Here is a 72,089-nt window from a genome sequence, read left to right as displayed (position 1 = left end):
TGCTCAAGCTCAAGTTCGTCAAAAATGGCAACTAGGGACGAAATCCCCAGTTTTATAAACTGCCGAGGCAACCATCGATCTTGACTATCGATCATAGCTTCGATCTTTATGGCCCTCGATCCTGGCCTCGGTCATAGCCCTCGATCCTGGGCCTTGATCCTGGGATTCGATCCCTAACCCTCAAGCCTTACCTTCGATCATGGCCCTCGAACTGGGCATTCGATCATGCCTTCGATTCTGCCTTCAATCATGGCCCTCGAACTGGGCATTCGATCATGCCTTCGAGCTGTGCCTTTGATCCTGAGCCTCGACCCTGGCCATCGACCCTGGGCTCAATTTCTGCAGTTACAATAGAAGAAAATTGCAGCAGCTTTTTAAGTCCAACTTTTGATCCGTTAACTATCTGAAACTCACCCGAGGCCTTCAGGACCTTATCCAAATATACTAACAAGTCCAAAAACATCATACGAACTTATTTGAAACCTCAAATCACATAAAACAATGCTAAAATCACAACTCACACCCCAATTCAAGCTTAATGAAACTTAAGAATTTCCAACTTCTACATTTTATGTCGAAACCTATCAAATCAAGTACGATTGGCCTCAAATTTTGCACACAAGTCATAAATGACATAACAGAGCTATGACAAGTTTTAGAATTAGATTTCGACCCCGATATTAAAAAGTCAACTCTCCGGTCAAACTTCCAAACTTAAATTTCCTTTTTAGCCATTTCAAGCCAAATTTCACTACGGACTTCGAAATAAAATTCTGATCATGCTCCCAAGTGCCAAAATCACCGTACAGAGCTGTTAGAATTATCAAAATTCTATTCTGGGGTCGTTTGCACATAATTCGATATCCGATTAGTATTTGAACTTAAACTTTTAATTTGTTATCAAAATACCATATCTCGGGCTAGGGACCTCGGAATTTGATTCCGGGCATACGCCCAAGTCCCAAATCACGATACGGACCTACCGAAACTGTCAAAACACTGATCCGAGTCCGTTTGCTCAAAATGTTGACCAAAGTCAACTCAGCTAAGTTTTAAAGCTCTAATTCACATTTTAATCCATTTTTCACATAAAAACTTTTCCAAAAATTTTACGGACTGCACATGCAAGTCGAGGAATGATAAATAGTACTTTTCGAGGTCTTAGACAACAAAATTAATTATTAAATTTAAAGATGACATTTTAGGTCATCACATTCTCCACCTCTAAAACAAACGTTTGTCCTTAAATGGAGTTAGAAAAAGTAAGTGTGAATAACAGTTGCGCATATCATGCTCGGTCTCCCAAGTTGCCTCCTCGACCGGATGACCCCTCCACTGATCCTTCACGAAAGCAATATTCTTTGACCTCAACTTTCGAACCTGCCTATCTAAAATAGCCATTGGTTCCTCAACATAAGACAAATCATTGTCTAACTGAACCGAACTGAAGTCTAACACATGAGACGGATCGCCGTGATATTTCTGAAGCATAGAAACATGGAATACCGGATGAACTGCAGAGAGACTAGGTGGTAGTGCAAGTCTGTAAGCCACCTCTCCAACTCTCTCAAGAATCTCAAAAGGCCCAATATACCTAGGGCTCAACTTGGCCTTCTTCCCGAACCTCAAAACACCCTTCATAGGCTAAACCCGGAGCAAGACCCGCTCACCTACCATGAACGCAATATCACAAACCTTCCAATCCACATAACTCTTCTGTCTAGATTGGGTTGTATGAAGTTGATCCTGAATCAACTTAACCTTTTCCAAGCATCCTGAACCAAGTCTGTACCCAATAATCTAGCTTCATCCAGTTTGAACCAACCCATCGGAGACCGGCACCGGCTACCATACAAGGCCTCATACGGAGCCATCTAAATGCTTGATTGGTAACTGTTGTTGTAAGCAAACTCTGCAAGTGGTAAGAACTGATCCCAAGCACCCCAAAAGTCTATCATACACGCACGGAGCATATCCTCAAGTATCTGAATAGTGCGTTCGGACTATCGATCCGTCTGAGGGTGAAATGTTATACTCAGCTCCACACGAGTACCCAACTCTCGTTGTACAGCCCTCTAAAACTGTGAGGTAAACTGTGTACCCCGGTCAGAGATGATAGATACAGGTATACCATGAAGTCTGACAATCTCGCGAATATATACGTGAGCCAGCTGCTCTGAAGAGTAAGTAGTAATCACAAGAATGAAATGAGCTGACTTGGTCAATTTATCCACAATCACCCAAACTGCATCAAACTTCCTCTAAGTCCGTTGGAGCCCAACAACGAAATCCATAGTGATCCTATCCCATTTCCATTCTGGAATCTCTAACTTCTGAAGCAATCCACCCGGTCGCTGATGCTCATATTTTACCTGTTGACAATTTAGACACCGAGCTATATACCCCACTATGTCTTTCTTCATCCGCCTCCAACAATAGTGTTGTTTCAAATCCTAATACATCTTTGTAGCACCCGGATGAATGGTGTATCATGAACTGTGAGCCTCCTAAAGAATCAACTCACGCAAACTATCTACATTAGGCACACATAGCCTGCACTGCATCCGTAATACATCGTCATCTCCAATAGTGACTTCCTTGGCATCATTGTGTTGAACTGTATCCTTAAGGACAAGCAGATGGGGGTCATCATGCTGACATTCCCTGATACGATCATAAAGAGAAGACTGAGAAACCACACAAGCCAAAACTCGACTCTGCTCGAAAACATCTAGTCTAACAAACCAGTAGGCCAAGGCCTCAACATCCAAGGCTAAAGGCCTCTCCGCTACTAGTAAATATGCTAAGCTGCCCAAATTCTCCGCCTTACGACTCAAGGCATCGACCACGATGATAGAGAATGCCGATATCATAATCCTTAAGCAACTCTAACCATCTCCGTTGCCGCAAATTAAGATCCTTTTGCTTAAACATATGTTGTAGACTCCGATGATCGGTGTAGACCTCAAAATTTACACCGTACAAATAATGCCGCCAAATCTTCAAGGCATGAACAATAGCTGCTAACTCAAGGTCGTGAACCGGATAATTCTTCTCATGTACCTTTAACTGTCTGGACGTGTAGGCAATCACCCTACCGTCTTGTATCAACACTTTGCCAAGGCCAATATGCGATGCGTCACAATACACAGTATAAGCCCTTGAACCTGTAGGTAATACCAATATTGGGGCTATAGTCAAAGCAGTCTTGAGCTTTTGGAAGATCTCCTCACATTCCTCGGTCCACCTGAACGGAGCACCCTTCTGGGTCAATTTGATCATAGATGCAGCAATAAAAGAGAAACCCTTTACAAATCGATGACAATACACTGCCACACCAAGTAAACTCCGAATTTTCGTAAAGGAGGACGGTCTGGACCAACTCTGCAATGCTTTAATCTTCTTCGGATCTACCTTGATCACCTCGCATGAAACTATATGACCCAAAAATCCTACCGAATCAAGCCAAAATTCACACTTAGAAAATTTGGCATATAACTTATTTTCTCTCAAAGTCTGAAGCACAGTTCTCAGGTGTTGTTCATGATCTTCCCGACTCTGGGAATACACCAGAATGTCGTCAATAAACACAATGATGAAAGAATCAAGATAGGGCTGGAATAGACTATTCATTAAGTGCATAAATGCTATTGCGGCGTTGGTCAGCCCAAAAGACATCACAAGGAACTCGTAATGACCGTACCGAGTCCTGAAAGCAGTCTTCGGGATATCTGGCTCCCGAATTTTTAACTGATGATAGCCTGAATGCAAGTCAATTTTAGAGAACACTCTGGCACCCTGAAGCTGATCAAATAGATAACCAATACGTGGCAATGGATACCTGGTCTTCACTATAGCATTGTTCAGCTGGCGGTAATCAATGCACATCCGCATAGAACCATCCTTCTTATTCACAAATAAGACAGGAGCACCCCAAGGCGATACACTAGGCTGAATGAAGCCTTTATCAAGTAATTCCTGTAATTGTTATTTTAATTCTTTCAACTCTGCTGGGGCCATACGATATGGTGGAATAGAAATGGGCTGAGTACCCGATAATAAATCAATGCCAAAGTCAATATCTCTATCGGGTGGCATACCTGGAAGATCTGCCGGAAATACATCAAGAAACTTCCTTACTACAGAAACTTAATCCACAATAGGAGTATCAATACTAACATCTCTCACATAGTCCAGATACACATCACACCATTTCTCAACCATTTGTTGAGCTGTAGGAAATGAAACAACCCTGCTAGAAATATGATCTGAGGTACCTCTCCACTCTAGCCGCAGCAGACGTGGCATAGCCAATGTCATTGTCTTGGCGTAACAATCAAGAATAGCATGATAGGGCGACAACCAGTCCATGCCCAAAATAATATCGAAATCCACCATACTGAGCAATAATAAATTAGCTCTGCTCTCAAAACCTTTGATAACAATTATACATGACTGATACACACGGTCCACAATAATAGATTCACCTACGGGTGTAGATACATAAACAGAAGAACTCAAGGAATCACGTGATACGCCCAAATACGGGGCAAAATAAGATGACACATAAGAATAAGTGGAGCCTGGATCAAATAAGACTGATGCATCACTATGACAGATCAGACTAATACTTGTGATAACAGAATTGGATGCAACGACCTCTGTCCTAGCAGGAAGGGCATAATATCTGGCCTGGCCTCCTCCTCTAGGGCGACCTCTACCTGCCCAACCTCCGCCTATGGCTGGCTGTGCAGGTGGAGTGGCAACTGGCGCACTAATCATGGCCTGAGAAGATTGAGGGCCCTGTGGAATAGGTGGGGCCTCAAAAATCCGTGGAGGTGCACCCCTCCTATGTCTAGGGCAATCCCTCATGATATGACGAGTGTCACCACACTCAAAACAAGCCCTCGGAGGACGTGGCTGCTGAGACTGACTCGGGCCTGATTGACTAGACTGCCCGCTGAAAGCCCCCCGTACAGGAGGTACAGAAGACACTAGCGGTGCATAATATGGAACCTGAGGTCTGGGAGTAGACGGAATACCACTGGAAGCTAGAAGTGCTGAATGAATAGGATGTCTCACATAACATCTAACATGACGGGCTGCAACTGGGGCACGAGAATTATTATATGTGCCAGAATCTCGGGGTCTCGTAGCTTCCCTTTCTTCGCTTCCCCGGATTCGCATACCTTCCAATCTCCTAGCAATTAACACCACCTGTTGGTATGTGATGTCCATCTATAGCTCTCGGGCCATACTGTTGTCACGACCCCAAATTCCCTCTATAGGATGTCGTGATGGCACTTAGTCTCTAAGACTAGGTAAGCCTATCAATGCGGAATAATAATAAATATCTAAAATAATTAAACTACAATTCAAACAATTTCAATTCCCAAAACCCGATAGAAATAATTCACAAGCTTCTAAGAATTTATTCTCAATGTCTCTAAATATCAAGGTCTAAAGAAAAATAAGGAAGCAACATAAAAATGATAGAAGGGGACTCTGGAGTCTGCGGACGCTGACAGATATACCTCGAAGTCACCGGGCGCAGGTAACTCAATGACGTCTAGGCTGGTAAGATGTACTTGGATCTGCACAAAAAGATGTGCAGAAGCGTAGTATGAGTACACCACAACGGTACCCAGTAAGTGCCAAGCCTAACATCGGTAAAGTAGTGACGAGGTCAGGTGAGGCCCTACTGGAATATAATAATGGCATGGTAAAATGTTTAACAATATAGAAAAAATAAAATGATGTTGGAAATGAATCAAGTAGTATGTCACATTTAATTATACCAAATAATGGCAAATAAATACCTCGTAGAAACAAAACATAATTCTTTTCAACTTTAAGAAATCACAACAATAATCAAAGGCAACTGCGGCCATAAATCAATATCAACAAGGGCACTCCCGAGGTACCGCCTCGTAGTCCCAAATCATAAGTAAATTCACAATATCTCATTTTCTTATCTCACTGCGGGAGCCTTTACAATTTATTTGAAAGAAAACATTTTTTCCGAAATAGCATCTCGCGTTTTAGCCATCCTTATCACACCGCATGACTTCTAGTAGTTCCCCCTACTAGCCACGCGTATCAAGCAACCCTTATCTCACCGCATGCGTTTCAATACCCAGACCTTATACCACCGCATGCGTATCAATATCACAATATATCACAATTTGCACTTCAAGTGCTCAAATAATGTAACTTGCCAAAATAATTCAACAACAATATTTTTTCACAATAAAGAGCTCACGGCTCATGCCAAAAATAAATTATAAATAATATTTTTCCACAATAAAGAGCTCATGGCTCCTTCACAATGAGTACAAAAATCTTACAAAATATTCAAGAATAAATAATTCAGGAAAATAATATTTTAAAATCTTTAATACGTTGCTTCAATATCAATTTAAATATCAAATACTTCATATAAATAATGTTTAATTTTAAGAAAATCACCCTTCAAATAATACACAGAATAAAAGAAACCAGGTTTCAACTAAACAGGTATAACAATTAGCAGGAACAGGTCAAACAAATTTAAGGTATATATATCTCAGATCAATGATGAAGAATATAACAAGATAAAATAGTTTAATAAATGCGCAACAATGATCTACACAATTTAAAAAAATAACCTTTCACATTTAGCCCGTGTACACACTCGTCACCTCGTGTACACGATTTTTAACATATTTCAATAATCACATTAATATCAATTCTAGGGGAAATTTTTCCCACACAAGGTTAGACAAGTCACTTACCACGACTTGCTCCAATTTAACCAAGTCGTATACTTTTTCCTCGATTTTCCGATTCCGATCGACTCGTATCTAGTCATAATTAATTCGATACAGTCAACAAAAATTATAGAATCAACTCCATAAGAAAATACTATATTTTTTAATAAAATACGAAATTAACTCAAAAATGGCTTGTGGGGCTCACGTCTCAGAATCCGGCGAAAGTTACGAAATATGAACGCCCATTCAACTACGAGTCCAACCATACCATTTTTACAAATATCCGACATCAACTTGACCTCCAAATCTCAAATTCTCATTTCGAAATCCCTAGGCCCAAATCCTCCAATTTCACCTCAAAAACTTGTAATCTATTCGAAATATTCAATGATAATCCAATATAATTGACTAACAATGATCACATGTGACTTACCTCAAGTTTCCCCGTGAATTCTCTCTGAAAAATCGCCCAAACCCGTGTTGAAAATGCACAAATGACAAAAATATTGGAACCCCTCTATTTTTGTAATCTGGTCAGTGCTTTCATACCTGCGAATAAAATTCTCGCACCTGCGGTGAAATACCGCGTCTGCGGAAATTACTCAGCCCAGCTGCCTTCGCTTCTGCGAGCTTTGAGCCGCATATGCGCCTTCGCAGGTGCGGAAAATTCCATCGCACCTGCGGACTTGCCCACACCTGTGCCCTTCCTCTCGCTTCTGCGCAACATGAGCCGCATCTGCGCCTCCAACTGGGCAGCCCTTCGCCCTCTTCTGCAAGCCAAAGCTCGCTTGTGCGAGTCCGCACCTGCGGTCAGTCCCTCCGTAGGTGCGATGACACCAGAAGCTGCAAATTTCAGAATTTGCCTAAGTCCAAAAATTGATCCGATTTCGATACGGATCGCACTCGGGGTACACGGGACCCCGTCTGAAAATACCAACAAGTCCTAAATCATCATACAAACTTAGTTGAGTCTTCAAATCACATACAACAATAATTAAAACCCAAATCACACATAGATTCAAGCCTAATAAATCTTTAGAATTTCCAACTTCTACATTCGATATCGAAACCTATCAAATCAAGTCCGATTGACCTCAACTTTTGTACACAAGTCATAAATGACATAATGGAGCTGTTAAAATTTTCAGAACTAGATTCCGACCCCGATATCAAAAAGTTAACTCCACGGTCAAACTTACAAACTTAAATTCATATTTTAGCCATTTCAAGCCTAATTTCACTATGGACTTCCAAAAATAAATTTCGATCACACTCCTAAGTCCAAAATCACCATACGGAGCTGTTGGAATCATCAAAATTCTATTCCGGGGTCATTTGTATATAATTCGACATCCGATTACTATTTGAATTTAAACTGTTAATGTTTCTTCAAAATTCCATATCTCGGGCTAGGGACCTCGGAATTTGATTCCGGGCATACGCCCAAGTTCCAAATCACGATACGGACCTACCGGAACTGTCAAAATATTGATCTGAGTCTGGTTTCTTAAAATGTTGACCAAAGTCAACTCAGTTGAGTTTTAAAGCTCTAATTCACATTTTAATCCATGTTTCACATAAAGACCTTCCGACAAGTTATACTGGTTGTGCACGCAAGTTGAGGAATGATAAATAGTGCTTTTCGAGGTCTTAGAATACATAATTAATTATTAAATTTAAAGATGACATTTTTGGGTCATCACATTCTCCACCTCTAAAACAAATGTTTGTCCTCGAACGGAGTTAGAAGAAATACCTGAGCTGGTGAATAAGTATGGATAACAGCTGCGCATATCATGTTAGGTCTCCCAAGTCGCCTCTTCGACCGGATGACCCCTCCACTGAACCTTCACGGAAGCAATGTTCTTTGACCTCGGCTTTCGAACCTGCCTATCCAAAATAGCCTCTGGTTCCTCAACATAGGATAAATCCTTGTCCAACTGAACCGAACTGAAGTCTAACACATGAGACAGATCGCCGTGATATTTCCGAATCATGGAAACATGGAATACCGGATGAACCGCAGAGAGACTAGGTGGTAGTGCAAGTTTGTAAGCCACCTCTCCAACTCTGTCAAGAATCTCAAAAGGTCAAATATACCTAGGGCTCAACTTGCCCTTCTTCCCGAACCTCATCACACCCTTCATAGGTGAAATCCAGAGCAATACCCGCTCACCAACCATGAATGCAACATCACGAACCTTCCGATCCGCATAACTCTTCTATCTAGATTGGGCTGTACGAAGTCGATCCTGAATCAACTTAACCTTTTCCAAGGCATCCTGAACCAAGTCTGTACCCAATAGTCTAGCCTCGTCTGGTTCAAACCAACCCACTGGAGACCATTACCGCCTACCATACAAGGCCTCATACGGAGCCATCTTAATGCTTGACTGGTAACTGTTGTTGTAAGCAAACTTCGCAAGTGGTAAGAACTGATCCCAAGCACCCCAAAAATATATCACACACGCACGAAGCATATCCTCCAGTATCTGAATAGTGCGTTCGGACTGTCCGTCCGTCTGAGGGTGAAATGTTGTACTCAACTCCACACGAGTACCCAACTCTCGCTGTACAACCCTCCAAAACCGTGAGGTAAACTGTGTACCCCGGCCAGAGATGATAGATTCCGATACACCATGAAGTCTGATAATCTCACGAATATATACCTGCGCCAGCTGCTTTGAAGAGTTAGTAGTAATCACAAGAATGAAATGAGCTAATTTGGTCAGCCTATCCACGATCACCCAAACTGCATCAAACTTCCGCTGAGTCCGTGGGAGCCCAACAACGAAATCCATAGTGATCTGCTCCCATTTCCATTCTGGAATCTCTAACTTCTGAAGCAATCCACCCGGTCGCTGATGCTCATATTTCACCTGTTGACAATTTAGACACCGAGCTATATACTCCACTATGTCTTTCTTCATCCGCCTCCACCAATAGTGCTATCTCATGTACTGATACATCTTTGCAGCACCCGGATGAATGAAGTACCGCGAACTATGAGCCTCCTAAAGAATCAACTCACGCAAGCCATCTACATTGGGTACACATAGTCTGCCCTGCATCCGTAGTACACCGTCATCTCCATTACTGGCTTCCTTGGCATCACCGTGCTGAACTGTATCCTTAAGGACAAGAAAATGAGGGTTATCATACTGACGTTCCCTGATACGACCATAAAGAGAAGACTGATAAACCACACAAGCCAAAACTCGGCTCAGCTCGGAAATATCCAACCTAACAAACTGGTTGGGTAAGGCCTGAACATCCAAGGCTAAAGGCCTCTTTGCTATCGGTAAATATGCTAAGTTGCCCAAACTCTCCGCTTTACGACTCAAGGCATCATCCACTACATTGGCCTTCCTAGGATGATAGAGAATGGTGATATCATAATCCCTAAGCAACTCCAACAATATCCGCTGCCGCAAATTAAGATCCTTCTATTTAAACAGATGTTGTAGACTCTGATTATCGGTGTAGACATCACAATGGACACCGTACAAATAATGCCGCCAAATTTTTAAGGCATGATCAATAGCTACTAACTCCAGGTCATGTACAGGATAAATCTTCTCATGCACCTTCAACTATCTGGACGTGTAGACAATCACCCTACCACCTTGCATCAACACTGCGCCGAGACCAATACACGACGCGTCACAGTACATAGTATAAGGCCCTGTACCTGTAGGTAATACCAATACTGGGGTTGTAGTCAAAGCTGTCTTGAGCTTTTGAAAGCTCTCCTCACATTCCTCGGTCCACCTGAACGGAGCACCCTTCTTGGTTAATTTGGTCATAGATGCAGCAATAGAAGAGAAACCCTATACAAATCGGCGATAATACCCCGCCAAACCAAGAAAACTCCGGATTTCTGTAACTGAGGACGGTCTGGACCAATTTTGCACTGCTTCAATCTTCTTCGGATCTACCTTAATTCTCTCGCACGAAACTATATGGCCCAAAAATCCCACTGAATCAATCCAGAATTCACACTTTAAAAATTTTGCATATAACTTCCTTTCTCTCAAAATCTGAAGCACAGTCCTCAGGTGTTGGTCATTATCTTCCCGACTCCGGGAATACACCAGAATGTCGTCAATAAACACAATGACGAAAGAATCAAGATAGGGCTGAAATGCACTATTCATTAAGTGCATAAATGATGCTGGGGCATTGGTCAGCCCAAAAGACATCACAAGGAACTCGTAATGACTATACCGAGTCCTGAAAGCAGTGTTCGGGATATCTGGCTCCCGAATCTTCAATTGATGATAGCCTGAACGTAAGTCGATCGTAGAGAATACTCTAGCACCCTGAAGCTGATCAAATAGGTCATCAATACGTGGAAATGGATACCTGTTCTTCATGGTAACCTTGTTCAGCTGGCGATAATCAATACACATCCGCATAGAACCATCTTTATTTTTCACAAATAAGATAGGAGCACCCCAAGGCGATACACTAGGCCGAATGAAACCCTTATCAAGCAATTCCTGTAATTGTTCTTTTAATTATTTCAACTCTGCTGGGGCCATACGGTATGGTGGAGTAGAAATGGGCTGAGTGCTTGGTAACAAATCAATACCAAAATCAATATCCATGTCGGGTGGCATACTTGGAAGAAACGCTGGAAATACATCGGGAAAATCCCTTACTATAGGAACTGACTCCACGGTAAGAGTATCAATAATATCATCTCTTACATAGGCCAGATACGCATCACACCCCTTCTCAACCATTCGTTGAAATTTAAGAAATGAAACAACTCTGCTAGGAACATAATCCGAGGTACCTCTCCACTCTAGCCGTGGTAGACCTGGCATAGCCAACGTCACCGTCTTGGCGTAACAATCAAGAATAGGGTGATAGGGAGACAACCAGTCCATGCCCAAAATAATATCAAAATCCACTATACTAAGCAATAATAAATCAGTTATGGTCTAAAAACCACTGATAACAATTAAACACGACCGATACACACGGTCCACAATAATATATTCACCCACGGGTGTAGATACATAAACAGAAGAACTCAAGGAATCACGTGATATGCCCAAATACGGGGCAAAATAAGATGGCATATAAGAATAAGTGGAGCCTGGATTAAATAATACTGATGTATCTCTATGACAGACTAGAATAATACCTGTGATAACAGAATCGGATGCAACGACATCTGTCCTAGTAGGAAGGGCATAATATCTGGCCTGGCCTCCCCCTCTAGGGCGACCTCGACCTGCCCGACCTCCACTTCTAGCTGGCTGTGCAGGTGGAGTGGCAACTGGTGTAGTAATCATGGCCTAAGAAGCCTGAGGACCCTATGGAATAGGTGGGGCTAGAGAAATCCGTGGAGGTGCACCCCTCCTAAGTCTAGGGAAATCCCTCATGATATGACGAGTGTCACCACACTCAAAACAAGCCCTCGGAGTACGTGGCTGCTGGGACTGGCTCGTACCCGATCAACTAGACTGCCCGCTAAAAGCACCCCGTATAGGAGGTACATAAGACACTGGCGGTGCATAATATGGAACCTGAGGTCTGGGAGTAGCCGGAATACCGCTGGAAGCTGGAAGTGCTAAATGAATAATACGAATCACATAACCTCTACCATGACGGGCTGCAATTGGGACACGAGAATTATTATATGTGCCAGAATCTCGGGGTCTCTTAGCTTCTCTCTCTTCCCTCTCCCGAGTCTGCATACCTTCCAATCTCCTAGAAATTGACACCACTTGTTGGTATGTGATATCCTTCTCTAGATCTCGGGCCATACTGTATCTGATACTAGGGTGGAGACCCTCAATAAATCTGCGAACCTACTATCGAACAGTAGCAACTAATGCTGGTGCATGCCTAGCCAAATCACTAAATCAGACCGCATATTCTGACACTGTCATAGAACCCCGGCGCAGCTGCTCAAACTCTGTGCACCATGCATCTCTAAGACTCTGAGAAACATACTCCCTTAAGAATATATCTGAAAATTGAGTCCAAGTAAGTGAAGCTGCCTCAGCCGGACTATCCAACTCATATGTCTGCCACCACTGGTAGGCTGCTCCTATAAACTGGAATGCCGTAAAAGAAACCCCACTAGAATCCACAATACCCATAGTACGAAGGATACGATGACTTTCCTCCAGAAAACCCTAAGCATCTTCTAAAGCTAAACCGCTAAAAGTGGGAGGCTGGTACTTCTTGTACCTTTCAAGCCTGAGCTGCTCCCCATATGAGACTGCTGTCCTAATCTCAGGCCAAACTGGGACAACTGGCTGCACTTGTATAACCTCTGGGGCGTGGTCAACTTGGGCCTGTGACTCTGGAGTATGGGTGGCGGGAGTTTGTGCTCCTCCCCCGGCCTGAGATGTGGCAGGAGCAAGTGGAATTAACCCTGCATGAGCTAGAGTGCTAAACATGCTAAAACACTGGGCAAGAGTCCCCTAAAGAGCAGGAGTAGTAACAGGCGTTTCAGGTGCCTGCTCCCCAACTGGAGCTACTGGTGGCTCTGGTGCAGCAGCTCGCATAGGTGCTCTGGCTGCACCATGTGGTCTTCCTCGGCCTCTACCCCGATCCCGGCCTCTTGGGACTCCAACAGGGGGTGCGGGTATCTGATCATCGGATCCAGTTGTGCGTGTCCTCACCATCTGTGAGAGAATAGAAAGACAATTGTTTAGAACTTTGAAATCAACAAAGGCGCACGATAAGGAAATCAAGAGGTGAATATTTCCTAACAGTTCTATAGCCTCTCGAAGATAAGTACAGACGTCTCTGTACCGATCCGCAAGACTACTAAACCTGCTTGTGACTCATAACACCTATGAACCTAGTGCTCTGATACCAACTTGTCACGACCCCACATTCCCTATGTAGGATATCGTGATGGAACCTAGTCTCTGAGATTAGGCAAGCCTATCAATGCGGAATAATAATAAATATCTGAAATAATTAAACTACAATTCAAACAATTTCAATTCCCAAAACTCGGTAGAAATAAGTCACAAGCTTCTAAGAATTTATTCTCAATGTCTCTATATATCATGGTCTAAAGAAAAATAAGGAAGTAACATAAAAATGATAGAAGGGGACTTCGGAGTCTGCGGACGCTGACAAATATACCTCGAAGTCTCCGTGCGCAGGTAACTCACTGACGTCTAGGCTGGTAAGATGTACCTGAATTTTCACAAAAAAATATACAGAAGCGTAGTATGAGTACACCACAGCGGTACCCAGTAAGTGCCAAGCCTAACTGGTAAGTGCAGAAGCGTAGTATGAGTACACCACCATTGTGGTGTACTCATACTACGCTTCTGCACTTACCAGTTAGTCTTGATACTTACTGGGTACCGATTGTGGCGTACTCATACTACACTTCTGCACATTTTTGTGCAGAGTTAGGTATTGGAGATATCGTACTTGACCAGAGTTAGAGTGGGATCGCAAGTATTCAAGGTAGAGCTGCTTGGTCGTCGCAGTTCCTTGGAGTCTTTCCATTTTATTGTACTGTTATTTATTATTCAAACAGTATTGAGTATTCGATCATTGAGATCATTTCATGTATTCAGTTAGAGTTCGTGACTCAGTATTACCAGTTTTGGGAGGTTGTATTTTCAAATTATTTTCGTTGTTGGTTTCGACACGTGTATTAAATTATATTTTTATCAAAAAAGAAAATGGCTTGAAATATAATCATAATCGGCTTACCTAGCATTAGGGACTAAGTGACATCACAACGCCTAAGATGGGATTTTGGGTCTTGACAATTATAAAGAACTTGTATTGATCTTATTATTACGGAAGACGCATAATACACATTATATATCAACCAAAGAAATGGAACAACTCATGGTGAAGACACGTGGATAATATTTTAACTAAAAAAGAACAACACGTGGATACAAATCCATCTTCTATTTATTCTGTCATCTAAGATGTTTGGTCTGATGAATTAGGTGAAAATAATTATGACATGTATATCGGTAATGCTTTATCCAATATTTAACTTGTGTTTTTTATCTTGTATAGCGAAGTTTTGGAAAATTTAATTTAAAAATTGGTGTGATATATTTCACCTAATAGAGCATGGAATAACAATATGTGAAAGGTTTTGTTTCACGCTAAAAATGGGGTAGATACATGCAGTCCGACAATGAAATTAAAGTGAACTTAGTGAGTAATGAGTATAAATACAAAACTATCTCTCAACGACCTCCTTTTATGACTCTTAAACAAGAGTACTTATAAAGAAAGATCCTCTTGTGGTAAAACTTATCCGGTGATTACACTAACACTAATAAATATTTGACGTGTGTTCGTGCATAAAATTTTCTCACTTAATTATAGTTAGTCGATATATAATCACACCTTATTAAAATACTTGAGTATAGTATCTTATTTGAACTATGTAGCATAACTATAATTCTTTTTATATAACTTTTTCTATTATTAAAGATTCTGAAATTAACTTAATTTTATTTATTAAATTTTTGCTTATTTGGATAAAGTCCTAATATTTAGAATTATTTGATAGTAAATTTTTTGGAATGACGTTGTATGGTCCTCTAGATATTTTAATAACTCATATTTTTATATTTGACCCGAAATAATATTTAGGTCCAATTTATTAGCAAGTTGTAGTCACCGCTCCTAATGCACTTCTCTTTCCAAGACAACATTTATTCCACCTCTCTTTCTCTGTCTTTTATTCTATCTAATACACAATTTTGTTTTCTCAATACAACTTTCATTTCCATTCTCTTCCTTTTTCTTTCATTTTATTAAATAAAAATGTGGGTATTTTTCCTCACTCCTTACTCTCTTTTGCTCCATCTTCTACCCTCAGCCACTCCACCACTGTTCCGCCCATCTTTATCTTCCTCATAGATGCTGTTCTCCACCACCAAGGGCGATGATCAACAACTTCATCGGCACAGAACTCAGACAAAGAGTTTTCTTTTTAGATTTTTATTTTTTCTGAATAAATATTTGCTTCTTCTTCTTCTTCTTCTTCTTCTTTTTGTGCATGTGATTATTTCTTTTTCTTTTTCGGGTCCAAGTATTTTGTAAGTAAAGAACTTTTGAAGCAGGTATTGGTGGTGGGTGATATTTTAATGCTGGTTGGAAGTTACAAGTGTAATTTCATATAAAAAATTTATATACACAATGTATAAAAATTATATAATATATATATATATATATATATATTCAGATGATAAAAGATATATATATATATATATATATTCAGATGATAAAAGGAGAAGTCAAAAGCTCATGGCAAATTCAAGATGATATTAAATAAGTTCAAAACATGAGTCTCAGAGCACAAGTTCAATTCAAGCATACATAGAGAGAGGGTAATGTCTTAGCAGATCTTCTTGCCAATTTTGTTGAATCTACCAAAAGAAACAACTTCTTCACAGAGGCTATAAATCTACCAGCTCAAGTTTTATCCACTATGAAGAATGATGAGAAGGGTAGACCAAACTTCAGAATTCGAATTTAAAAAGGATATTTCATCTTTGATCCAGGCTGAATCGATTTTTGTATATACTAAGTGGTTTAAATAGTTCATTTATTGTGAGCCTCAGTGTAAAGGAGAATCCCTCCTTTCTTTTGGATAGGTCTAATGGTAGGAATTGAATTATGTTCATTCAAATATTGTAATAAGAGGTCTGGCCTAGCCCCCTCTATAAACATTCTGATCAATGGTATGAGTAATCAGTTATTTGAATCAGTTATTTGAAAAATAAAATTATATATATATAAATTGTATAACAATTTGCTTATAAAAATTGTATGTAGACTGTTATATAGTGTATAAAAATCATATATGCACTATTATATATGGTATAAAATTTATATATAAAGTGGATCTTACATTTTTCAATGTATCCCTAATGTATTATTAGTGTATCCTAAGCGCTTTTGTGTATCCAAAGTGTATAGGCTGTTTTATGATGTATGAAAAAGATATATTTTGCTACACGATGTATAAAAAGTATATATGCATTTTTATACACAAATGATACATATTGTGCAAATGTATTTTTGTATAAAAATTATATATAAACAGTTAAATGTGTATAAAAGGTGTATATTTACTGTTTTATACAGTATATAAAAGTTTTATATACAGTATTTCCTAAGTTTCACAATATATTCTTAGTGTATTTCAAGTGTGTTGTATATCTTGAGTGTATGCACTGTTTACAAAATCTATAAAAGTTGTTTATACAGTAGCCTGGCTTTATTCTTATTTTCTTCATCTGCAACCAAACTTTGGAAACCAAATTCTCATCCCCAAGCTTCTGATACTCTAAGAGTACAGTTTAAATTATAGTCGAAATTATAATCTTTATTGTAATATGGAGAGGGACGGATATATATGTTTAAAAAGAAAAAGAGTGTTAGAAAATGCGTTGGATAAAGAAACATGTGAAAGCCTGTGGAGATTTGAGTATTGGAAGCGGATATTTATGCTTATGTAATTTTAATGTCTCTTTTTTTAAAAGATTTGGTCAATGAAAATTTCAGGTTGTATGTAGACGATAACAGGGTGATTTTTTGCGGGAAAAAGTTTTTTTTTTTTATATTTAAATTTGGTTTGTACCCAAAATTGGCTTAGTATTTGTGGTTTAAGCCCTTTGAGTGATTCTGAAAAAGGTATTTCATGAGTTCAAACTACTCGCCGGGAGGTACTGGGTTTCACTTTTCACATGTTAGCTGATGTAAGTGTATTTTTTAGTACAAAGTGTTAAATTAAATATTGGCTAGCCCAAATGTTTTAGCAGAAGTTTACAACACATTTTGGCCGTGCCTCTTTTAATTTTATCCGCATCAAACACTCACAAAAAAAGATCTCAAAATGACCCAGAGTCGGATCCCATGCTAATTCTTTATACAATAGGAATTATGGTTATGTTACATGGAGTAGCTCAAAAAAGGAAAGAATTATAAAGTCAATTTTCGTTAATTTTGAAGTCTTAAATATTAAAAAAATAATTAAATTATAAATTTTGTTTGTAAAATATATTTTAAAGGGTAAAGCTTAATTCTATATACACCATGTTTTAACTTTGGAAAACCATGTTTAATTCTATATTCCAAGAACACAAAAGGTTTAATTCAAATATAAACCATGTTTTAATTTGGAAAAAAAACTTTCACGTCCTGAAAAGGAAAGAAAGTATAATTTCCATGTCAACTTATATGGAAAGTCATGACCAACTCCAACGAGGAATAGGAAGTTGTAAAAGAACTGACTGAAATATATATAAATTAGCTTGCGGTTCTTATGCTTATACGAGCCTGTAATTCCAATGGCAGAAAATTAAGGTTCAATTCGCTCTCAAAATTATGGAGGAAATAGGTGATGGAGAGGACAGAATATCAGAGTTGCCTATACAAATAATTCATGACATCTTACGTCGGATTCGCTGTCAATATGGGCTAAAAGAAAAAGCTCGAACTTGCATCTTGTCTAAGACATGGAGTTCAATTTGGAGATCGCGGCCTGAAGTGATAATCAATCAATCCATCCACAACAGTTTCATGAATTCCACGGAGAAATTCGTTAAATTCGTTGATGATTCCTTGCGGTCCCATGTCGAGCAAAACTTAAGAATCGAAATACTCCGCCTCATAAATCTTCGTCTTCCAGAATTGGCGTCTCATATTGATCGCTGGTTGAACTTGGCAATTAAACATAATGTCAGATCTCTAGAAATTCATCCAACGTCTAATTTTAGCTACTGCATACCTGATGCTATTTATGCAGCTAAGACGCTGACTGAATTATCGCTGAACAAGTGCAACTTTGAAATTGATAATAACAACAGTACCACTAATAAATTGCAACGGATAATTAGTACATGCCCGTTTATCAGGGACCTAAAAATAGGTCATTGCACGGGGATCCAGAATTTGCATGTTTTCGGCCTAGTAAATCTGGAGAAATTGGAGCTACGTATGTGTAAGAAACTCGCAAAGGTGGAAATCTGGGCTCCAAATCTTCGATAGTGATGGGTTGAGTTTGGGCTGTCTCATGGGTTGAGTTTGGGCTAGCTTGTAATATGGGTTGAGATGGGTTATGCCCAAATCATCTAATCAGGAAAAATGTTTCATGCCCAACCCATTAAATGTTGGGCGGATTGGACGAGTCAAATGGATTTGGGTTGTTTTTGCCACCTCTACATAGGATTCATATCTCTATCGAATTGTTTTCTCCCTTCAGTTTGCTCCATTGTGAATTGGACGAATTATCGTTCTAATTACTTGATTTATGCATTGCGCTACTTGTTTAACTTGGTATTTGGGCTTTGCACAATATGCAGAGTATTCTTATTTATGAAGATCCAAGTGAAATTCTTGTTCCACCAACTCGAAAACTAGAGCTATGCATAGAGAATTCTTCAATGCATCTTGAGTCATTCGTAAATGAAATGATGTTTTCTCAGCCCATGACAGTATCTATAGTGCATGGCATGGACAGCAAAATACTTCAGGTATAAACATACATTATATCCCAAAATGATAGTGTTTAAGTGATTTTTTTATACAACTCGATATTCTCATACGTACCGCAGTCCTTAAGGCGCACATTTAAACATGTACAAACGAAAAACATTCTCATAATTATAAGGATTTGAACATATGACATAGCACAAATTTTAGACGATCTTTCCCTCTAAATTAAGAGCTTCTTATATCAAGGGGATTGAACTAGGTAAAAATATTTATTATCTTGTTGGCACGGTATAATTTTCTAAAGGAAAGAAATTCAAATTAAGCCTCTTCATTATGTTTTGATATGTTGCTGGTATATATCTAAGATTTTCACGTGGTATGGAATAACAGGCGTTCAGTGAAACAACAAAAAAATACAGAATGAAGCAATACAAAAGATTAAATGAAGTCATTATTCACAAAGGCGCAACTGAGAATGGGGGAACGTCCTGTCTGAACTCTTGGCTCAAATCCACGTCCCTAATTGAACGGATTACCACCTTTATGTTTAAATGGGAGGAACCTCCTAATTGATGTCGCACGTTTCAAGTTTCTTCGGACTTTGCTCTATAGTATAGTTTACATATACATATATTTTAACCTTTCAGTATTTGGAATTAACCAACTTCGCTTCTCTGTGCGATTATATATTGAAAAAGTGTTAATGCATGCTTGGGTGCAACAGGTAAAAGTCTGGTCATGATTTTATGGATAGCCCGAGTGCTAAATTTTCTTCGATGTAGTCTGCTTTTATTTTTCGTTGTTTTATGTTTCTTTTAACTTTCTTGATTTGAGGCTTAAATGTTAGACTCGTCTCAGCCAAAAAAAGAAAAAAACAAGGTTGCCCCATACTCTTTTATATATAACTTAAAATTTAGTTAATAAAAACAGAATGACTGCATAACTTCAATTTAGGTCCATTTCTTTTCTTTCCTTAATAAAATTTAAAATATTCATCTCAGACCCCCTCTTTTATGTATTTTGGTGATCATCGATTGATCTCATTAATTTGCTTCCAACTAGGAGACATCTTTTGTAATACAACAGAAACAAGTTATATGGAGTAGTATTATTTTGTTTTAATTTTTTCGGTTTCAGGTACCCTAAAATTAACTATTGCTAGACATTGAAATTCTTGTATAGTATGTATTGTTCTTTCTCATTTCTGAATTATATTGAAGAAAAGGCCACCTTTTCATTAAGGATCATCAATTCCTCTTTCAAATAGTTTCAAACACAAGACAATAGATTCAACTCCCAACACAGTCATACAATTGATTTAGTTGGTCAGCTTTTTCAAACCACAAAAGACTTGCAACCAGTAAACCTACAACACTCAAACAAGCAAAAAATTAAACAAACCATTCAACATCTTGCACAGTGCAACATCTTGCCTACAGTGCAAGTTATTTTTCATAGACACGCGGGGTTAAAACTTGTTCATGCTTGGTGAATCGTAAACCTTCCCTTGGGATTTTTCACCTTAGGCTTATTGCCATACATATCACGCTCTCCCTTATACTCGTCGTTCACCAAATTTGCATTCTCGATCACCACACCCAAGTCCTACATGCAAACATCACCGACTGTTAAAAAAAGAGATTAGTTGGTGCAAAAATTATGAAATTGGAGGTGGAACTTACAGTAGTAAGTTTCCAGCCGCCATTGAACTCGTATCCTTCAGGAGCCATCTCATCGCAGTCGAAGAGCAAGAGTGGAGCATAAGCTCCGCTCTCTGAGTCCTCTTGCTGTGAACGGCCTCCCATATCCCGGAATCAACGTCACTGTCCCATATTTCTTGCACTCTTTGCACTGAATATGAGAAACTTAGAGAGATGAGAAACAAAGCTTGAGCGTCTAATTAAACAAGGATAAAATTAGGAGTTTGTTTTACTCTTATAACATGGTTAACTGTGTCACGGCGGCCGTGCTAGACACTCTCGCTGATATAGACGCATTATCTTTTTGACAGTTCCTGGCAGTTTTGGCAGCGAAGCTGAAACAAAAACAGAGAAGTAGAAAGTAAGATTACTTGATCTTCATATAAACAAAATGAAAGTCTATGAAACTTATAATCTAACTTTAAAAAAATATGGTATGTTTTCATCATCTGCTCCACCGTTTGGAACCATGGTGGCAATGTGGCTCAACCTAGCACTGATTTCTAGTAGAAATTTTATATTTGCCTTTCTGCCTTTCTAGTAGAATATAGGTGTTAAGTACTCTAGTTTCAGGTGAGAATTGAGGGGAGGAACAACACTCTTATATAGGAGTAAGCATGTGATGTTGGGCATATTTCGATATGTGTTGATGTTACTTTACCCATGTTTTAACCGCTTTTTGATGCTATTTGATCTTTAAAATGCCCAACATGGTTTAATTATTGGTTTTATGACTAATTGAGTTATGTGTGATGAATTAGGGTATTTGGAGTGCAAAAATATGAAGAAGAGGTGCTCTAGGTAGAGGAAGAGAGGTTGGATGTGTCGCATCCAATCTAGAGAAAAAATCAGATTTCGTGCACCCTTAGCAGTGAAGTCGGCCCATAGCATCCGCACCTGGGCAAAGCTGAGAAGGAGGAACAATAGCATGCGAAGCTGAGAAGTGGAGGACGAGGTGGATGCGATGCATCCACCCCAGCATCAATCCCTGTAGCCAAGTCGGATTAGGAATAGGAGAACTTTGGCCCACGACTTTTGTACGCAATATATAAACCAAAAATGCCTCTTTTAGGGCATCTAACATATTGGGAAGAGGGAAAAGGCCACGACAAAGCTGGGGAACCATGAAATTCATCTTGAGTTCTTATTGTTTCTTCTTTTGTTGATTATTATGCACTCTTGTGAATTATTTGATGATTGCATGAACATGAGTGGCTAAGAACCCTATTGTTCTAGGGTTATGGGTATACATGAATGTTGATGTTTGAAGTTTAATTTGACGAATTTGATTTTATCATATTGGGTTGTTTATTTAATTCTATTTTTAATTATTTTGCTGAGTAGCTAACAGTGAAATACTATCTACGAATCTAGAGTTGAACTCGAAAGTGGGAACTCTAGATTGCATATAGAATTAAATAGAGCAAGTTCTTAAACCCAGGCATCGGGGAACGAATTCGCAATTGGGATAGACATTTACCTAATTGCCTTGCTCGGTTGCAATACAGGAATTGTAAATGCGTGCTTGTTAATCTTAATTACATAGACATATAGGTATTAAGTTAGCTTGAATAGGCGAGTAAGGGTTCGACAGATTCTTATGAGTAATATCAACCCTGTCAACCAACAATCCAGATAAATCAGTTAGTTATTTTAAGCTAAGAATGCAACATGATTGTTAGATAACCCGTGATCCTGAAATATTATCTCCCATTGATTGTCATTTAAAACTATTTAATGTTGTGTTGATTTTTAGTAATTCTTTACTTGATAGTCTTTAGGTAGTAAATTAGACAATTATCTATTTTATAAGAAATCGCTTGAATCGATAAGCTATTTGAGTTTGAATTAGTCAAAAGTTAATCATAAGTTTTCGTGGGAACGATACTTTATTCACTACTCTATTACTTGACGACTGCGTATACCTGCGTGAGTGTGTTTGGTCGCAACAACATGTGAGAGAAAACGTGAATGGGGGTGTAGAATGGTGAATTATTGGTGCATAAAGTGTATGTGTTCAACATTATTAGTGTCTAAAATACCTATTTAGTGCTAGAAAATGATACTAATATAATAAATTAAGCACAAATATTATACACACGAAAGTGGAAACTTTTTTAATATTAATTAGAACAACACGGATGATGGAAATACCGAATAAATGAAAGAAGATTGGTTGAGAATATCTATCATAGACTGGCTATCCCAACGATCAGAGAGAAATAAAGGAACTTTAGTCTATGATAAAATATTACTTGACATCCCGTATTTATATTAGTTTATTAATTAATTATAAGTCATACCAACTTGAGTACTATGATTAAGTATTTTAATAAGGTGAGAATATACATATGACAAACGATAGTTAAATGAGAAAATTTTATGTATAAAAACATATGCTACACGTTATGATTTCTATCAACCCTCTTCATAATTAGAAAAGCATGCCTATATAAGCTGAATTCTCAAAGTTCTCATATATAGGCAGTGTTAGGATTTGAACTTGTGAGTTAAGAATTATATTTCTTTGAAGTTGTTGAATTTTAAATTAATAACTTGTATATATTAAATAAATTTATAAGATAAATATAAAATTTGGACTGAAATTAATTGGTTCTACCAAACTTATAAGATGGTCTCTAGCTCCGTCCCTATTCTCATATATAATAGGTAATTTTCTAAGTCTAAAAAGTTGTACTAGCTAGTGAAGATAAACCAGGCGAAAATGCTCTTATAAGCATCAAAAATAAATATTGAGTTTTTCTCTTCTTCAGTTTTTGGCTTTTTGACAGTTGATGTGTATATATGAGCATTTTGGTGCTGTTTTTTTTTTGGTTATATATCCCTATGCCATAATTAACTATGCTAATATTCTGTTTCTTTAAATTTCTTTTTAGAGGACGTGGATTATATATGAGGCGTAGGACTTCCAAGTTTTGAACTCTGTTGTTAACTTGTCAAAAGAACATGAATTATATGTTGACAATTTGAGGATTACAGTAAAAGAGTGAAAGGAAAATATATTTGACATTGTAATGAATAAAGTTAAACATCCGCTAAAGGTGGTTTATAAGAATGAGTTTCTCTAGTGGTAAGCACCCTTAACTTCTAACATAAGAGGTTGTGAGTTCGAGTCACCCCAAGAGCAAGGTGGAGAGTTCTTGAAAGAAAGGATGCTAAGAATTTATCGGAATCAGCCTCTCTACATCAGGTAGGGATAAGACAAACAAAAGAAGAAAATAGTAAAAAAGTAAAATGAAAGGAATGAAATCAACAGAAAATCTAAGATGAAGTTACTATCTTTCTTTTTCAACAGAAAATAAGTCCCATCCCTTTTTAAGAATTTGACCAGTTGAAAAATGTACCATATTCCCACAAATGTCCGGCCACAACACACAAATCGCTCTGTAGAAAGAATACGGTAAAAGCAAAGGCATATAGTGCATGCCTTACAACTAGTACTTTACTTCTTATTTTTGGTGTATGCATTTTGAATAAAAACATCAATAGTAGCGGTAGGAATAAACATGAAGGGCTAATCTTGGCATAAAAATTTAGTATCGTTTTATCCTTTATTTGGTTATTAATTTTGGGATAAATTATTCCAAAATTAATAATAGTACTGGGATAACTTATATATGCGAGAGGGTGGCTGAATACTAATCACAGGATAAGTTATCTTAGGATTAATACAACATACCAAACAGTCAATAAAAAATAATACTCGAATAACTAATTCCAGTATAACTAATCCTAATATATCTAATTAACTCATCCCAATATAACTAATTCTAGCATAACTTGTCTTCAACCAAACGACCCCTTAGTTATCCCTGCCGTATTATTTGGTTGGGAAATAAATTATCCTAGGATTAATTATTTCGGGATTAATAATCCTGGGATAGTTATCTCACTTTCTCATAGGGATAAAAATAACACTACAATCTCGGGATTAATTATACCGCTATTTTTCTCAACCAAATGTGAGATAAACTTATCTCAAATTTAATTGCGAAATTAATTATCTCTTATCCCTCGTACCAAACGAGCGTTTAATGCAGCAATGTTGTTCCTGACAAAGTCCAAACCAAGTTAATTGAACAAGTAGACGAATGCATAAATCAAGTGAAGCAATAATTGAAGTCTAATATATAATGGAGAAAACTGAAGGGAAACAATCAATTACGCAGAGATATAAATCACACCGGTAAAAGGGAGAAAAGAAATTAATACCTCTTTGCAATTAAATACAAATATATGACCCTTTGAATAGTTGAACTTTTCCTCAAGAAAGGAAACGAATTCCTTACTGACGCAGCAGTACCGAGGATTTTTTTCCGACGCTATTCCGAAGGAATTTCCGACGGAGTCCCTCGGTACTTTTGAATTTTTGAATTTTTATTTTTTTAAAATATAACCGACAGACAACTCTCGGTAAGTAATGATACTTTGACCGATCAAAATTTAATTGGTTGTACCGATGCACTCCGTCGGTAATTTCCGGATGGACTCCCTCGGAATATTTTGTATTTATATTTTTCAATTATTTTTTTAGGTTCCGACGGTGTCTCTCGCTGCTTTTAAAAAAAATAAATGAAAAAGAAAATAAAGTTATCGACGTTCTCAATCCTACTGTATTTACATAATATTTTGAATTTTGTTTTTACAGTACCGATGGACTTCCGTCGGTAACTTAAATAAATAATCTTATAGATAATTATTTTGTATTTTTTATTATACAATACCGAGGGAGGTCGTCGGTAAGTCCCTCGGTAAGTATTTACTTAATTATCTTAGTGATTGATTAGCCTATTTATTAAAATTTACACTAAGTAGAGGTAATACACTACTTAAAATATATTAGTGGTAGTTAGCTTAGTAATTTATAATTACACAAAGTAAAAGTGAATTTGTAGTATCCTTAACTACATTGATTAACCTATACATTAATAATTACACACTAAGAAGAAGTGTATTAGTCGTTTCCCTAAGAAATATTAGCGATGGTTTATCTTATAAATTGATAATTACTGTAAGTAGAAGTGTATTAATGGTGTCCTTAAGTAACGTTAACAATTGATTATCATACACATTGATAATATACTAAGCAAAAGTATATTGGTTGTATTTAGCTTGTAGATTGATAATTACAGGAAGTATAAGTGTATTAATAATATATATGTAAGTAATGTTGGTGATTGATTAGCCTATATACATTGATAATAACACTAAGTATTAGTGAACTAGTGACATCCTTATATAAGTAACGTTAGTGATTGATTAGCCGATACATTGATAATTATACACTAAATGAAAGTGTATTAATGCTATTTGTGAGAAATATTTGTGATTGTTTATCTTTAGTTTGATAATTAAAGTAAGTAGAGGTTTATTAGTGATATCCTTAAGTAATATTAGTGGTATCCTGAAGTAACGCTAGTGATTCATTAGCCTATATATTGATAATTATACTAATTAAGTAGAAGTATATTAGTATAGTCTTAAAAACTATTACTGATTGATTAGCTTATGCATTAAGAATTACACTAAGTAGAAGTATATTAGTAATATCAATAAAAAATGTTAGCGATTGATTAGCTTATAAATTGATAATTACATAAAGTAGATGCATATTAGTGGTATGCTTAAGTAATATTAGTGATTAATTAGCCCATGTATTTGTGATGACCCAAAAGGTCATCTTATGATTTAGAACTCGAATCGGCGCTCTTAGACCTTAAAATTCTCATTTTTACCTTCCTCGATTTGCGTGCACAGTCCGGACAGGTTTTCGGAAAGCTTTTATGTTGAAAACTAATGAAAATAAGAATTTTTGCCTTAAAAGTTGATTTTAGTTGATTTCAGTCAACATTTTTGGTAAACAAGTCTGGATCCGTGTTTTGACAGTCCCGGTGGGTCCGTATCGAATTATGGGACCCGGGCGTATGCCCGGAATCGAATTCAGAGCTCCCTAGCTCAAGTTATGAATTTTTGATAAAAATTAAAAGTCTGAAAATTAATTATTTGTAAGAATTGATTGACGTTTGGCATTGTTAGTACCGGGTCCGTATTTTAGTTCCGAAACCCAGTACAAGTTCATTATGATATTTAAGACCTGTCTGTAAAATTTGGTGAGAAACGGAGTTGATTTGACTTGATTCGGACGTCCAGTTGAGAAAATAGAAATTTTAAAGTGTTTTTGAGAATTTCATTTGATTTGGTGCTAAATTTAGAGTTCTAGGTGTTATTTTGGCGATTTGATCTCGCGAGTAAGTTCGTATGATATTTTTAGACTAGTGTGCATATTTTGTTTGGAGCCCCGAGGGCTTCGGTGAGTTTCGGATAGGCCACAGGATGTTTTTGACTTTGGAAATCTGGTTTTTTCTGCAGAATCTGTGTTCTGGCATTTCCTTCTTCGCGTTCGCGAAGGTACTCTCGCGAACGCGAAGAGTAAATTGGGCAGCTGAGGATTTCTTCTTCGCGAACGCGAAGGCTTGGTCGCGAACGCGAAGCGATGGGGGCATTACCCTTCGCGAACGCGGCAAGCCCATCGCGAACGCGTTGCGCTAGGCACTGGGGAGGGAAGACAACTTTTTCTTCATCGCGAACGCGAACAATCGCTCGCTACGCGAAGACCAGGGAAGGGTAGCCTACGCGAACACGATCACTGTCTCGCGAACGCGAAGGCTTGGCAGCTCATACACTTCGCGAACGTGACAGTGCTCTCGCGAACGCGATGACTACTGTCGCACAGCACTTAACAGAACCCAAAAACGAGATTTTTGCCAAAAACTCATTTTTCTCAAAAATCAAACGGTGAGAGGCGATTTTCCAAGAGTCATTTCTTCCCTAAATTGTTGGTAAGTGATTTTAAACCATTTTCTTTCAATTACCCATTACATTTCTTAAATTTTCAACCTAAAATCTAGAGTTTTCATAGTAGAATTAGGGGTTAGGGTAGAAACTAAGGATTTCGGGAATTTGGGAATTTAAACCTCAATTTGAGCTCAGATTCCAAAACTAATTACATATTCGGGCTCGGGGTAAATGGGTAAAAGGATTTTGGTCCGAACCTCGGGTTTTGACCAAGCAGGCCGGGGGGCGATTTTTCTATGTTTTGGAGGAAAATTTGAGAACTTTAATTTATGCAATATAATTAATTCCTTTAGCAATATTTGATATTATTGAGTCATTTTTGAATAGATACGAGTGGTTTGGAGGTGAATTCCAAAGGAAAAGCTATGATTGAGAATTAAGTGGTCTTCGGAGCGAGGTAAGTGTTGTGTCTAACCGTGACTTGAGGGCATTTGGAACCTTAGATTACTTGCTAAGTGAAATCCATGTGAGCGGCGTATATGTGAGGTGACAAGTACTTATGCGCCGCCAATTTACCTGTTTTCCATGTTTCTTTATTTTTCTTATATTGTCTTTTCCTATGTCAAATTGTTACGTGTTACGCTAGTGTTGTTCAATTTATCGTTCTGATCATGTTTACTGATTTTTTAGTGATAATAATATTTTTATTTCAAAGTTGATATTGATATTATGGAACCAAATCATGAAGTAAGGTTTGTACTTGTTATTCTATCTCCCTGTTGTTATTTATGCATTGCATTATGGTAAGGGAGAGTGTTAATGCACGAAGTGTGATGCCATGCCATATTGTAAGTGTTAATGCACGAAAGGTGATACCGTGCCATATTGTGAGTGTTAATGCACGAAGGGGATATTGTGCCATATTGTGAGTGTTAATGCACGAAGGGTAATGCCGTGCCATGATATGACAGTAAAAGCACGAAGGGTGATATCGTGTCGTTTCTATTAATTTTATGGTGAGATTGAGAGTAAAAGCACGAAGGGTGATGTCGTGTATTTTTCCTTACTGTATTCATTATTCCTGTTGATTCATAGTATATTGACTGCTCCGGTGATTCTTTATTTCTATTATTTGTATATACACTGTTAAATTGTACATGTTGATTTGTAGGTGCCTTGCCTTAGCCTCGTCACTACTTCGTCGAGGTTAGGCTCGCTACTTACCAGCACTCTGCACTTTCTGTACAGATTTTGGTACCGGCTCGGGTTGATTGAGATTTGCTATTGGTCCGTTGTCCGGAGACTCAAGGTAGATCTGTCGGCGTTCACAGACCTTGAAGTCCTCGTCTATCATTTATGTCCTACTGTTTTTTTCATTCAGACAGTTGTATTTCTTTCAGACTATTACTTGTAGTAAATTCTAGAATGCTCGTAAATTGTGATTCCAGATCAAGGTGGTAGTAATTAATACAGTTTTATGATATTCCGCACTTATTATATTTCATTTAGTTAATTATTATTATTTTCTGAATGGAAATTAGAAATTGGTTAATGATTATCTAACGTTGGCTTGCCTGGCAAGTGAAATGTTAGGCGCCATCACGGTCCTGTTGGTGGGAAATTTCGGGTTGTGACAATTGGTATCAGAGCACTAGGTTACATAGGTCTCACGATTCACGAGCAAGCTTAGTAGAGTCTGGAGGATCGGTACAGATACGTCTGTGCTTATCTTCCAGAGGCTATGAAGTTTAGGAACAAGTTTCACTTCTATTCTTCTTTGTAGTGCGATTTTGCTTTCTCAATACTGATTGAACTCTTCTACTCTTATTTTCTCGAAGATGGCGAGAACACATACCGCTTCCTCAGCTGAGCAGCAGCCAGAGCCTCCAGTGATAGCTCATATGTGGGGCAGAGGTCGAGGCCGAGGCCGAGGCCGTGCCAGAGACCGAGGCAGGGGCAGGGCTCAGCCTAGGGCTCGAGCAGCAGCCCCAGCAGTGGAGCCTCAGATAGAGATTAATGATGAGGTTCCACCCCAGACTGTTCCTGTCCGACCAGCTCAGGTTTCGGAGGGGTTCATTGCTACCCCAGTACTTCAGGACGCTTTGGTCCGTTTGGTGGGTCTTATGGAGGGTGTGGCCCAGACTGGTGCATTTCCCATGGCACCAGCAGTCTCTCAGGCTGGAGGAGGAGCCCAGACTCCTACCACTCCCACTCCGGAGCAGATAGCTCCCCAGTATCAGGCTCCAGCAGCTCAGCCAATCGGATTAGTTCAGTCGGTTATTGCGGCACAGGTCGGAGATGGGCCAGTTATGTCTTCTGAGGCTTTATGGAGATTGGATAGGTTTACCAAGCTCTTTCCTGTTCACTTCAGTGGTGCTCCTTCAGAGGATCCCCAGGAGTATCTTGACAGTTGTCACGAGGTTCTACGGAACATGGGTATAGTAGAGACCAACGGGGTCGATTTTGCTGCATTTCAGATGACTGGTTCCGCCAAGAAATGGTGGAGAGATTACTTGTTGACCAGACTAGCTGGGTCGCCTGCTCTTACTTGGGACTAGTTCTCTCAGCTCTTCATAGAGAAGTTTCTGCCTATCACATTGAGAGAGGAGCGTCGCCGTCAGTTTGAGCATCTCCAGCAGGGCATTATGACTGTTACTCAGTATGAGACCCGTTTTGTGGATTTGGCCCGTCTTGCCATTATTCTGATTCCCACCGAGAGAGAGAGAGAGAGAGAGAGAGAGAGAGAGAGAGAGAGAGAGAGGGTAAGGAGGTTTATTGATGGACTTTCTCAGTCTATCAGATTGCAGATGGCTAAGGAGACTGGGAGTGAGATTTCTTTTCAGGCGGCTGCTAATGTAGCCAGAAGAGTCGAGATGGTTCTTACCCAGGGAGGTCAGGGGTCTGACAAGAGGTCTCGTCATTCCGGTGAGTTCAGCGGTGCCTCATCTAGAGGCAGGCGTACTTTTGGTAGAGTCCATCCTCCCAGGTCGTTTCATTCAGCGCTCCAGTCATCCCACGGTGCCTCGGGTGGTCGTGGCCATCAGATGCATTATTCCAACCAGCTAGCCTATAGTGTACCACTAGCTCTTATTAGTGCACCTCCACTCCAGAGTTATCAGGATGGTTGTTCAGGTCGACAGGGTCAATTTCAGGGTCAGCAGTCACAGCAGTCGAGGTTATGTTATACTTGTGGTGATCCGAGGCACATTGCCAGATTTTGTCCTCGGGCAACGGGCAACTCACAACATCAGAGTTATCGTGCCATAGTTCCGGCACCAGTTGCCGCACCACCTGCTCAGGCAGCCAGAGGTAGGGGCCAGACAGTTAGAGGTGGAGGTCAGGCCGTTAGAGGTGGAGACCAGCCATCTAGAGGGCATCCTAGGGACGTAGTTCAAGGTGGCGGGGCCCAGCCCTGGTGTTATGCTTGCCCGGCCATGCCTGAGGCTGAGTCATCTGACGTTGTTATCACAGGTATTCTTTCAGTTTGCAGTAGAGATGCTTCAGTTCTATTTGATCCGGGATCTACTTACTCCTATGTGTCATCCTATTTTGCTTCCCATTTGGTTGTGCCCCGTGATTCTTTGAGTGCTCTTGTGTATGTGTCCACACCAGTGGGAGATGCTATTGTTGTAGATCGTGTTTATCGTTTGTGTGTGGTCACCCTTGGGAGTCTTGAGACTCGTGTAGATCTTCTACTTCTCGACATGGTTGATTTTTATGTCATACTGGGTATGGATTGGCTGTCACCTTATCATGCTATATTATATTGTCATGCCAAGACAGTGACCTTAGCCTTGCAGGGGTCACCTCGATTAGAGTGGAGAGGAAGTCTTGGCCATTCTGCTAGCAGGGTTATCTCTTATGTGAAGGCTCGACATATGGTCGAGAAGGGGTGTTTAGCTTACTTGGCTTATGTCCGCAATTCTAGTGCTGAGGTTTCTTCCATAGATTCGGTGCCGGTTGTTGGTGAGTTTCCAGAGATGTTTCCTGCAGACCTGGTGGGGATGCCACCCGATAGGGATATTGATTTCTTCATTGATTTGGCTCCGGGCACTCATCCTATTTCCATTTCTCCATATCGCATGGCCCCGCCAGAGTTGAAAGAATTGAAGGAGCAGTTGCAAGATTTGCTGGATAAGGGCTTCATTAGACCTAGTGTCTCGCCCTGGGGTGCACCTGTGTTGTTTGTGAAGAAGAAAGATGGATCGATGAGGATGTGTATAGATTATCGGCAGTTGAACAGAGCCACCATCAAGAACAAATATCCATTGTCGAGGATTGATGATTTATTTGATCAGTTTCAGGGTGCCAAGGTGTTTTCAAAAATTGATTTGAGATCTGGCTACCATCAGTTGAGGATTAGGGCATCCGATATTCCTAAGACAGCTTTTCGGACTTGGTATGGGCATTATGAGTTTCTAGTGATGTCATTTGGGCTGACAAATGCCCCAGCAGCATTCATGGATTTGATGAACCGAGTGTTCAAACCCTACCTGGATTCTTTTGTGGTTGTGTTTATTGATGATATCTTGATCTACTCCCACAGTCGAGAGGAGCATGAGAAGCACCTTTGGATCGTTCTTCAGACTCTGAAAGACAGCCAGTTATATGCTAATTTCTCAAAATGCGAGTTTTGGTTGAGTTTAGTTGCTTTCTTGGGTCACGTTGTATCAGCAGAGGGTATTCAGGTGGATCCTAAGAAGATTGAGGCAGTCCAGAACTGGCCTAGACCCACATCAGCTATAGAGATCCGTTGTTTCTTGGGTTTGGTGGGCTATTACCGTCGATTTGTGGAGGGGTTATTATCCATAACAGCCTCGTTGACCATATTGACCCAGAAGGGTGCCCCGCTCAGGTGGTCAGACGAGTGTGAAGAGAGCTTTCAGAAGCTCAAGACTGCTTTAACCACGGCAACGATATTGGTGTTACCCACAGGTTCAGGATCTTATACAGTATATTGTGATGCATCTCGTATTGTTCTGGGTGCGGTATTGATGCAGGGTGGCAAAGTTATTGCATATGCTTCACGGCAGCTGAAGATTCACGAGAAGAATTACCCTGTTCATGATCTAGAGCTAGCAGCCATTGTTCACGTATTGAAAATTTGGAGGCACTATCTTTACGGCGTGCCATGTGAGGTATTCACTGATCATTGGAGCTTGCAGTATTTGTTCAAGCAGAAGGAACTCAATTTGAGGCAAAGGAGGTGGCTGGAGCTATTGAAAGACTATGATATCACCATATTATATTATCCCGGGAAGGCCAATGTAGTGGCCGATGCTTTGAGTAGAAAGTCAGTTAGTATGGGTAGCCTTGCATATGTTCCAGTTGGTGAGATACCGCTTACATCGGATGTTCAGGCCTTGGCCAACCAGTTCATGAGGTTAGATGTTTCTTAGCCCAGCCGTGTTCTAGCTTGTACAATTGCTCGGTCATTTTTGTTTGAGCGCATCAGATATCGGCAGGATGACGATCCTCATTTACTTGTCCTTAGAGACACAGTACGACACGGTGGTGCCAAGCAGGTTACTGTTTGAGATGACGGAGTTTTGAGGATGCAGGGTCGTATTTGTGTGCCTAATGTGGATGGACTTCGTGATTTGATCCTTGAGGAGTCCCATAGTTCCCAGTATTCTATTCATCCGGGCGCCGCCAAGATGTATCAGGACTTGAGGCAGCATTATTGGTGGAGGCGAATGAAGAAGGACATAGTTGCTTATGTAGCTCGGTGCCTAAATTGCCAGCAGGTGAAGTGTTAGCATTAGAGACCTGGTGGTTTACTTCAGAGGTTAGATATTCCTGATGGAAGTGGGAGAGTATCACTATGAACTTTGTTGTTGGACTTCCACAGACTCAGAGGAAGTTCGATGCAGTTTGGGTCATTTTGGACAGGCTGACCAAGTCAACACATTTCATTCCTGTGGCAGTTACCTATTCCTCGGAGCGGTTAGCAGAGATTTATATTCGGGAGATCATCCAGTTTAATGGTGTGCCCGTGTCTATCATTTCTGATCGAGGTACACAATTTACCTCGCTCTTTTGGAGGGCAGTTCAGCGTGAGTTGGGTACGCGGGTTGAGTTGAGCACAGCATTTCATCCTCAGACAGACGGGCAGTCCGAGCATACTATTTAGATCTTGGAGGATATGCTTTGCGCCTATGTTATTGACTTCGGAGGTTCTTGGGATCAGTTTTTGCCGTTAGCGGAGTTTGCCTACAATAACAGCTACCAGTCAAGCATTCAGATGGCTCCATATGAGGCATTATATGGTAGACGCTATAGGTCGCCAGTTGGGTGGTTTGAGCGGGGAGAGGCTCGGTTATTGGGTACAGATTTAGTTCTGGAGGGCTTGGACAAGGTCGAGATTATACAGGATCGACTTCGTACAACTCAGTCCGGGAAAAAGTGTTATGTCGACCGTAAAGTTCGTGATATTGCATTCATGGTTGGAGAAAGAATTTTGCTTCGGGAATCACCCATGAAGGGTGTTATGAGATTTGGGAAGAAGGGCAAGTTGAGCCCTAGGTATATCGGGCCATTTGAGATCCTCGAGAGAGTGGGGGAGGTAGCTTATAGACTTGCGTTGCCTCTAGGGTTATCCTCAGTTCATCCGGTATTCCATGTGTCTATGCTCCGGAAATATCATGGTGACCCGTCCCACGTTTTAGATTTCAGCTCTGTCCAGTTGGACTAGGATTTGACTTACGAGGAGGAGTCGGTGGCCATTCTAGACCGGCAGGTTCGTCAGTTGAGGTCAAAGAGTTACCCTTCAGTTCGAGTGCAGTGGAGAGGTCAACCTATTGAGGTAGCTACTTGGGAGTCCGAGTCCGATATGCAGAGTAGATATCCCCACCTTTTCACCAGCCCATGTACTTTTCTATGTCCGTTCAAGGATGAACGGTTGTTTTAGAGGTGGAGATTGTGATGACCCAAAAGGTCATCTTCTGATTTAGAACTCGAAGTGGCGCTCTTAGGCCTTATAAATCTCATTTTTACCCTTGTCGATTTGCGTGCACACACTGGGAAGGTTTTCGGAAAGCTTTTATGTTAAAAACTAATAAAAATAAGAATTTTTGCCTTAAAAGTTAATTTTAGTTGACTTCGGCCAATATTTTTGGTAAACGGGCTCGGCTCCGTATTTTGACGGTCTCGGTGGGTCCGTATCGAATTATGGGACCTAGGCGTATGCCCGGAATCAAATTCGGAGGTCCCTAGCTCAAGTTATGAATTTTTGATAAAAATTAAAAAGTCTGAAAATTAATTGTTTGTAAGAATTGATTGACGTTTGGCATTGTTAGTACCGGGTTCGTATTTTGGTTACGAAGCCCGGTACATATTCATTATGATATATAAGCCCTGTCTGTGAAATTTGGTGAGAAACGGAGTTGATTTAACGTGATTCGGACGTCCAGTTGAGAAAATAGAAATTTTAAAGTGTTCTTCAGAATTTCATTTGATTTGGTGCTAAATTTAGAGTTCTAGGTGTTATTTTGGCTATTTGATCACGCGAGCAAGTTCGTATGATATTTTTAGATTTGTGTGCATGTTTGTTTTGGAGCCCCGAGGGTTCGGGTGAGTTTTGGATAGGCCACAAGATGTTTTGGACTTTGGAAATCTTGTTTTTCTGCAGAATCTGTGTTCTGGCATGTCCTTATTTGCGTTCACGATGGTACTCTCGTGAACGCGAAGAGTATACTGGGCAGCTGAGGATTTATTCTTCGCGAACGCGAAGCGATGGGGGTGTTACCCTTTGTGAACGAGACAAGCCCATCGCGAACGCGTATCGCTAGGCACTGGAGAGGGGCAGACAACCTTTTCTTCATCGCGAACGCGAACAATGACTCGCGAATACGAAGACAAAGGAAGGGTAGCTTACGCGAACGCGATCACTGTCTCGCGAACGCGAAGGCTTGGCAGCTCATACACTTTGCAAACGCGACAGTTCTCTCGCGAACGTGATGAACACTGTCGCCCAGCACTTAACAAAACCCAAAAATGGGATTTTTGCCAAAAACTCATTTTTCTCAAAAACCAAACGGCGAGAGGCGATTTTCCAAGAGTCATTTCTTCCCCAAATTATTGTTAAGTGATTCTAAACCATTTTCTTTCAATTACCCATTACATTTCTTGAATTTTCAACCTAAAATCTAGAGTTTTCATGGTAGAATTAGGGGTTAGGGTAGAAACTAGGGATTTCGGAAATTTGGGGATTTAGACCTCAATTTGAGGTCGGATTCCAAAACTAATTACATATTCGGGCTCGGAGGTGAATGGGTAAAAGGATTTTTGTCCGAACCTCGGATTTTGACCAAGTGGGCCCGAGGTCGATTTTTCGACTTTTTGGAGGAAAATAAGGGAACTTTAATTTATGCAATATAATTGATTCCTTTAGCAATATTTGATATTATTGAGTCATTTTTGAATAGATACGAGTGGTTTGGAGGTGAATTCCAAAGAAAAAGTTGTGATTGAGAATTAAGTGGCCTTCGGAGCGAGGTAAGTGTTGTGTCTAACCCTAACTTGAGGGAATTAGGATCCTTAGATTACTTGCTAAGTGAAATCTATGTGAGTGGCATATATGTGAGGTGACGAGTACTTATGCGTCGCCAATTTACCTGTTTTTCATGTTTCTCTGTTTTTCTTATATTGTCTTTTCCTATGTCAAATTGCTACGTGTTATGCTAATGTTGTTCAATTTATCGTTCTTATCATGTTTACTGATTTTCTAGTGATAATAATGTTTTTATTTCAAAGTTGAGATTAATATTATGGAACCAAATAATGAATTAAGGTTTGTACTTATTATTCTATCTCCCTGTTGTTATTTATGTATTGCATTATGGTAAGGGAGAGTGTTAATGCACGAAGGGTGATGTCGTGTCATATTGTTAGTGTTAACGCACGAAGGGTGATGTCGTGCCATATTTTGAGTGTTAATGCACGAAGGGTGATGTCGTGCCATATTATGACTGTTAATATACGAAGGGTGATGTCGTACCATGATATGAGAGTAAAAGCACGAAGGGTGATGTCGTGTCGTTTCTATTAATTTTATGCTGGTATTGAGAGTAAAAGCACGAAGGGTGATGCCGTGTATTTTTTCTTACTGTATTCATTATTCCTGTTGATTCATAGTATATTGACTGCTCCGGTGATCATTCTGTTGTAGTTCTTTATCTTGTATTCCCCTCAGTATGTTTCCCTCCCGACATTTCCTGTTTAGTTCTTCATTTCTATTATATGTATTTACACTGTTAAATTGTACATGTTGATTTGTAGGTGCCTTGCCTTAGCCTCGTCACTACTTCGTCGAGGTTAGGCTCGACACTTACCAGTACATGGGGTCGGTTGTACTGATGCTGCACTCTGCACTTTCTGTATAGATTTTGGTACCAACTCGGGTTGATCGAGATTTGCTATTGGTCCGTTGTCCAGAGATTCAAGGTAGATCTGTCGGCGTTCACAGACTTTGAAGTCCTCGTCTATCTTTTATGTCCTACTGTTTTCTTTCATTCAGACAGTCGTATTTCTTTCAGACTATTACTTGTAGTAAATTCTAGAATACTCGTGAATTGTAACTCCAGATCCGGGTGGTAGTAATTAATACAGTTTTGTGATATTCCGCACTAATTAAGTAGAAGTGTATTAAGAACTATTACTGATTTATAAGCTTATACATTGAGAATTACACTAAGTAGAAGTGTATTAGTAATACCAGTAAGAAAAATTACTGATCGATTAGCCTATACATTGAAAATTCTACTAAGTAGAAGTGTATTAGCAGTATTCTTAAGAAATATTACTCATTGATTAGTTTATAAAATGATAAGTACACTAAGTAGAAGTGCATTAGTGATATCCTTAAGTAATATTAGTGATTGATTAGACTATTAATTGATACTTAACTACGTAAAAGTGGTTTAGTAGTAATTAGCTTGTAAATTAATAATTATATTAGCTTATGATTTATTTTAAATTATTAATAGTAATTTTATTGTTAATTAATGCTAAAAGATTAATTACACTCTATCATGGTTATTTATATTTCATGGTCAATTTCATTGTTAATTAATCCTAAAAGATGAATTTCTTAATACATGTTAAAATATCTAAAAACTCAATTAAAGTGGATGGGAGGGAGTAATAAAATAATTGATCACATCTTGCTAATTACTACATTTGCTTGAAAATATTACAATTATGGGCATAATATTTTCAGTAACTTAAATATTACACATAAATTCCACAACATGGAATTAAAGCATTTAATAATTAAGATTATTGGGTGGTTTACCTCTTTCTTAACGGCGCCGTTTCAGCCTCTAACCCCACCTTCATTACACTCTTTCTTGGCCCTAAATTCCATAACACATTTTCCTCTTTTTGCCGCTCTTCTTCTTCTTCTTCTAATGGGAGCTTGTCTTTGTTCTTCTTGTCTTTATTCTTCTAGTCTTTGTTCTTCTACTTGGAGCTTTGGGTGTATTGAGGTGGTTATCAGCTGTAGACGAAGGAGACTCGCAATGGCGGAAGCGGTGGTTAGTGTTAGTGTGGCTTTTTTGGCCCCATTTCAACTGGGTAAAGAGAAATAATGCAGTGGCTGTGACTTGAACGGTGCCGTTGCCATTCTAAGAATTGGGCAAAAGAGCAAAACCCTACTAAGACCTTCATGCAACTTTATCTCGGTGAGTTTTTTTTCTCTCCATTTTTGAATTATTTCTATCCTGAATCTCAAAATTAGGGCAGTGTTTCATTTTTTTGGGAGGAATTTTGGTGTTATGGAGGCTTATACGAGATGGATTAGGAGGAATACAGATTTTGTCCGTCAATTTGATTCTCTTGTTAATGTAATCATCTCTTAGTTATCAATATTTTTTTTCTGTATATATTTTGATCATCTTTGCAATTAAAAAGCTTTTGAATGCCTTCTACTTGTTTAGGGGTATAAAAAGTTACTCTAGTTTTGATTGGCAACAAGAGTGATAATTGGACTTTTAATATAAAATCGGTATAAACAAGAAGTGGAAGAGCTCGCTAGGAGTCAGCCGACCAATGAGCAAGGCCAGCCGATCATGCCATCGGAGGAAGAAACCCTCTCATTGTGGTTGAACGTGGTTGGAGGCGTGTATAAGGGTAAATCATACGACCTTTCCTCCGAGCGCAATTTTCATCGCCTCGCGTGTGGACTACAAGGTATATACTTTCGCTTAGTGTGGAGATTTGTCGGATGTGGTTCTTGTATGTTTGGAAATTTTGATTATTCTTACTTAGTGATAATCAAAGGCAATTTTTCAGTACTAGAATTTTGACTGCAATAATAATTTGTGTACAACCAGGTGGAGTTTTTTAGAGTTTCTGCTTCTATGTATTATCATACACTAGGCTCTTGCAAAATGTGGATACTTGACCTTTCATTATTGATAATGTTTGCTGATTTCCTTTCTGAAATGGTGATGGTTGTTTTTATTTATTATATAGATATCACAGCAAAGGTATTTTCTTTAGTTCAGCATAGTATAGAATTTTGTGATTTGTGGCAAAAACTGACTTGCAAGTAAAAACAATGGGGACCTTTAGAGAAATGCAATTTACAGCTCTCAGATTGAAGCTGAAGATTATCTTTGGTTTGCCATTTGGTAAATCCATGCTAATCTCATCTCACGATGAGAAATAACTTTAGGACTTCATTAATAGGAGGCAAATGTGTCATAAATCACGTATAGCATCTAGATAGACAGGTTGCAGGATTATCAGGTACAATCATTCAACTCTACTATGTCAAATTGTAACAGGTTAGAGAAATTATCATGCACTTTTTAAATTGTTCTTGATGCATATGCACCTTCTAAAGATAGATAATTGATTTCATTATCGTTTCCCCCCAACGGAAAGCGAATTTTTGAACTGCCTCATATTTATGATGGTAATGTCAACTGTTTCTAATTGGGATACTTTTTTAATCATCTGTTATTCGAAGACTCTGTTTGATAGTGCATTCTATAAATTTCAATTATCAGAATGTCTATAAGGATGAAAGAAGTTAACTTTTTTCAAGTATGGGAGGTGTAAGACAAGTGAGTCTGTTAGCTTAGATATCCTTGTGGTGAGTGTGGGTAATTTCGGTGTTTATAACTAGAGGTATTTATAGAGAATGACAGGTGGATAGAGGCATTTGATCTAAAATATTTACCCAAAGAAAAAGAATTGTTTATTATGACTTATAGAGGGAAGAGACAAAAGGAGCAGGCTTTTTTCTGGAAAGGGAGTAGAGCTAAGACAAAATGAGTTTGTTAGTACTATTTTTGTGCCTTTTTAGAAGATTGAATTCTAAGGCTTTATTTTGATGGTAGTTGGTAGGACAAAAATATTTTGCCCCATACTTTCTTGATTCCTATCTACCATAATCGGCTTAAAGAACCAAACCCCTAATCATTTCCTTTTTCTGTCCATGTTTGTTTTGTCTTTAGCTCCAATTTACTATCTTATTTATTTATCATTTTGAAATAACCCTAATGAACATTTAGTGGTGAAATCAAACATTGATCTTGTCTATGCCAAACAATAGTGATATCATCAATGATTCAATAGGTGCTGAATTATTCAATTCTAACTCTTTGTGTATCTTTTTCACTTCTCTTTTGTGGATTAAGAGGTATTGGGACATCCGCCACCGTACAAAATGAGTACCTTGAGGAGATGCGGCGAACGATTCGACAACTTTCTAGGAACTATGCGGATGAACGAGAAAAAAGAAAGCATGAAGAGAAGATTAGAGACGCACTTAGAAATGACATCGACTCCCTCAAGGCTCAAGTGAACCATTTAATCGGCCTGCCCTGTTCTAAGCCAAAAAGTCACATTTATGAAGATGATGAAAGTGATGGAAATAATATAAATGATGAAGAATATGAGGGGGAATCCAAAGATGAGGAGTGATTTTATGTTTGGTTGGATTGTTGTTTAGTTGGATGTTAACTTTGAATGTTACATTTTAAAGTTTGGTTGGATAGTTTTGATGTTTGATGTGATAATTTGGATGTTTGGATAGTTTATAAAGTTTTGTTATTGTTAAGTTGAGTTTTATTGTGGTTGCATTTCTATTTCTATTGTAATATTCTGGCTGGCAGGTCTATTGTAATATTATGGCTGACAGGTCTATTGTAATATTCTGGTTGGCAGATGGTGCAACAAAAAATAGGCACTCCCGGCCAAAAATGTACCAGATTTACCGTCAGAGTCCGTCGAAACACTTATTCATTTTCGATCCATAATTCTTAATTAGCGAGGGAGTCCGTCGGTAGACTTGAACCAAATTTTTAAATTTTGTTGAAAATACCGACGGATATCCATCGGAATATGAATTTATTCATATTTTTAATTTTTGAATTGCTAAATTAAAATTCTAAATTTACCGATGGTATCCGTCGGTAATATTAAATTATTATTTTTAATTACCGACGGATATCCATCGATATTGATATTATTAATATTATATTATTTTATAATATACCGACGGATATCCGTCGGTAAGTAAAATTATTTGACAAACTACTGTCAGAAATGTACCGATGGGGTCCATCGGTAATTACCGACGGATTCTGTCGATTTATTTTACCGAGGAAGGTTTTACCTACCTACCTACCACTTACCGACGAACTTCCTTCGGTACAACCTTGTTATCGAGGGACGTCCGTCTGTAATTTGCGTCGGTAAACAAGTGATTTTTAGTAGTGTGGTGCAAAAATTATGAAATTGGAGGTGGAAATTACGGTAGTAAGTTTCCAGCCGCCATTGAACCCGTATCCTTCAGGAGCCATCTCATCGCAGTCGAAGAGCATGAGTGGAGCATAAGCTCCGCTCTCTGAGTCCTCTGCTGTGAACGGCCTCCCATATCCCGGAGTCAACGTCACAGTCCCATATTTCTTGCACTTTTTGCACTGAATAGGAGAAACTTAGAGAGATGAGAAACAAAGTTGGAGCGTCTAATTAAACAAGGATAAAATTAGGAGTTTTTTTTACTCTTATAACATGGTTATGTCACGGCTGCTGGACACTCTCGCTGATATAGACGCATTGTCTTTTCGACAGTTCCTGGCAGTTTTGGCAGTGAACCTGAAACAAAAACAGAGAAGTAGAAAGTAAGATTACTTGATCTTCATTAAAAAAAAATGAAAATCTATGAAACTTATAATCTAACTTTAAAAAAATGTGGCGTGTTTTCATCATCTGCTCCACCGTTTGGAACCATGGTGGCAATGTTGCTCAACCTAGCACTGATTTCTAGTAAAAATTTCATATTTGCCTTTCTGCCTTTCTAGTAGAATATAGGTGTTAAGTACTCCAATTTCAAATGAGAATTGAGAGGAGGAACAACTGTCACGACCCGAAATTTTCCATCGACGGAACTGTGATGTCGCCTAACATTTCACTTGCTAGACAAGCCAACGTTAGAAAATCGTTAAACCAATTCCTTATTTCCATTCAGTAAATAACAATAATTAACTAAGATGAAATATAATAAGTACAAAATATTATAAAACTGTATCAATTACTACCACCCTGATCTGGAGTCACAATTCACAAGCATACTAGAATTTACTACAAGTAATAGTCTGAAAGAAATACAACTGTCTGAATGAAAAAATAAACAGTAGGGCATAAAAGATAGACGGGGACTTCAAGGTCTGTGAACGCCGACAGATATACCTTGAGTCTCCAGACAGCGGACCAATAACAAAATCTCGATCAACTTGAGCCGGTATTAAAATCTGCACAGAAAGTGCAGAGTGCAGCATCAGTACAACCGACACCATGTACTGGTAAGTATCGAGCCTAACCTCAGCGAAGTAGTGATGAGGCTAGGACAAGACACCCACATATAACCTGAACAGTATAATCATGCTAGTGGCAACATCAGTAAATAAAGAAATAACGCAGAAATAATGGGCAGGGGACATACAGTGGGGGAATACGGCATAAAGAGTGAGAATAATGAAAAGATAGAATTAAACCGAAAATCCTTAAACGAATTGAGCAACTAAAATAGCAAGAAAAACTGCACGACATCACCCTTCGTGCTTTTACTCTCAACCTCACCAAATAAATGAATAGAACGGCACGGCATCACCCTTCGTGCATTTATTCTCAACCTCACCAAATGAATAAATAGAACGGCACGACATCACCTTTCGTCCTTTTACTCTCAACCTCACCAAATAAATAAATAGAATGACACGGCATTACCCTTCGTGCATTAAACCTCTCATAATATACACGACATCACCCATCGTTCTTTAAACCTCTCATAATATACACGGCATCACCCTTTGTGCTTTACACTCTTCCTCACAATATAAATAATGCATGTACAGCATCACCCTTCGTGCTTTATACTCCTCCTCACAAATCATAGAATCAACAACAACGGATAGATAAAAGTATCACAAAGAAACTAGTATTTTACCCATAATCAATAGCACATTGTAATCTCAACCTTGAGTCAATATTCGAAAGTTACCAATCTCAGTGAAACCAGATATGAGTCACCCAACATTTTAAATAACCCGCTAAGCATGGATAGTAGAATTTAAGGCTACAAAATAGATAAGAATAGAATTTCACTCGCATGCTATGACTCGACAACGAAGCATAGATGCTTGTCTACTCACCTATACATCGTATTTAACAACCAAACACGTAGCAAATGAACACATAATACCTATTCCCTCAAGCCAAAGTTAGACACGACACTTACCTTGCTCAGAAGGCCACTTAATTCTCAATCACAGCTTTTCCTTTGGAATTCACCTCCAAACCACTCGTATCAATTCAAAAATGACTCAATAATATCAAATATTGCTAAAGGAATCAATTATATTTCATAAATTAAATTTCCCAAATTTTCCTCCAAAAAGTCAAAAAATCGACCCTGGGCCCGCTTGGTCAAAACTCGAGATTCCGACCAAAATCATTTTACTCATTCACCCCCGAGCCCGAATATGTAATTAGTTTTGGAATCCAACCTCAAATTGGGGTCTAAATCCTCAAATTTTCGAAATTCCTAGTTTCTACCCTAACCCTAATTCTACCATGAAAACTCTAGATTGTTGGTTGATAACTCAAGAAATGTAATGGGTAATTGAAAGAAAATGGTTTAGAATCACTTACCAACAATTTGGGGAAGAAATGGCTCTTGAAAAATCGCCTCTCACCGTTTGGTTTTTTAGAAAAATGAATTTTTGGCTAAAATCCCGTTTTTGGATTCTGTTAAGTGCTGGGCGACAGTGTTCATCGCGTTCACAAGAGCACTGTCGTGTTCGCGAAGTGTATAGGCTGCCAAGCCTTCTTATTCGCGAGACAGTGTTCGCGTTCGCGTAGGCTACCCCCCCCCCATGGCCTTCGCGTTCGCGAGACATTGCTCGAGTTCGCGATGAAGGAACGATCGACTCTCCCCCAGGTGTGCCTAACACTACGCGTTCGCGAGTAGCTGGTCGCGTTCGCGAAAGGTAACGCCCCCATCGCTTCGCGTTCGCGAAGAAGAAAATTTCAGCTGCCCAGTTTACTCTTCGTGTTCGCGAGAGTACCTTCGCGAACGCGAAGAAGGACATGCCTGAACACCTGCTGTAGCAAAATACCAGATTTTCAAAATCCAAAACATCTCGTGGCCTATCCGAAACTCACCCAAATCAAACATTCACAAGTCTAAAAATATCATACGGACTTGCTCACGCGATCAAATTGCCAAAATAACAGCTAGAACTATGAATTTAGCACCAAATCAAATGAAATTCTCAAGAACACTTTAAAATTTCTATTTTCTCAACTGGACGTCTGAATCACGTCAAATCAACTCCGTTTCTCACCAAATTTCACAGACAGGTCTTAAATATCATAATGAATCTGTACCGGACTCTGGAACCAAAATACGGATCCAATACTAACAATGCCAAATATCAATCAATTTTTAAAAACAAATAATTTTTAGACTTTTAATTTTCATCAAAAATTCACACCTCAAGTTAGGGACCTCCGTATTCGATTTCGGGCATACGCCCAAGTTCCATAATTCGATACCGATCTACCGGGACCATCAAAGCACGGATCGGGCCCGTTTACCAAAAATATTGACCGAAGTCAACAAATAAATCAACTTTTATGGAAAATATTCTTATTTTTATTAGTTTTCAACATAAAAGCTTTGCGAAAACCTGCCCGGACTGCGCACGCAAATCGAGATGGCTAAAAATGAGATTTTAAGGCTTAAGAGCGCAGATTCGAGTTCTAAAACATAAGATGACCTTTTGGGTCATCACATTCTACACCTCTAAAATAACCGTTCGTCCTCGAACGGACATAAAAAAGTACCTGGGCTGGTAAAAAGGTGGGGATATCTACTCCGCATATCGGACTCGGACTCCCTAGTAGCTGCCTCAACAGGCTGACCTCTCCATTACACTCGAACTGAAGGGTAACTCTCTGATCTCAACTGGCGAACTTGCCGATCCAGAATAGCTATCGGCTCCTCCTCATAAGTCAAATCTTTGTCCAATTGAACTGTGCTGAAATCTAACACATGGGACGGATCACCATTATTTTCCGAAGCATGGATACATGAAACACCGGACGAACCACTGATAAACTAGGTGGTAATGCAAACCTGTAGGCTACTCCCCCCACCCTTTCAAGAATTTCAAAAGGTCCTATTTACCTAGGGCTCAACTTGCCCTTCTTTCCGAACCTCATTACACCTTTCATAGGTGAAACCCGAAGCAATACTGTTTCTCCAACCATGAATGCAATACCACAAACTTTACGGTCAGCATAACGTTTTTGCCTAGACTGAGCCGTGCGAAGTTGATCTTGAATAACCTTGACCTTATCCAAGGCATCATGTACCAAATCGGTACCTAACAACCAAGCCTCTCCCGGTTCAAACCATCCAACTGGCGAACGGCACCGCCTTCTGTATAATGCCTCATATGGAGCCATCTGAATGCTCGATTGGTAGCTATTATTATAAGCAACCTCCACAAGTGGAAAGAATTGATCCCAAGAACCTCCAAAGTCTGTAACACAAGCGCGAAGCATATCTTCCAATATCCGAATAGTGCGTTCTGGCTGTCCGTCTGTCTGTGGATGAAATGTTGTACTCAACTCAACCCGCGTGTACAACTCACGCTGTACAGCCCTCCAGAAGTGAGAAGTGAACTGTGTACCTCGATAAGAAATGATAGACATGGGCACACCGTGAAGGCGGACAATCTCACGAATGTAAATTTCAGCTAACCACTCTGAAGAATAGGTAACTGCCACTGGAATGAAATGTGCTGACTTGGTCAACCTGTCCACAATGACCCAAACTGGGTCAATTTTTCCCTGAGTCTATGGGAGCCCAACAACAAAATCCATAGTGATACGCTCCCACTTTCATTCATGAATTTCTATTTTCTGAAGCAAACCACCAGGTCTCTGATGCTCGTACTTAACTTGCTAACAATTCAGGCACCGAGCTACATATGTAACTATATCCTTCTTCATTCTCCTCGACCAATAATGTTGCCGCAAATCTTGATATATTTTGGCGGCACCTGGATGAATAGAATACCTGGAACTGTGGGCCTCTTCCAGAATTAATTCATGAAGCTCATCCACATTAGGCACACATATATGACCCTGCATTCGCAGAACTCCATCCTTCCCCACAACAACCTGTTTGGCATTACCGTGCCGCACCATGTCCTTAAGGATAAGTAAATGAGGATCCTCATACTGTCGCTCTCTGATGTGCTCATATAAAGAAGACCGAGCGACTGTGAAAGCTAGAACCTGACTGGGTTCTGAAACATCTAACCTCAAAAGCTGATTAGCCAAAGTCTGAACCTCTGCAGCTAACGTCCTCTCACCAACCGGATTATACGCTAGGCTGCCAATATACTATATAAGATCCTAAACCTGTGGGTAACACCAATACCGGTGTCGTAGTCAAAGTTGTCTTGAGCCTCTGGAAGCCCGCCTCACACTCGTCTGACCACATGAACGGAACACCTTTTTGGGTCAGTCTGGTCAATGGGCTTGATATAGATGGAAACCCTTCCACGAACCGACAATAATAACCTGCTAAACCTAGGAAACTCCGGATCTCTGTAACTGAAGTAGGTCTATGCCAATTCTGAACTACCTCAATCATCTTAGGATCCACCTTCATGCCTTCTGCCGATACAACATGCCCCAAAAAGGCAACTGATTCTAACCAAAACTCACATTTTGAAAAATTTGGCATATAACTGATTATTCTTCAAAGTCTGAAGCACACTCCGAAGATGTTGCACATGCTCCTCTCGACTGCTGGAGTAAATCAAGATATAATCAATGAATATAACCACAAAAGAACCCAAAGAGGGCTTGAACTCCCGATTCATCAAATCCATAAGTGTTGGTGGGGTGTTGGTAAGCCCAAATGATATTACTAGGAATTCGTAATGCCCATACCGAACCCGAAAAGCTGTCTTAGGGATATCAAATGCCCTAATCTTCAACTGATGGTAATTAGACCTCATAATTATTTACCCGAATTAACGAATCACATTTAACACCACCTAGACAGGCACCTATCTCGTAGGTTAAAACTCAATATTTACAACACGAATTTGGCAAGTATGCACAGAGAATTTCATATAAGAATTTTCAATTAGACCTAACAGGCATGACTCCCTATTATTGCTATAGTACGGCTTTAATTTCACAAGGGAAAACTTAAACAGAAGAATTTTGCTCACAAGGATCTCGTCCTTATATAACTTCCACTGTAACTCGTAGCTTGATTTGAACATATCAATTTATATTAAAGTGTGAGGATCTCGTCTTCAGTTCCGAATGACAAGTAATATGCATATCGTGCCAATCAAAAATTTCCATTTTCTTCTTTTAAAAAAAAAAATTCGGTTACACCAAATCACAACGCATAATGAACCCCACACCGATAGTGCATATAATTCATAATTTATAATTAATTATCCGTAAATTATATCAAAACTTACCGAAATGAGTAACAGAAAGCCACATTTAGCCTCACAGCTCTTATTAATGACCAACATGTAATGATAGGCGTAGTTATCTTCATAGAATCTCCCAACATGAGTAAACTGTCACGACCCAAAATCCAACTAGTCGTGATGGCACCTAACCCGAACCGTTAGCTAAGCCAATTACCAACTATTCAATTACAAAGACAATTATGAGCTTCTAAGAATAGAGTCAACAAAAGCGAAAATAAAATAAATACATAGTCTGTTTGAATAATACATAAACAGAGCTTTTATAAATCTAAGACTACCATGAACAAGAGGCAGCTACAACAGGAATGCAGGTATAACTTCAAGTCCCGCAACCATCGAGCACATCAACAACAACAGCCAATATCTGCACGAAATATGCAGAAATGTAGTATCAGTACAACTGACTCCATGTACTGAGTAAGTAACAAACCTAGTCGTAGATTGAAAGTAGTGACAAGCTTCCACCAAGGTCGGGTACAAATCCAATAGTCCAAAACAGTCCATAATAACATAAAGCAAATAATACCAGAAATAACTCAGAGATAAAATGCTCAGGCAAATCATGATTTCAAAAATAATAGTTCTTCCTTTCAAATACATCAGTGAAAACCCAAATCGTTTGTCGAAGTTGCCAAAAAATGAATAGTTCGAAAACAATAATTTCTCCCAAAAATCTTTTCAATAATAAATAAGATGTTTCATTTTCCTTCCGGATAACCCGTGTAAAACAAATGCATCACTATGCCCATCTATCAAAATGTGTGAGAAATCATGAATAATGTGATACCGTACAGCATGAAGAAAACACATCTCTATGCATATATGTCATGTGTGCATGTCAATGCAATGTATCTCACAGATTGTACTCATGTACTCACACTCTAAGAGTACTCAATCTCACTGGGTCGCATTCTCTCTCACTGTGCTCAGCACACTCAATCACTCAGCGCTATACAATACCTGCTACAACGTGCAGCCCGATCCCTATTTATAGTCGACTGCGCTCACTGGGGGTGTGTACAGACTCATGAGGGGCTCCTACAACCCAAGTGTTATAAGCACGGACAACTCACGTGCTGCATGGACAACTCACGTGCTATAATATAAATATCTGGATCCGTACGGCCAACTCACGTGCTGCACGACCAATTCACGTGTAATAATAATATAAGGATCCGCACGGCCAACTCACGTGCAATAATAGTATAAGGATCCGCACGGCCAACTCACGTGCAATAATAATATAAGGATACGCACGGCCAACTCACGTGCAATAATAAGCCAATAAGGCCTGCTGCAGGCGGGCAGCCCCGATCCCAAAATATCCTCACAATCAGGCACTCAGCCTCCCTCAGTCATCAATCTCTCCAGTCTCTTTCTCATGGGCTCACAATGTCATGAGAATAGCCCAAAAATGATGATATGATGTATCAATAAATAACAACAGAGACTGATATATGATATGCCATGAAATGAATATGACTGAGTATGAATTTTCAATTTAAAATAAATATTTTACAACAATATGACCTCTGTGGGTCCCAATAATACTGGCACATAGCCTCAACATGATTTTTAATATGCTTTTCAGCTCAATTTCTTTAACTCATAAAATCGCATGAAAAATTCCAAGATTATTTGACTGCAAAATTCCACAGAAACAATTATGTCATAATTTCTATAGTGCACACTCACAAGCCCGTCACCTAGCATGTGCGTCACCTCCCAACAACTTACAAAATACATATATTCAGGGTTCATACCCTCAACTCCAAGATTAGAAGAGTTACTTACCTCGAACAAGCCAAATCCAATGTCGAGCAAGCTAAGCAATGCTCCAGAAATCTCATTATGCGTGTATCAACTCCTAAATGGTTCGAATCTACCAAAATTAATTTGATTCAGTCCACATAATTTATAGGAATTAAATTCCATATCAAAATATTAATATTATCAAAAAATTCGAAATTACGCCCCAAAAATCACCTCATGGGGCCCACGTCTTGAAATCCGATGAAACTCACAAAATACGATAACCCATCCAATTACAAGTTCAACCATACTAATTTTACTCAAATCCGACTCCAAATCTGTATTCAAACATGAAATATTCGTTTTGTGACATTATAGAAATTTTCTTCTATTTCTCTTGAAGATTCAATAATCTTACACTAATAATGAAGATTAATTCATGGAATATAATCACAAGGGAGTTAAGGACACTTATCCCAAGTTGTGTGAAAAAATTCCTCTCCAAAATCGCCCAACCCGAGCTCCAAAATCCAAAAATGGGTGAAAATGTCGAACACTCGAATTTAAGGTTCTGCCCCAGCGATTTCCGCATCTGCGGACAAGTTTTGCGCACCTGCGCATCCGCTTGTGCAAGTAAAACGTCGCATTTGCGGACTCCACTCGCCTGCCCAGTTTTCGCTTCTGCGCGCGTCCGTCTCTATCTGCGCTCACGCAGGTGCAGAATTTTCCCTCGCACCTGCGACCAATGCCTCACATCCCTCTGCCCGCATCTGCGCTCCATCTCGTGCAGGTGCGATTCCGCCAGAAGGCTTCAGTTCCAGCAGTCTTCCAAATTCAAAAATCAATCCGTTAACCATCTGAAACTCACTTGAGGCCCTCGGGTCCCCTTCCGAACATACCAACAATTCCCATAACATAACACGGACCTACTCGAGGCCTCAAAACACACATAACAACATCGAAACAACGAATCACACCTCAATTCAAAATCATTGAACTTTAAAACTTCAAATTCTATAACTTGTGCCGAAACACATCAAATCACGTCCGATTGACTTCAAATTTTGCACACAAGTCAGGTTTCACATTACGGACCTATTCCAATTTGCAAAATCGAATTCTGAACCTGATATCAAAAAGTCAACGTCCCGGTCAAACTTTTCAAAAATTTATCTTTCGGTATTTCAAGCCTAATTCCACTACGGATCTCCAAATAATTTTCCGTACACGCTCCTAAGTCCAAAATAACCATACGGAGCTATTGGAATCATCAGAATTAAATTCCGAGGTCGTTTACACATAAGTCGACATCCGGTCACTATTTTAACTTAAATTTTAAACCTTGGAACTAAATATTCTAATTCATTCCAAAACATCACCGGACGCGAACCAATTGCCCCGGCAAGTCACACAATAATTGTAAAGTATAATTTGAGCAGAAAGTGGGGAAACGGGGTTGTAATACTCAAAACGACCTGTCGGGTCGTTACATAAACACATAAGTAGATTATAGAATTACGAAGCTTTCTCATACGTGGAGCACAATAGGAGGACTCGTCTTGATACTCAGAACCGAATCAATTTAAGAAAATTATTCCTTTATTTTAAATCGAGGTCGTACCCATAATGACACCATTTGAAGTAACAACCTTCGCCATACCATAAAACAAATATAACAACGGCTGGGTCTCCACCTCTAGGACGCCTTCTACCCGCCTGACCTCCACCTCTAATAGTCTGACCTCCACCGCTAGGTACCTGACCCCTGCCATAAGTACCCCTGCCTCCATACGAGGCACCACCGAAACCACCAAATTGACGAGGCCTCTTATCAGACCTCTACCCTCTCTCCTGTGCAAGAACCATCTCGATCCTCATCGCGACATTAGCAGCCGCCTGAAAAGAAACCTCACTTCCGGTCTCCTTGGCCATCTGAAGCCTGATAGGGTAAGTGAGTCCCTCCATAAACCTCCTTAGTCTCTCTCCCTCAGTAGGTAGTAAAAAGAGAGCATGACGGGCCAAATCCACAAAACGGGACTCATACTGAGTAACAGTCATACTGCCCTCTTCATAGGCTTACCACGGACACCAGTGGAGAATTATCTCTCCCAAGTCCAATTTATTCTTTTGTTATGCTGACTAAACACTGTTAAGCTAACCCATTTCTTAACATAATCATCGAATCTTCTTTGGGATAACCCTTACCCCTATTTATACACAACGATCACAAAAGTAGAGCTCCATACAGGCAAATCTTGGCACGAACTACATAGTCCAGAATCTCGTCAACCACTGTACTTCCTCCGAAGCACTCCAAAATCCGCAACCATGACGTTCACACCGAGTAGACATTCTATAAATTTAAAGTTGTTTCTCTAACTCTTTTGGAACTGAAGTATAGGATTATTAAGTAGGCGGACATACCGCAAGTCCGAACCTTATCCTCTACAAAATCTCAGGACTTAAACATGTGTAAATTTTTGGGGAACCTTTCAGTACCACATATATACATTTCAGGCCAAAACTTATATAACACATGACCCCACAATCCATCCATTGATAGTGGACTCCCCCCACTCGATGCGAATTCATAGTCCACCACGTCCGATGATCCACAATATTAACCTTCACATCTAGTATAAACCTATCAGATGCCAAGGTCAGTTGCACCCCTCACATGATTCACTGGTTGATCTCTCAATACGTCCACATCTTTAGTTGGAACCACACGTTGAGGAAATGTTGAGCATCTCTGGCTCTCTCGTAGTCCACCTGTGACATCACGAACAGTCGACGCACAACTGATACCGAGTGCGCAATGTCATACACGAGTGGATACAAAGGAATATGAGATATGTTTCAAGATAAATCAATGTCGTGCGATAAGGAATGAAAGAAGTAGAATTATTCCTAAACTCTATAGCCTCTGGAAGATAAGCACAGACGTCTCTATACCAATCCTCCAGACTCTACTAAGCTTGCTCGTGAATCGTGAGACCTAGGCAACCTAGTGCTCTGATACTAACTGTCACGACCCGAAATTTCTCACCGACGGGACCGTGATGGCGCCTATCATTTCACTTGCTAGGCAAGCCAACGTTAGAAAATCGTTAAACCAATTCCTTATTTCCATTCAGTAAATAACAATAATTAACTAAGATGAAATATAATAAGTACGGAATATTATAAAACTGTATTAATTACTACCACCCGGATCTGGAGTCACAATTCACAAGCATTCTAGAATTTACTACAAGTAATAATCTGAAAACAACATAATTGTCTGAATGAAAGAAAACAGTAGGGCATAAAAGATAGACGGGAACTTCAAGGTCTATAAACGCCGACAGATCTACCTTGAGTCTCCGGACAGCGGACCAATAACAAAATCTCGATCAACCTGAGCCGGTATCAAAATCTGCACAGAAAGTGAAGAGTGCAGCATCAGTACAACCGACCCCATGTACTGGTAAGTGTCGAGCCTAACCTCGGCGAAGTAGTGACGAGGCTAGGATAAGACACCCACATATAACCTGAACAGTATAATCATGCTAGTGGCAACAACAATAAATAAAGAATTAACACAAAAATAATGAGAAGGGGACATACAGTGGGGGAATACGACATAAAGAGTGAGAATAATAAAAAAAACAGAATTAAACCGAAAATCCTTAAACAAATTGAGCAATTAAAACAGCAAGGAAAACTGCACGACATCACCCTTCGTGCTTTTACTCTCAACCTCACCAAATAAATGAATAGAACGGTACGACATCACCCTTCGTGCTTTTACTCTCAACCTCACCAAATGAATAAATAGAACGGCACGACATTACCCTTCGTGCATTAAACCTCTTATAATATACACGGCATCACCCTTCGTGCTTTAAACCTCTCATAATATACACGGCATCACCCTTCGTACTTTACACTCTTCCTCACAATATAAATAATGCATGCACGGCATCACCCTTCGTGCTTTACACTCCTTCTCACAAATCAAAGAATCAATAACAACGGATAGATAAGAGTATCACAAAAAAATCAGTATTTTACCCATAATCAATAGCACAATGTAATCTCAACCTTAAGTCAATATTCGAAAGTTACCAATCTCAGTGAAACCAGATATGAGTCACCTAACATTTCAAATAACCCGCTAAGTATGGATATTAGAATTTAAGGCTACAAAATAGACAAGAATAGAATTTTACTCGCATGCTATGACTCGACAACGACGCATAGATGCTCGTCACCTCATATATACATTGTATTTAACAACCAAACACGTAGCAAATGAACACATAATACCTATTCCCTCAAGCCAAAGTTAGACACGACACTTACCTTGCTCCGAAGGCCACTTAATTCTCAATCACAGCTTTTTCTTTGGAATTCACCTCCAAACCACTCGTATCTATTCAAAAATGACTCAATAATATCAAATATTGCTAAAGGAATCAATTATATTTCATAAATTAAATTTTTTAATTTTTCCTCCAAAAAGTCAAAAAATCGACCTCGGGCCCGCTTGGTCAAAACCCGAGGTTCAGACCAAAATCCTTTTACCCATTCACCCTCGAGCCCGAATATGTAATTAGTTTTGGAATCCGACCTCAAATTGGGGTCTAAATCCTCAGATTTCCGAAATTGCTAGTTTTTACCATAACCCCTAATTCCACCATGAAAACTCTAGATTTTTGGTTGATAATTCAAGAAATGTAATGGGTAATTGAAAGAAAATGGTTTAGAATCACTTACCAATAATTTGGAGAAGAAATGGCTCTTGCAAAATCGCCTCTCACCGTTTGGTTTTTGAGAAAATTGAATTTTTGGGTAAAACCCCATTTTTGGATTCTATTAAGTGCTTGGCGACAGTGTTCATCGCGTTCGCGAGAGCACTGTCGCGTTCGCGAAGCGTATAGGCTGCCAAGCCTTCGCGAAGCGTATAGGCTACCAAGCCTTCGCGTTCGCGAGACAGTGTTCGCGTAAGCTACCCACCTCCCCCCCCCCCATGGCCTTTGCGTTCGCGAGACATTGCTCGCGTTCGCGATGAAGGAACGATCGACTCTCCCCCAGGTGTGCCTAACACTACGCGTTCATAAAGGGTAACGCCCCCATCGCTTCACGTTCACGACCAAGCCTTCGCGTTCGCGAAGAAGAAAACTCCAGCTGCCCAGTTTAATCTTCGCGTTCGCGAGAGTACCTTTGCGAACGCAAAGAAGGACATGCCAGAACACCTGCTGCAGCAAAATACCAGATTTTCAAAGTCCAAGACATCCCGTGGCCTATCCGAAACTCACCCGAGCCCTCGGAGATCCAAACCAAACATATACACAAGTCTAAAAATATCATACGGACTTGCTCGCGCGATCAAATCGCCAACATAACACATAGAACTACGAATTTAGCACCAAATCAAATGAAATTCTCAAGAATACTTTAAAATTTCTATTTTCTCAACTCGACGTCCGAATCACGTCAAATCAACTCCGTTTCTCACCAAATTTCACAGACAGGTCTTAAATATCATAATGAACCTGTACCGGGCTCCAGAACCAAAATACGAACCTGATACTAACAATGCCAAATATCAATCAATTCTTAAAAACAAATAATTTTTAGACTTTTAATTTTCATCAAAAATTCATAACTCAAGCTAGGGACCTCCGAATTCGATTTCGGGCATACGCCCAGGTCCCATAATTAGATACGGGCCTACCGGGACCGTCAAAGTACGGATCCGGGCCCGTTTACTAAAACTGTAGACCGAAGTCAACAAAAAATTAGCTTTTGAGGCAAAAATTCTTATTTTCATTAGTTTTCAACATAAAAGCTTTCTGGAAACCTGCCCGGACTGCGCACGCAAATCGAAAAGGATAAAAATGAGATTTTTAAGGCTTAAGAGCGCAGATTCGAGTTCTAAAATATAAGATTATCTTTTGGGTCATCACAACAACACTCTTATATAGGAGTAAGCATGTGAGAGAAAACATGAGTGAGTGTGTAGAATGGTGAATTATTGATGCAAAACGTATATGTATTCAACATTATTAGTGTCTAAAATCCCTATTTAGTGCTAGAAAATGATACTAATATAATAAATTAAGCACAAATATTATACACACGGAAGTGGAATTTTTTTTAATAATAATTAGAATAAGACGGATGATGGAAATACCGAACAAATGAAAGAAGATTGGTTGGGAATATCTATCATAGACTGGCTATCCTATCAGAGAGAAATAAAGGAACTTTAGTCTATGATAAAATATTACCGACATCCCGTATTTATATTAGTTAATTAATTAATTATAAGTCATATCAACTTGAGTACTATGATTAAGTATTTTAATAAGGTGAGAATATACATATGACAAACGATAGTTAAATGAGAAAATTTTATGTATAAAAAGTTAAAAACATATGCTACACGTTATGATTTCTATCAACCCTCTTCATAATTATAAAAGCATGCCTATCTAACCTGAATTCTCAAAGTTATCATATAGAAGTAGAGTTAGGATTTGAACTTGTGAGTTAAGAATTATATTTCTTTAAAGTTGATGAATTTTAAATTAATAACTTGTATATATTAAATAAATTTATAAGACAAATACAAAATTTGGACCGAAATTAATTGGTTGGACCAAACTTATAAGATGGTCTCTAGCTCCGTCCCTATTCTCATATATAATAGGTAATTTTCTAAGTCTAAAAAGTTGTACTATCTAGTGAAGATAAACCAGGCGAAAATGCTCTTATAAGCATCAAAAATAAATATTGAGTTTTTCTCTTCTTCACTTTTTTGCTTTTTGACAGTTGATGTGTATATATGAGCATTTTGGTGCTGTTGTTTTTTTTGTTATATATCCCCATGCCATAATTAACTATGCTAATATTCTGTTTCTTTAAATTTCTTTTTAGAGGACGTGGATTATATATAAGGCGTAGGACTTCCAAGTTTTGAACTCTGTTGTTAACTTGTCAAAAGAACATGAATTATATGTTGACAATTTGAGGATTACAGTAAAAGAGCGAAAGGAAAATATATTTGACATTGTAATGAATAAAGTTAAACATCCGCTAAAGGTGGTTTACAAGAGTGGATTTCTCTAGTGGTAAGCACCCTCAACTTCCAACACAAGAGGTTGTGAGTTTAAGTCACTCCAAGAGCAAGGTGTAAAGTTCTTGGAGGGAAGAATGTCGAGGATTTATCGGAATTAGCCTGTCTACCTCCCTTACTATCTTTCTTTTATCAACAGAAAATAAGTCCCATCCCTTTTTAAGAATTTGACCAGTTGAAAAATGCCCCATATTCCCACAAATGTCCGGCCACAACACACAAATCGCTCCGTAGAAAGAATACGGTAAAAGCAAAGGCATATAGTTCATGCCCTGAGTAGAGATTACAACTAGTACTTTACTTTTTATTTTTGGTGTATGCATTTTGAATAAAAACATCAATAGTAGCGGTAGGAATAAACATGAAGGACTAATCTTGGCATAAAAATTTAGTACCGTTTTATCCTTTGTTTGGTTATTAATTCTGAGATAAGTTATCACAAAATTAAAAATAGTATTGGGATAACTTATTCCTGTGAGAGTGGCTGAATACTAATCACAGGATAAGTTATCTTAGGATTAATACAACATACCAAACAGTCAATAAAAAATAATACTCGAATAACTAATTTCAGCATAACTAATCCTAATATAACTATTAACTAATCCCAACATAACTAATTCTAGCATAACTTGTCTTCAACCAAATGACCCCTTAGTTATCCCTGCAGTATTATTTGGTTGGAAAATTAAATTATCCTAGGATTAATTATCCCGGGATTAATAATCCTAGGATAACTATCTCACTTTTCCATAGGGATAAAAATAACATTACAATCTCGGAATTAGTTATACCGCAATTTTTTCCAACCAAATGTGAGATAAACTTATCTCAAATTTAATTGCGAAATTAATTATCTCTTATATCTCGTACAAAACTATCGCTTAATGCTGCAATGTTGTTCCTGACAAAGTCCAAACCAAGTTAATTGAACAAGTAGACGAATGCATAAACCAAGTGAAGCAATAATTGAAGTCTAATATATAATGGAGAAAACTGAAGGGAAACAATCAATTACGCAGAGATATAAATCACACCGGTAAAAGGGAAAAAAGAAATTAATACCTCTTTGCAATTAAATACAAATATGAGACCCTTTGAATAGTTGAACTTTTCCTCAAGAAAGGAAACGAATTCCTTCCCTTTTCAGGGCATGGAATTACTTTCCAAATTTTAGAAAGTGGGCCAACCTGTATTACTTCCGTCTTTCCAAGTCTCAAGTACCCTACGGTTAATATTTAGGAATTTTGTTTTTGTTGACAAATTAAGCATAAATTTAACGTCTTAGATTTGGCTGAGAAACCAGTACTATGTAATTTGAATATTACGTACTTCTTTCCTACTTATTTTCAATTATTTTAATACAATTACCTTCTATATTAGTATTTTTAAATTTAAGCCTTAACTTTGGCAAACAAGTGATTGAAAGAAATGTTTTCGAAATCAGTGTTTGTTCATAAAATTTTTAATTTTCACTTGAAGATACATTTTGGAAATTTTCGAAAATTTGAAAAATTCCAAAAAAGTGTTTTTCAAATTTTTCACTCAAATCACTCACAAAACTTCAAAAACAACCTAAACTGAAATTTACGTCCAACCACAACTCTAAATTTCAAATAATATTTTCACTTGAAAATTATTTTCACCATTTTTTGGAATTTTACAATTCTTTTGTTCAAACGCCTACTTGAGTTTCTTCACAGCACGTTGAACGAGAACCTCTAACGTCTCTCTCTAATATCATTCACCGGACTTCCGGCGACCACCGAATCAGGTAAGACCCCCACCCCAGCCCACCACCACCCACCCCACCCCTATCTTCTTTTCCTCTCTCTCTTGCGCTCTCCTTCTTCCCCCTTACTCCCCTCCCCCCTTTTTTGCTTTTCAGATCTGCCCCCCTCCCTCCCCTTTTTTATATTTCCCTTTTCTTCTTCTCATTTCTTTCTCTCCCCTATACCTCGTCTCTTTCACCCCCGTCCCTCTATTTTCTGGCGCACTGATCTAGCCTAGCGGCGGTGGCGGTGGCGGCTTAGACAATGTTTTAGCGAGCCTCGGGCAAAGCGGGCGGGAACTTCCAAAACATAGCTGTTGTGGACAACACCTTTCTCGGCACTCGTGGTGACTTCAGGTTCTATTGTTCTTGCTTTGAATTTTCTATTCTGCTCGCGGGAGTTGGTACCTCCCGTTTTTCAGTTTTCCTTTGTTGTGTGAGTTAAATTGCTGGCATCTTACCTCGTACTAGTTTATTTAACGTATTAGTGTGCCTGTTGTTGCAACTTGTATTCTTCTGGTTTGGTCTGTTGCCTTGTGTGATAGTGATTCCCCTTACTCTGTCGTAGGTATAGTGGCTGTGGTCTGGGATGGTCGAGTGAGGTCATGTCCTCGGGGGGAACGGGGGGTGCGGCGGGAGGTAGGGCAGGGTTTAGGGGGTGGGGCTGGAGGCAAGGGAGGTAAAGGGAACAAGGGTGTCTGTAGGTTGAGAATTGGATCATGGAACATAGGTACATTGACGGGTAAATCTATAGAGTTGGTGAAGATCCTCCAGAAGAGGAGGGTCAATATAGTGTGTATCTAGGAGACAAGGTGGGTAGGGTTGAGGGCAAGGGACGTGGACGGGTATAAACTTTGGTACTTAGGAGTCCAAAAAGGTACGAATGGAGTGGGCATCTTGGTGGATAGGGAACTTAGAGAGTCTGTAGTTGAGGTTAGATGAGTGAATGATAGATTGATGAGTAATAAGTTGGTGGTTGGAGAGTGCACCCTAAACATCATTAGCGCCTATGCGCCGCATATGGGCCTAGATGATGAGGTTAAATGGCGCTTCTGGGAAGGGTTAGATGAGATAGTGCGTCAGGTTCCGCCTGTTGAGAAGCTATTCATAGGAGGGAATTTCAATGAGCATATTGGGTCGACCGCAGGTGGTTATGACGTGGTGCATGGAGGCTTCGGTTTTGGGGAGAGGAACGGAGGAGGTACATCGTTGTTGGACTTCGCTAAGGCTTTTGGGTTGGTGATTGCGAACTCTAGATTTCGGAAGAGGGAGGGGCATTTGGTTACTTTTCAAAATGTGGTGGCGAAGACCCAGATTGACTATCTCCTCTTCAGGAGGTGTGACAGAGTGTTGTGCAAGGATTACAAGGTGATTCCGGGTGAGATACTCGCAACACAGCATAGGCTCTTGGTGATGGACGTTGGTATTATGTTAAAGAGGAGGAAAAGGTCTACTCGAGGAAGACCGAGAATCAGGTAAGGAGCCTTAACTAAGGATAAAGCCCAAGCGTTGGAGGGGCGGTTGTCGTCTATGGGAGCTTGGAGGAGCAGTGGTGACGCGAGTACTATGTGGTCAGTGACAGCAGACTATATTAGGGAGGCTGCGAGAGAGGTGTTAGGGGTCTCGACGGGCATATCTGGTGGGCACAAAGGAGACTGGTGGTGGAATGAAGTGGTCCAAGGTAAATTGGAAGCAAAGAAGGCGGCGTACCTGAAGTTAGTGGGGAGCATATGTGAGGAGGATAGGCGAGTGTGCATGGAGAGGTATAGGGAAGCTAGGAAGGAGGCTAAGTTGGCGGTCACAGAGGCTAAGACTACGGTTTATGGTCGTATGTACGAGGAATTGGGGAAAAAGGTGGGGAGAAGAAGTTATTCCGGTTGGCCAAGTTAAGAGAGAGGAAGGCCCGAAATTTGGACCAAGTGAGATGCATTAAGGACGAAGATGGTAGAGTATTGATGGAAGATGCCCAGATTAAGAGGAGATGGCAGACTTACTTTCATAAACTTCTGAATGAAGAATGGGATCGGGATATTGTGCTAGGAGAATTGGAGCATTCCAAGAGTCACCGTGACTTTGGGTACTGCAGGCGTATCGAGGTTGAGGAGGTCGTGGGAGTTATGAGTAAGATGAGTGGGATAGAGCGACCGCGCCAGACGAGATTCCGGTGAAATTTTGGAAGTGTGTGGGGAGAGCACGTTTGGACTGGTTGACTAGGCTGTTTAATATTATTTTTAAGGGGAAGAGGATGCCGGATGAGTGGAGGTGGAGTACGGTGGTTCCATTGTATAAGAACAAAGGTGATATCCAGAGTTATAACAATTATAGGGGTATCAAATTACTGAGTCATACCATGAAAGTGTGGGAGAGGGTGGTTGAAGCGAGGGTGAGGATGACAGTGTCTGTATCCGACAACCAGTTCAGGTTCATGCCGGGTCATTAGACTATAAAAGCTATACACCTTGTTAGAAGGTTGGTGGAACTATACAGAGAGAGGAAGAAGGATCTGCACATGGTGTTTATTGACCTAGAGAAAGCGTATGACAAGGTTCCTAGAGAAATTCTCTAGAGATACCTGGAGGCAAAAGGTATGTTGGTTCCCTACATTATGGCGATTAAGGACATGTATGATGGGGCTAAGACTCGGGTTAGGACAGTAGGAGGCGACTCTGAGCATTTTTCGGTTATAATGGGGTTACACTAAGGTTCTGTGCTCAGTCCGTTCTTATTCTCCCTGGTGATGGACGCATTAACACACCATATTCAAGGGGATGTGCCATGGTGCATGCTATTCGCTGATGACATAGTTCTGATTGATGAGTCGCGAGCTGGTGTTAACGAGAGGCTGGAGGTTTGGAGACAAGCTCTTGAATCTAAGGGTTTCAAGCTGAGCAGGACGAAGACGGAATACCTGGAGTGTAAGATCAGCGCTGAGCCAGGGGAAGAGGGCGTGGATGTGAGGCTTGATTCGCAGGTCATCCCGAGTAGAGGCAGCTTCAAGTACCTTGGTTTGGTTATCCATGGGGGAGGGGAGATCGATGGGGATGTCACACACCGTATTGGGGTAGGATGGATGAAGTGGAGGTTAGCATCTAGAGTCCTGTGTGACAAGAGAGTGCCACCGATACTCAAAGGTAAATTTTATAAAGCAGTGGTTAGACCGGCCATGATGTATGGGGCTGAGTGTTTGCCTGTTAAGAACTCACATATCCAGAAGATAAAAGTAGCAGAAATGAGGATGCTGCGGTGGATGTGCGGGCACACTAGGATAGATAAGATTAGGAATGATGATATCCGGGAGAAGGTGCATGTGACTCCCATTGATGACAAGATGCGGGAAGCGAGGCTTAGATGGTTCGGACATATTCAGAGGAGAAGCCCAGATGCTCCGGTACGCAGGTGTGAGCAGCTGGTTGTGGATGGCACGAGAAAAGGTAGAGGGCGGCCTAAGAAGTATTGTGGAGAGGTGATCAGGCAGGATATGGCGAGGCTCCAGATTTCCGAGGACATGACACTTGATAGGAAGATGTGGAGGTCGAGTATTAGGGTTGTAGGTTAGGAGGTAGTTGAGTCGTGCCTTACTTCGTACCATTGTGGGACTAGCCATGTAGGGTTTTTGTCTAAGATAGCTAGTGGCAATGTTGTGGCTTACTATTTCGCTTTTCAGTGCATGTCCTATTTACTAGCTATCGCTTTTGCTTTGCATCTTTCTTCTAGATTTCATGATGTTCCTATTTTTTTTTATGATTGTTGTGGTGATACTAATATTTACTAATATTGTCTCCCTTTGCTTTGCATCTTTCTTCTGGATTTCATGGTATTCCTATTTATCCTATGATTGTTGTTGTGATACTAATATTGTCTCCTTTTTGTCATTGTGTCTTCTTATTTTTTTTGAGCCGAGGGTCTTTCGAAAACAGCCTCTCTACTCCTTTGGGGTAGGGGTAAGGTCTGCGTACACACTACCCTCCCCAGACCCCATTAATGAAATTTTACTGAGTTATTGTTGTTGTTGTTGTAAACGCCTACTTAGCCTTACAGACTCCAAAGCGAAAATAAAATATTGGACACCAAACATTCAGCCTTAACGTCTCTTCCCATCGAGTCTCATGACTAGGACAACTACAAGAAGAAGAAAAAATTAACTTTCAACTTACCATAAATGCTATTTCTCTAGGAAAAATACTCTTACTTTTTTTGGTAACATTTGTTTGAATTCTTTTCCCAATCACTTAGTCGTTGTTGATTAATAATTCAGATGGAGGTACAGGCATCTTGCAGGCTACATAGGTCATGAACTTTATTAAGGTGATTGAGACCACCTTTTACGGGAGACAAAAATACAGCCAATCTTGTTTCTATTATTTAACACTTTCATTTCACTCTAATTTATAGGAATAATATATCTAAACTCCAAAATGGATAGTATTTATGCTTAATTTATCAACAACAACAACTACAATAACCAAGTATAATCCACTAGTGGAGTTTGGGAAGGGTAGTGTGTACGCAAACTTTACCTCTACTCTGGGATAGAGAGATTATTTCCGATAGATCCTCGGTATCCCTCCCTCCAAGAACTCCTCACCTTTTCTCTTGGGGTGACTCGAACTCCTAACCTCTTGGTTGGAAGTGGAGGGTGCTCCCCACCTTATGCGTAATTTATCATGGGCTTAATTTATATAAATTGATAATGTGAAATTATACTATCAGTGTAAATTTACTCACTGTAATGCAAGTCCTATTGTCTTATTCTGGTTAGGTTAAATCGTAGTAGTTGCATGTAGTTTTCTTTTAGGCCAAATACATAGTCAACCACCTAAATTCGTCACGATTTTTCGCTTAGACATCTCAACTAAGAATATTTCATATTAGACACATAAAGTACATGCATACTGTATTTAATGAACACAAAATGCTGACATGGCATATGTTGTGTTATTCATTCACATCTGATCGCGTTAGCTAATATGGATCTGTTGACCTAACTTTTCTTTTACTTATTTCGTGCCTCGTCCTCATCTTCTTAAAATATTACTCTTGCCAAACTCATTCCTCCCCATTTCGTACCCCTTTTGTCTCCAGCAAGTTACCATCTTTCCGTCAAGCCAATGTGTTTCATTCCAATGAATATAGAAGGGAATTTTCTTTTTCCGTTTGTTTTTTCTTGTTTGCTATGTACTTTTGTCTGACCCAAATCCATGGATTTGAAATTTATCATTACATAGTCAATAATTTCTCCTTAAAAATGATAAAACCAATGAACGTTTTTCATTCTTTCAACATCCTCACTAGATAACGAGAACTGAAAATTTTCTGCTCTTTTGAAAAAATTAAATTAATAGATTTTGATTTTCCTTTCTCGTTCCTTGTCGAACCACATGGAGTTGTAAGAAAATATCAGAATAATATTAAAAATTAAAAATTAAAATTTTCGCATGCAAAGAAGCCATTTATAGTTGATAATAGTAAACCAGTAACCTTTTCGAAACCAAATTAATCTAAGTGTATATTATGAATTAATTTCGAATCCAATTTACATATGAAGTCCTTAACGTCGACCATCCGAGCATCCAAGAGGAGGATTAAAGCCATCCGACCCTCCTTCCTCGAAGAACATGGTAACTAGATAAGGAGAAAGGGGGTGATACAATGTGAGGGGCTTTACTCCGCCACTGGAACGAGGGCAGTGGAGAAGAAGAGCCAATGATAGAGGGAGGTAGTGGGTCTAGTTGTGGGGACAAGTAAATTCAAGGTGAATTTCTTTTAATTGATGTGGCTTTTTGAGCTTCACACATTGATCTTTTTCTCGGGACTGATATTTCAGTGTCCAATAGACACACTTTGATGGTAGTTTGAGTTTCTAATAGAAAACATTCTCATTTAGGTGTCTAAGTGGTTGTCTATGTATTTGCCCTTTCTTTTAAGTAACTAGATTATATATTAAAATATTTTCTTCACTTTAAGTGTATAAAGATTTAAACTCATGATTCATTATCAAGTATCACTTTTCTTAGAAAGAAATTTCTGCACTTATTGGGATTTTTTGTTAAATTTAGGCAAAATTATGAGTCGGTTCGAGTTTTTTGTAAAACTTTTATTAACCTTCAATTGTAATTTAATCTTATATTGATGGTTGAAAAGATCTAGAAAAATATACATGAATATTCGAGTATCTAAAAAAATTTATGATTAAAAAACAACTATATAAGCTGCTTAAGGTTCAGTTCTCTTCTTTGTAACTTACAAGGTTTGAATGTTTAGTCCATCTAGATATTCCTATAAAATAAATGTGATACAAATATTGTAGGAGTATATATTTTTGAACCAGGGATTTAATATATTTTTGAACCAGGGATTTCTCGTGAAAGAAATCCAATCAACTCTTTATCTGATTTTCAATTTCGTTAGGAGTGAGACAATTTTGTTTAAAAATTAGAAGTTATCTGCACCTACGAATAATGCTTTAGGAAACATTAGTATCTCTTTATACTAAGTTAAAACATTAGTATCTCTAAGGTAAAAATATATACAATATTTAATTATGATTAAATGAAAAAAATTTATCTGCAAGCACTAGCCGACGAGTCTTGTCAAAGAACACAGAGAAGATGTCAAAGCTCGATGGCAAGAGTTAAGATGTAAAAACAGCTATGGAGGAAAATGCGTCGCCATACTAGACCTCTAGCTAATATGTTACCTACAATAACTTAGGTAACATGCATTCCAAGTTTTTTTCCTCCATTTTTTACTTTGCGCTGAACTTGTGTTTGAACTTTGGAACTAACAAAATTTACTATTAGGTACGATTATACTATGAAATTAATGCATGTTCGAACTTAACATTTAATTTTTATGGAGTTTCAGTCAATTTTTACTTCAAATTACAATTTAAAAACACAAAAATATTTTCATCTTTAGTTTAAGGTCAATTAGTATATTTATATTTATAGTATTTTAATTTTACCATGAGTTTAGCCTATTTCTCTACTTTTTACTTTATTATAATATTTGAAAATATAAAAAATAGTTTCATATTATGATATAGTTTTACTTTAATTAATTGGAGTTAATTTTACATTTAATAGTATATTTTTAAATTATTTAAAGGAAAGGGATTAACTTTGCTTCATTGTTGGACTTTAAGAGTTGGATAGCCCTAGATTTGGCCCAATTCAGATTTTTCAGGCCCATATCCTATCTACACACAATATAAAAAGGGCAAAGTTCATTTGTAGTCACTAGGGCCAAACTTATATCACCCGATAGCCACAAAATAATCCCTTATAAGTCCTAGCCTAAAAACAATAATAAAGGCTAGCAACTGAAAAGGCGGAAACCATACGCTCAACGCAAACGAAAAGGAAAGCACTCCTAATCGATTTTGTATCCTAAATTCTCGCGTACAATATGGGATCTTCAACCTCCAAACACTATAAAAGTCGCCCAATTATTCACATTGTCAAAATAATTCTAGGGTTTATAAAGATTAAACCCAGAGAAGAGCTCCAAAATATTCACGGTGAAATTCAAAATTTTTGCACAATTACTGCCTATAATCAGCTTAATAGAGTTGAGATTATGTTCTTAAATTGTGAAATTGATACAAACTCAACTAAAGTGTAACGACCCGACATGTCGTTTTGAGCTCTAGCACATCGTTCGGCAGTTTGAGGCTATGAGTAGCTTCACTTCAGGTATTATGACTTGTACGCATGGTCGGAATTGGATTTCGGGAAGTTCAGAGTTGATTTGGCAAGAGAATTCTCATTTCGGAAGCTTTAAGTTGGAAGAAATGACTAAGATTGAGTTTTTGAGTAAACGACCTCGGAATCGGGATTTGAAGGTTTCAGTAGGTTTGTATGATGATTTCGGACTTGGGCGTATGCTCGAATCGGGTTTTGGATGACCTAGGAGCGTTTCAGTGCCTATTAGGGAAGTTAGTATTTTGGAAGAATTTCATGAATTTGGGGTGGAGGTGTATTTTTATGATATCGATGTCCGTTTGGGATTCCGAAGCTGGGTATAGCTCCGTATGGTAATTCTGGTATTGGGAGCGTATCCGGGAGTGAATTCGTAGGTCCGTAGGTCATTTTAGAGTCATTTGGCGAAAGTTAAAAATTTTAAGGTTTTTGAGAAGTTTGACCGGAAGTGAACTTTTTGATATCGGGGTCGGAATCTGATTCTGGAAGTTGGAGTAGGTCCGTAGTCATATATGACTTCAGTGCAAAATTTGAGGTCAATCGGACGTGATTTGATAGGTTTCGACATCGAATATAGAAGTTTGAAGTTCTAAAGTTCATTAAGCTTGAATTGGGGTGCGATTCATGAATTCGATGTTGTTTGATGTGATTTAAGGCCTCGAGAAAGTCGGTATTATTTTTTAGACTTGTGTGGATACTTGGTTGGAGCCCGGGGGCTCGGGTGAGTTTTAGAGTAGCTTCAGAGTGCATTGTAAAGAAATTGCTTTGCTAGTTCTGGTGTGATCGCAATTGCGATGCATTGGTCGCAAATGTGACCATCGTATTTGCGAAGGTAGGTTCGCATTTTTGAACCTGGGGCTGCTGAGGGAAGATCGCATTTGCGATGCTGTCCTCTTCGCATTTGCGAGGATTTTTGTCCCAAATGCGACCATGGCAGGGAAAGCTGGGCTTCGCATTTGCGATGTATTTGTCGCAAATGCGACCATCGCATTTGCGAGCTAGAGGTCGCAAATGCGACGTCTGCGTGTGGTGCAAGGGCTTTTTAATCTCAGACTTAGCTCATCCCCCTCACTTCCCACTTGGACTTTGGCGATTTTGGAGAGCATTTTGAGAGGGGTTCCATCATCATCATGAGGTAAGTGATTTCTACTAGTTTTGAGTTAAATACAAAATTTATATATGGATTTAGACATGAAAAATTATAGAAATTTGGGATTTTGAAGAAAAATCTAGAAATTGGTATTTTTGGATTTTGATCACGAATTTGGACATGAAATTTGAAATAAATTATATATTTGAGTTCGTGGGGATATGGGTAAAGTTTATCTTCGAAAAATTTCGGAATCCGGGTACGTGGGCCCGATGGTGATTTTTATCGACTTTTCGAACAGATTTGGAAATTGTTGTAAATAGGATTTCTATGAGTATTAGAGCATATGTTTATGGAATTTCTCGTTTATTGACTAGTTTTGGAGCTTTGGGCATCAGTTTGAATTGTTGGAAAGGCTTGGGAGCCGGCTCTGGAATTTCGGAGCGAGGTAAGCCTCCTTTCTAACCTTGTAAGAGGGAATTTACCCCATAGGTAAAATAATTCAATATGTGCTTCTATTTATGGGGAGCTACGTACGCACCAGGTGACGAGAGTCCGTACGTAGCTATTATCCATGCCTATGTCCGGGTAGTTTAGGTTTACGTCATGCCTCGTTATCCTTGCTATTTGGTTTATGGTTATTGTTTTCCTTGAGAAGAAACAAGATCGAGGTTGCGTAATAATTGTGTTGAAAGGAATTTAATTGAGGAATTTATGATTTTAAGAGTTTCCATTGAACTTCGTATTTTCAAAAGGGACTGAGGAATATTATAATAACTTAGAAGTCTATGTGTAACCGCGTCGCACGTATGCTCCGCAAGCGGGGTAATTTCCTTAAAAGCTTCAAGTAGAATTGTCTTTATTTTGAAAGGAATCAAGAAAGGGTTATGATTTAAATGTTAAATTTATATTTGACTGCGCTGCAGGTATGATTCGCGAGCGGGTAATTCCTTAAATTTATATTATATATTTGACCGCGTCGCAAGTATGATTTGCGAGCGGGGAGATTTCTTGAATTTACATTTAACCGCGTCGCATGTATGATTCGCGAGCGGGGTAATAGATTCATCTATGGTTCGCGTCGTTTGACCCTCTGACAGTGCACAATTTAAATATTATGTTGGATCGGGTCATACGACCTCGGCATGATTTGCGCATGACTTAATTGATTGCTCTGGAATTTTTGATAATTGATGTGGCCTCATTGGCCTGAGATATAAATTTTTAAAAGGTGAAAATAAAAACTGGAAAACCCCTATTAATAAAAGAATCGCTTACTTGCCTCATATTACTGAGCTTACAGTCGGTTTATAAAATCCATGACTAATCATGTTATCGGTATATTATTTTTGGCCTTAGTAAATGTCAGAGTCGATCTCTCATCACTACTTCTTCGAGATTAGAATGGATACTTACTGGGTACGCGTTATTTTCGTACTCACACTACACTTGATGTACATTTTGTTGTACATGCATATACACATGTAGTGGCCTCGTGGGCGCAACTGCGTGGTTGATGCGGGGACTTAGGTGAGCTGCATCTTATGTACGATCCGCATCCATCAGAGTCTCCTTCAGAGTATTTACATTTTTCTCTCTTGTCCAATTTGTATTCCGGACATTTGTTATACTTTATTTTATTTCCTAGTTAATGCTCATGCACTTGTGACACCGGTTCTGGGATGATTACGGGATATTCAGTATTGAAAATTTGAAAACATTATTATTTATGCTGTAAAGTTCACCTCTTACTAGTTAAAATGAAGGAAATTTATGATTTAAAAAAATATTTAAAATAAGGATTTAATTAACTATTTAGTGTGGCTTGCATGACAGTATTGTCCGGCACCATCACGTCCTTTAACTGATTTTGCGTCGTGACAACATAGTATCAGAGAACTAGGTTCTCACGAGTCATGAGCAGGTCTAGTAGAGTCTTGCGAATCGGTTCGGAGACGTCTGTACTTATCTTTGAGAGGCTACAGGGCTGTTAGGAGCACTTCCCTTCTTGATTACTCATCGTGCGATCTGATTCCTCTAAGGCTTATGCCTTTATTTCCTTCATATTCAATCTTATGCGACGTGAAGTGCTTGATATCGATTGGGAACTGAGGAATTTTAATGGTACTACAGAAGTAGTGCAGGATGTTTCTCCCTACGTATTTGATTGGACAATGTTGCCTTGTGGAAGGTCGTTCTGTCGTTTCAGCTCAGTATCAGTATTACCTAGGTTTTTGAGATTTGGTAATGATTGTTATGACGAATTCGTACATTGCCATTGCATAGTGTTGGTGTAATGGTAGGATTCTTGTCTATGCGTCGAAGCAGTTAATGACTTGCAAGGAGGTTTACTTAGTGCATGATTAAGAGATTTAGTATTTTATTTCCGGCGGAAGAAGGGCAATCGGACTATGAATGTTCAGATTTGGGTTGATGGGGTAACGAAACTTGGTATTTTCCAGCGTGTTAGAATTTTCATCAGTAATGTGGTGTCGTCGTCCTTGATTGACTGTGTTAAGTTCGCCGGTGTTATTATCTTCGTCAAATCTCCCTCGGGGCAGGGTAGTGTGAAATAGTGTCGGAGAAGCGACTATCAGAGATCGCAGTATGTGGTGGTTTAAGATTGAATCGGTGTTCCTAGTGTGGATGACTCGAGATGGATGATATTCTAGGAGGTTTAGAGTTGGTGGTAATTTATTAGTTCAAGTGCTACAGAGATAGATTTTGATTTAAGGCAACAGCTGTGCAACGAAGGATGAGGAAGGGCATGTGGGAGGTGTCTTGCGATGGTTAAATTTCTAGAAGGTCGGGTGTAAGAAGCAGAAGTCGAGTGGTTGCTTAAATGAGGGGGTTTGACCAAAGTGGGAGAGTGGAATAATAGCATATGGGTTCTATGGTAGGATGACTGCACGCCTTGGGAAAAGTTTAGAGTGATTCGGGATTCATGGTGGATAGTGACTAGGTCTACGAACTTAATTTGGAATATTGGCTATTATACGGCGGGAGATGGGATACGACAGAAAAGAGTTGCTTGATATGAAGAATGATACAACATGACTTTGGGTTGGAATATATTGTCGCACCTTTAGTTGATGTCCATGAGGAGTGAACGGACTTGTACAACTGGTGAATGAGCACGAGCTCAGAATGGGTTACTGATTTTGTAGTGATTGTACTCAGCGCAACGTTGTTGGACGAGGTCGGCAGGTAGTTTCCCTAGGTGGGTTATCTCTTGTGAGCAGGTTAGTGATCGCGTGGTGTTGACGCAACTTCTATGAAGGATTCTACTGGCTATCCGGTAAGAGGTTGAATATGTAAATGTGGCTAGGGATTCAGAGTGTTCATGAAATGCTAACAGAAGGATTTCGAGAAATTTGGCGGGTTGATTGTGCAAGATCATGTCAATGGGGGATACGGAATATTGGTGGGTTCCAGATTTATGCAATGGTTGCTTCAAGCTAAGTGGGAGAGCACCACCGCCTACGATTGGATTGTATGGTTATCTACTTGTGAGGTTTCTGGTTATCGGCATATTGGTGGGTTATTGCGACTAAGGAAGAAGAACATCAGTGGTGAATTGAGCAAAGGACTCGAGGAGTGTATTCTATAATTGGCCTTATCAATTTATGTTCAGGCTTGGGAAGGTTCAAGATTTATGCTTCGTGTAGAGGTGATTTACAAGAAGAGTGATTCAGCTGGGTGCTTCTTTGAAAGGGTGTTCATATGCTAGAAGAGCCTTGGAGTTGATCACATTCGGGACCAAGTCAGAGTTGGTGACTCTCAACAACGATCCTAATGGATTCAAAAGTCAAAGTGCGGTGTCTAAGGATTTCGAGTCCATAGTATGGTTAAGTATCGAGCTTTTGCGGCGGATTATGAAAGGGGCTTGGGGTGTCCTGTGTTATCTTCGGTTTGCGGTGTAGCATTGGAGGAACGAGAAAAAATAACTTTGGATTCATAGAGGAATTTCCAGAATGAGTGTACTAGTTGAAGTTGCGAATATGCGCACCAGAAGAATATGGGATGGTTCGTGGGTTTTGATACAATGTGGCCTCGTGTCAAGTTATGCATGTGAGTTGTGGAGATACGTGCGAGGCTTGATGGACGTCGTAATTGACTTTATTTGGAGGCATTCGAGTATTGTGGCCTGTTTTGTGTAGATGAATCCCGGAAGAGTTATGGTGGTTTAGACCACTACTTGAGGTTGGTATTTTCTGCGGATATGAGAAATCAGTCGCGTGTTGCAATGGTCCTCTTGAAATGAGTTAAGTAAAAGGTTTCTATATGATGAAGTGTGTACCCTACTAGTGGTCCAGGAGTTATGATGAAATTCTTGTACTCTTGCGCATTGGCATGATTAAGTGCATCAAGTAGCAGGTAAGTGATTTTGGCGATTTTGGAGAGCATTTTGAGAGGGGTTCCATCATCATCATGAGGTAAGTGATTTCTACTAGTTTTGAGTTAAATAAAAAATTTATATATGGATTTAGACATGAAAAATTGTAGAAATTTGGGATTTTGAAGAAAAACCTAGAAATTGGTATTTTTGGATTTTGATCACGAATTTGGACATAAAATTTGAAATAAATTATATATTTGAGTTCGTGGGGATATGGGTAAAGTTTATCTTCGAAAAATTTCGGAATCCGGGTACGTGGGCCAGATGGTGATTTTTATCGACTTTTCGAACGGAGTTGGAAATTGTTGTAAATAGGATTTTTATGAGTATTAGAGCATATGTTTATGGAATTTCTCGTTTATTGACTAGTTTTGGAGCTTTGGGCATCGGTTTGAATTGTTGGAAAGGCTTGGGAGCCGGCTCTGGAACTTCGGAGCGAGGTAAGCCTCCTTTCTAACCTTGTA

General features: G+C 39.3%; 1 protein-coding gene and 2 long non-coding RNA genes across 4 annotated transcripts; 2 read left to right on the top strand and 1 right to left on the bottom strand.

Annotated features, from left to right (window-relative positions):
- Nucleotides 1–18,110: 18,110 nt before the first annotated feature.
- LOC138908634 (F-box protein At5g03100-like) lies at nt 18,111–18,773 on the top strand. Its single transcript, XM_070199316.1, has one exon. It carries the CDS (start codon nt 18,111–18,113, stop codon nt 18,771–18,773), a length of 663 nt encoding a protein of 220 aa, XP_070055417.1.
- A 1,678-nt stretch (nt 18,774–20,451) lies between these two features.
- On the bottom strand, nt 20,452–57,863 carry LOC108947032 (uncharacterized). 2 transcript variants are annotated; one of them, XR_011414528.1, is made up of 4 exons: nt 57,731–57,863; nt 21,154–21,255; nt 20,903–21,071; nt 20,452–20,825 (listed from the first exon to the last, which is right to left on the bottom strand). It is a non-coding gene; the product is annotated as an uncharacterized lncRNA (long non-coding RNA). The 2 variants fall into 2 exon arrangements; XR_011414527.1 differs by lacking the exon at nt 57,731–57,863 and adding an exon at nt 25,154–25,228.
- Nucleotides 38,740–40,805, top strand: LOC104107341 (uncharacterized). Its single transcript, XR_011414526.1, has 2 exons — nt 38,740–38,926; nt 40,386–40,805. It is a non-coding gene; the product is annotated as an uncharacterized lncRNA (long non-coding RNA).
- Nucleotides 57,864–72,089: the final 14,226 nt, after the last annotated feature.

This window comes from Nicotiana tomentosiformis, chromosome 3 (assembly GCF_000390325.3).
Source record: "Nicotiana tomentosiformis chromosome 3, ASM39032v3, whole genome shotgun sequence".
NCBI lineage: Eukaryota > Viridiplantae > Streptophyta > Magnoliopsida > Solanales > Solanaceae > Nicotiana > Nicotiana tomentosiformis.
Note: the sequence above shows the minus strand (reverse complement) of the source record. Positions and strands in the feature narration are given on the sequence as shown.

Coding starts and splice junctions, on each gene's coding strand:
- LOC138908634 (XM_070199316.1), top strand. CDS start 18,111: ATGGAGGAAATAGGTGATGGAGAGGACAGAATATCAGAGTTGCCTATA.